Source organism: Pongo pygmaeus, chromosome 18 (genome assembly GCF_028885625.2).
Source record: "Pongo pygmaeus isolate AG05252 chromosome 18, NHGRI_mPonPyg2-v2.0_pri, whole genome shotgun sequence".
Classification (NCBI taxonomy): Eukaryota; Metazoa; Chordata; class Mammalia; order Primates; family Hominidae; genus Pongo; species Pongo pygmaeus.
Window position 1 is genome coordinate 15,172,998 of NC_072391.2, and position 72,089 is coordinate 15,245,086.

A 72,089-nucleotide genomic window follows, 5' to 3' on the forward strand; every position below is an offset into this window, starting at 1 on the left:
TGTGTATGTGAGTGTGTGTGTGTGTGTGTGTGTGTATGTGTAAAGTTTAGGCTAGTTCCCACACAGGAACTTTGCTCTAAGATTGAAAAGAAAGTCCAAAAAATCCAAAACACACACACACACACACATACACACACTCTTACACACACAGAAGTACAATTGTTTGAAAGGCTCACATCTAATTAATTCCAAACCATTGCTTAGTATTAATTGCAATGAATTTCTTACGGACCAAATTCATGAGTCTCTTCTTTCTATGAAGTGGGACGTGAGATCCATGACTCTATGATATATTACAATGGCCTTTCATATGGTTATAGGCAACAGTAGAGTCATCTGTAATTTCTCTCTCTCTTTTCTCTCACTTCTTCTCTCCTGTTCTACCTCTGTTTCTTCCTGTCTCTGATTGTGATGTCTTAGAATTTTTTCTCCCCTAGTTAGTGGCACACAGAAATATGTCTTAATTCAGGCATCTGAAAAAAATGCAAAAGGGCTTTCCAAATGTAGGCCTTTGAGGGATATTGCATTTTGATTTTAGAGTAAGTCTTAGAGTAAGTCTTATTCTCTCTCGCTCGCTATACATATGTATATGCATATATACATTGCATATTGCGTATATATTCTTTATATATACACTATACAGACATACACGCATGCGTGTGTGCACGCGTGTGTGTGCGCGTGCACACACACACACACACACTTTATTATTCCTCCTTTGATATTTCCAGGGGCGAGTCTCAGTTCCTTTCGTCCCAGTGTTGATTACTGATCTATAATATGTTTCAGACACATTATCCAACATATTGGATTAAGACTCACTCAGTTGCTATGCTCACAGGACCCTAGGGTAACATAAGCTAAAAAAGAGACCAGTTGCCTGGCAAAATCTTAGCAGGTGTTATTGGACCAAGCATGACCATGAGAGGCTTTCTCCAACAGTCTCCTGCTACCAACGCTCTTCCACTCCTTAACTGCCCAGGTGAACACCATCAGGACCACTGGATAAATGCATTTGCAGCCTTCCCTCCTTTATCCAACAGATTCTCACCCCTCATAATGTCAGACAGATGGAGAGGTTTCCAATTCAGACTTGTTTGGTGGCTATATTCATCTAAATAAACTCTGACCTTGACATCTCTGTGCCAAACCTCTTGAATTTCACATATGTGAAAGGAATAACACCTGTCTTTCATCTTTCCCTGCTTTTATTTTGTTTCTCCAAAGGCTATGACAGTGTCCAAGGCCTGCAGGCAGATTATTAAATAGGTGAATCTTAAGATGATGATCCATGAAAGGAAGAAAAGGACAATAATATGCACCCCATCTCTTCTGAGCCGTCTTTCTCTCCAGAGCCTGGGCAGAGACTGGGGGAGGTGAGAGGTTTGTACTTTTCTGTCCAAATCAACCAATGATTTTATTTTATTGCTAAACCTCCTGCAGGATTTATAGTCATTTGTCTCTGTGTGTAAACATATATCTCAACTGCCTTGGGAGATTGAGGTGGGAGGATCGCTTGATCCCAGGAATTCGAGGCTGCAGTGAGCTATGATTGCACCTGTGATCAGCCACTGCACCCTAGCCTGGATAACACGACAAGATTCCATCTATAAATTAAAAACAAAATTATACCACAACTGACTCTAAGCCCTTTGTGTACAGGGTTTTCCTATGATTTATATGGATTCTTAGGTCTAAGCATGTCATGGTCACTCCATAAATGAATGTTTGTTTTTTGATAGCTGACTATTGGTAGGAATTAGAACATCTCTTTAAGATATGCAGTTATTTTAAATATACTAGTGCTTGTTACAATAGGATTCAAGCTGCAGTACATGAAACCCCTTCTTCTAGTTAGGGAGCTCAATCAAGAGATGACAATTGATGACTGAATTCATTTCTTCATTCTGCAAACATTTATTTTCTCCTTGGTTTGAGGGGGACTGTGCTTGTCATGGGAATGAGCCAGACGTGATAAGAAGAAATGCTTCCTTTCAAAGGATACATAGTAAGATACGTGAGCAAAGCCTTTAAAAAAGTGATAAATCTGAAATGAATTGAAATGCCAAGTTACTGCTCAAACAAGGAAGCAAATAATTGTTCATGACATGAAGAAACACAGGCAGGAAGCTCACCATTCCGGCTGGGTGCGGTGGCTCAAGCCTGTAATCCCAGCACTTTGGGAGGCTGAGGCGGGTGGATCACTTGAGATCAGAAATTTGAGACCAGCTGGTCAACATGGTGAAACCCTGTCTTTACTAAAAATACAAAAAAAAAAAAAAGAAAAAAATGCCAGGTGTGGTGGTGCATGCCTGTAATCCCAGCTACTCAGAAGGCTGAGGCATAAGACTCGCTTGAATGTGGGAGGGAGAGGTTGCAGTGAGCTGAGATTGTGCCACTGCTCGCCAGCCTGGGCAACAGAGCAAGACTCGGTCTCAAAACAAAACTCATCATTCCTAGCATGGTGATAGTTCAGGTTAGGTTTGGCTGGGAGTAACAATGTAACTATATCTTAAAACAAGATAGAAGTTCAATTCTCACTTTCATGAAACTGTCCAGTGGCAGGCCGTCTACAGCTGTGAAGGATGGTTCATGAACATAACTCTTTCTTTCTACACCATCATCCTCAGCAATGGCTTCCACCTCATTATTTAACATGGCTGCTTGATATCCAGCCATCAAGACTGCATTCCAGTTAGCAGGAAGGGGCCCAAATTAGGGAAACCTGCAGAGCAGAAAACTGATCAGAGAGAAGGAACTGGAGGGAAGGAGGGGCTAAAAGCAGTTAAAGTCAGAGAAAAGATCCAGGAAATCAGAGAGGCAGGAAGCATGGAGCAAATAAGAAATCTTAGTACTAGAACTATCTTCATACAGGCATATTAAAAAAAAAAAGTTCACTTTGGTCATTATGAGGTGGGGAGGGGCCAATGATAGTTAAAAGAAAAGGATGCCACAAAAATTATTTTCTTTGCAGAAAAAGAAAAACCTGGGCACTATTCCTAAATCATCTCCATCAGCAGCCAGGGTTTTCAAAACAAATTTGGACTATATTATGTCTCCTTCTCCCCATCTCTTCTGAGCTCACCCTTGTCCAAACCACCATGACGTCTCGTTGAGATTATTGCAACAGCCTCCTGAATGATTTCACTACTTTTGCACCCATCTCTTGTAGTATATCCTTCACACACACAGAAGCCGGAGTGATTTTTTAAAAGACATAAATCGACCAGGAGCGGTGGCTCGCACTTGTAATCCCAGCACTTTGGGAGGCTGAGGCAGGTGGATCACTAGGTCAGTTCAAGACCAGCCTGACCAACGTGGTGAAACCCCATCTCTACTAAAAATACAAAAATTAGCCGGGCATAGTGGTGCGTGCCTATAATCCCAGCTACTCGGGAGGCTGAGACAGGAGAATCACTTGAACCTGGGAGGTGGAGGTTGCAGTGAGCAGAGATCGTGCCACTGCAACACTAGCCTGGGCGACAGAGCGAGACTCTGTCTCAAAAAAAACCCCATAAACCAGACCAATATCATCCAATTGCTTAAAACCCTCCAATGGCTTCCTGTATCCCCTAGAATAAAATGAAAACTCATTACCATGCCTTGCAAGGTGAATCTCTACCTCCTGACTGTTTTTATTTCCACTCTTCCATTTACTTACTAAGTTTCTAAAATCTAAAGTTCCTACCTCAGGGCCTTTTGCATGAGCTGTGCTCTCTTCCTGGAATGCTTTCAGCATTTTGTGTAGCTGGTTTCTTCTTGTCATTCAGATCATAGATTAAATTTCACTTTGTCATCATTAGCAAGTAACCACTATCTAACTATTTCATTCTATTTTAATATAAGTGAAAAAAACCACTCTTCTCTATTTTTTTGTTTTCTCCTTCTTTGTTTGTCTTCTGTTTTCTTCTATAAAGATAGCAGTTGCTTGAGAGCAAGGATCTTATCTCTTGTTCACCACTATATCCTTGCTTAGAGCCTAGTACATCGCTTGACGTATATTAGGTGCTCAATAAATATTTGTGGGTCAAATAGAGGTATGTCCCCTCCACCTTAGATTGGAGGCTAGGTGTGATGGTTAATTTTATGTGTCAACTTGACTGGGTCATGGAATGCCCAGATATCTGGTTAAACATTATTTCTGTATGTTTCTGGGAGGGTGTTTCTGGATGAGATTAACATTTGATTTGGTAGACTGAGTAAAGAAGCTCTGTCGTCACCAATGTGGGTGGGTGTTGTCCAATCCATTGAGGGCTTGAATAGAACAAAAACATGAAGGGTGGATTAGCCATCTCTGCCTGACTGCTTGAACTGATACTTCGGTCTTCTCTTGCCATCAATGCCCTTTGTTCTCAGGCAGACAAACCGGGACTGGAATCTATACCATTGGCTTTCTGCCTCTCAGGCGTTGGAACTATACCTTGGGTTTTCTGGGTCTTCTGTTTACAGATAGCTGGTTATGGAACTTCCCAGCCTCTGTAATCCCCTGAACTACCTTATAATAAATCTTTTTAAAATATATCTTCTATTATTTATCTTTCTCTGAAGAACCCTGACTAATACACCCATCTTCCTTTGGGAAATAAGGGGTGTTTTTGCATGGACTATGGTTCTTTAAAGCTATTGCAAATGGAACGTGGACTGAGGCATGTGACTTACAGAGACACTGGTTCCTAGGGTTACTCACATTCAGCTGTTCCTGCCTGAGTGACAATTATTCCCTCCCAGTCTAGTCAAAGCTATTGATCTCTGAGTGTGAAGCAGGTTCCACAGCCCCAAAGGCAGCTGTAATTAACTGCTTGAGCCTTGAAAAGGTTTTCTGAGCTAAGTCATAGCAACTAACGTTTGTAAACAGTAGTTAGATGGAAGAAAAGGTAAAATTATATATGTCACCCTGTTTTCTACCGTACGCATTTTAAGGTTCAAAGGATTTATATTAAAATGAATATCCCAGTGTTCCCATTCGCACCTGCCTTGCAAAAAGCAAAGAAAAATATTTAAAATATAGTAAGACAAGTGGGTACTTCTCTTTATAAACTAAGACCAGGGATGTTTGAGGAGTAAAATAATCATGCCAGTGAGGCCCATTTTTCACCTGTCAACCATGCTCAAATGAGTACCCAGTGAGACATCCTATAGAAACTAGTATAGAAATCTAATTCTCATGATAATTTGGAAGATACACTATGCCAGCCCTATTTTCCAGAAGAAGGAAAAGTGAAGCTCAGAAGTAATACACAGTCAAGTCATTCATTCTTTCATTCACTCTATTCATTCATTCATTCATTCAAGAAATATATATTAAGTATCTACTATATAGCAGAGGCTGTGCCAGGCACTGAGTTTTCCATGATGAGTAAAACAGATGACTTTAAAACATTTATTCTTGTCCAGGTGGCTCACACCTGTAATCCCAGCACATTGGGAGGCTGAGCGGGCGTGGATCACTTGAGGTCAGAAGTTTGAGACCAGCCTGGCCAACAGAATGAAATCCCATCTCTACGAAAAATATAAACATTATCTGAGTGTGGTGGCTGGTGCCTGTAGTCCCAGGTACTCAGAAGGCTGAGGCATGAGAATCACTTGAACCCACGAGGCGGAGGTTGCAGTGAGCCGAGATCATGCCACTGCACTCCAGCCTGGGTGACAGAGCTAGACTCCATCTCAAAAAAAAAAATCTGAATTATCTCAGACATACTAACCAAGTGTGAAAAGAAAAAGTATAAGTATCCAGGAACCCAGTAAATAGGCAAATAAGTAAAATATTACCAATAAAGTTGAAGGCCCTTGGGTATTCCCATTCCCTTTCCCATTCCCTACCCTTTCCCTTAGGGACAAACACTACTGTAACTTGGGTGTTTATCATCCTTGGGCATTTCTTGGATTATAGTTAATTTTTATCTTCTTTTTGCATGCCTATATCTTTGAAACATCTGCCGTGAATATGTATTTCTTTCAAGAAATAAAAGCTGTAAAAATTATTATTTTTATAGACCCAACAGAGATAGTGGAAATCAGCACTGAAAACAAAACAAAAAACAAACAGGCCTTTCAGGAGCTTGCCACCAGTGGCCCTCCTTTGTCCTGTTGGGTCCTTTGACGCCAGCGGCCCCAGCTGTCTCTCCTGACACCTCTCCCAAGACCTAGATAACCCCCGGCCAGAAAGGACTCCTTTTCAGGTCCTCTTCTCTCCTAAAAATATTTAAAACACAATGTTTGTTGATGCCTGGAGCTGGGATTGTCAGGCTCCTGATGGGAACTTGTCCTTGATCTCTTGCTACCTCAGGGACACCCACGTTCTTCTGGTCGACACCGACCAAGGGCAAAGAAGATCAAATGTTCAATTCCAGCAGCAGGGAAGAAAGTCACCTGAATGCATTTCCAATACAAAAGCTGAAATTAAAGTGAAACTTCACCTTGCATTTTTTATGATGTGTGTCTTAGTCAACTTCTGTATTCGCAAAGACAAAAGGAATTAATATTTAATATGGCTACAGTGGAAGGAGAGGGGAATAATCCATTCTCTGCATTATTTTTGAACCTTCAATTGTCTTAAAATATCAGCCTTTAATCTCTTGATTATGAGATAGATATGTCACTCTTCTATTTCTCATTGCTGTTGGGCAAGAAGTATTTTATTCTTGGACTCAGGCAGACCTGAGTTTTAGTTCCAGCTCTGTCATTTATGTACTATGTGATCATGGGCTTCAGTTTTCTCTTTTAAGAAACAGGATAACAATACCTACCTCACAGGGGTGCAATAAGGATTCAGCAAAATAGTCTTGGGTCGTCAGATTGAAAAAAAAAAGACTCTGAACCCTACAAACCCAGACTATTGACAATTTGCCTCCTGGGGAATGGGGATGGGGAGACTATTTATGTTATAGGAAGGGTAAAAGAAATCTCTTTCATGTAGACAGGCTGGTGTAGAAGAGAAAAGGAAGAGTTTGAAGTGTTAAAGTTTCTACTTGACCTTCTGTGCTGCTTGGAGGCTGAAGCTCAGGATATTTGAGACTTGGCCTTAACAGAGATATTTTTTGTGTTTATGAGTATGAAGATAGGCCCAAGTCTAGATTGCTCTGCAAAATATGGGAGGGCCTGAGGGTGAAGGAATCTCAGAGAACAGAGAACAGAGGAGGTAGTCTTACAGAAAAGAGACAGCTGATCAACAAGGCAATGTGGAGCCCAGCCAAGAGAAGGCTGAGTTGAGCTGAGATTTTAGCCCCAGTCCATCTAGAACCCTGGTGTCTGTTTTTTTCCACTGCAGTCTTACCTTTGTGAAACTAAAATATCTGAGGCAGGTCTCAATCAATTCAAAAAGTTTATTTTGCTGAGGTTAGGGGGTCAGAGTACAGCTTCCTTTTATACATTTTAGGGATACGTGAGACATCAATCAAGATGTGCAAGGTGTACATTGGTTTGGTCAGATAAGATAGGCGGGACAATTGGAAGGGGAGGGGCTTCCATGTCATAGGTAGATAAGAGACAAACGGTTGCATTCTTTTAAGTCCTTGATCAGCCTTTCACTGAATATGCAATTTAGTCAGTGAATCTGCATTTTTACATAAACAATAGGGCAAAGGAAGCAATCAGATATGCATTTGTCTTAGGTGTGCAGAGGCATGACTTTCTGTCCTGCACCTGGGAAGATCAGCTATCAATTTACATTGCCAGGGTGAAATTCAACAGAAATGTCTTAGGATAAAGATCTTGAGGCCCACAAGGAATTTCCTTGTGGACAAATTGTAAGGGAGGTATGTAGCTCTTTTATATTTCTAGCTATCTTAATTAGGAATAAAATGGGAGGCAGGTTTGCCTGACACAGTTTCCAGCCTGACTTTTCCCTTGGTTTAGTGATTTGGGGGCGCAAGATTTATTTTCCTTTTGTACCTTCTACACACACACACACACACACACACACACACACACCCTATCTTGCATCCATTGTCCCACTGCCTGCAATTTTTTGAAAGGCAATTTGAATTCTATGTCTTTCGTATTGCTCATCCCTCTGTCTGGGGAGGGCTCATCTCTTTCTCACAAGTCTCCCTCTGTTAAAATTTCAACCAGCTTGAAGCCCGGCTCAAATGCCAGCTGCCTTCTGAAGCTTCCCTGCTCCCGGGCTACGTCTACCCTTCCCCCATCTGCTCCTGCTCACCTGTGTCCAGCATACACTGTTCACATACTTGGTACTATCAGGGCCAAGAGAAAACTTTCCCTTCACCCTCTGAAGGTTTGCTGAAAATCATGAATAAAAGGCAGATTAACAAGACAAAACCACAACAAGTTTACTTTATCATAGTTTTATGTGACATGGGGGCCTTCAGAATGAAGACCCAAAGATATGGGGGAAATTATCCACTTTTCATTTGTTTGTTTGTTTGTTTGAGATGGAGTCTCTCTCTGTCACCCAGGCTGGAGTGCAGTGGCTCAATCTCGGCTCACTGCAACCTCCACCTCCCAGGTTCAAGTGATTCTTTTGCCTCAGCCTCCTGAGTAGCTGGGACTACAGGCGTGCACCACCATGCCTGGCTAATTTTTGTATTTTTTTAGTAGAGACGGGGTTTCATCATATTAGCCAGCACGGTCTCGAACTCCTGAGCTCATGATCTGCTCGCCTTGGCCTCCCAAAGTGCTGGGATTACAGGCCTGAGTCACCACGCCCGGCCTGAAGTTGCCCACTTTTATGCTTAGGTTCCGCAAAGGAGAGACAGCTATTTAAAAATATGATTGAATAAAAAGACCATGATCAAATGTTAGTAGACTGGGTGGGGAAATCCAGCAAGGCCGCTCTGTCTAGATTCTTCTCAGCCTCTATGAATATGCATTTCTTCCTTCTGGGTGCAGGGCAGGGCCCTCTCTGGAATGGGGATCTTAAGACCCACAGTCAAACAAGGAATGTCAGGTAATGTATTCACATCCAGTTCTTACATAGACAAAGGAAAAATTCGAGTAATATTTTTAGGTTTTATGACTGGCTTTGAAGAAAAGGGGTTCTGGTTTCTATGACTTGCCTTGGGAAAGAGGAATTCCCTCTTTATGGATAGCCTCAGAAAAGAATGGGAAAGACAGACAGGAGGGCAGGAGAAGAGCAGAGAGAAACTTGTGCTTCTAAGGCCTTCCTTTTGGGGCACTGTTTCTGAGCTTCTACACTACACTCCTCTATTATGTTGGCCTCCTACTTCCCAGCATTACTTCTTTGAGCCTTGGTTGTTTTCTTTTCTTTTCTTTACTTGTTTTTTTGAGATGGAGTTTTGCTCTTGTTGCCCAGGCTGGAGTGCAATGGCGTGATCTTGGCTCACTGCAACCTCCGCCTCCTGGGTTCAAGCAGTTCTCCTGCCTCAGCCTCCCAAGTAGCTGGGATTACAGGCATGTGCCACCATGCCCAGCTAATTTTATATTTTTAGTAGAGGCAGAGTTTCTCCATGTTAGTGAGGCTGGTCTTGAACTCTGGACCTCAGGTGATCCGTCCACCTCGGCCTCCCAAAGTGCTAGGATTACAGGCGTGAGCCACCGGGCCTGGCTGAGCCTTGGTCATTTTCTTACACTAGGATGTGGACTTCCTGAGGAGCAGAAATGGATCATAATCATGTCTGCATTATTAATTCTAGCACGGGGCCTGGAACACACACTTAATTGAAGGAATGAACAATTTCATTCAATAAATATCTGGGTTTTTCTTTTTCTTTTTTTTTTTTTTTTTTGAGACAGAGTCCCACTCTGTTGCCCAGGCTGAAGTGCAGTGGCACGAACTTGGCTCACTGCAACCTCCGCCTCCCAGGTTCAAGAGATTCTGGTGCCTCAGCCTCCTGAGTAGCTTGGATTACAGGTGCGTGCCACCACACCCGGCTACTTTTTGTATTTTTGGTAGAGGCGGGGTTTCACCATGTTGGCCAGGCTGGTCTCGAATTCCTGATTTCAAGTGATCTGCCTGCCTCGGCCTCCCAAAGTACTAGGATTACAGGCGTGAGCCACCGTGACTGGCTAACAAATATTTGTTGAGCATTTACTCAGTGCCAGGCACTGTGGTAGGTGTTGTGGTTATTGCAGTGAACAGGGACAAAAATCCTTGCTCTAATGGAGCTTACAGTCTAGTGGCAAGTGATGGGCAAACATAATAAATGAATTAAAATTACTTAGTATGTTAGAAGATCATCAGGGATCTTCTGATCCCTGGATCCGTAGGACAAATAATGGTTAGGAGTAAGGCAGATTCAAGAGCCAAGGTTATGGCCTGCAACTTTAAATAGGGTGATCAGGGGAGATGCCATTCTGAACAAAGACTCAAAGGAGGTGCAGGAGGAAGGTATATGAATATGTGGGTAACAGCATTCCATTCAGAGGGAACAGCCAGCACCAAAGCCCTGAGGCAGCAAAAGGCCTGGGACATCTAGCAAGGGGAAGGGTGTGGCTGGGACAGAGTGACCAAGGGTGAGACTGGTTGAGGAGGTTAGGGGGTCATGGAGGAGGGAACAGGTACAGGGACTCAGGTCCTATAAATTCTTGTAGGCCATTGTGTGGTTCTAGGCTTCTACCCAAAGTGAAATTGGGAGGGTCTGGGGACTTTTGAGGAGAGGCACAGAATGGTCTGACTTATATTTTCCCAGGATCATGCTGGCTCTTGTATGGAGAATATCTTGGATGAATGAATGACCAGATGAGCAAATAAATAAATGAATACCTTCTGGGAGGTGAGGTCAGGTTACTTTTCTTTTCCTTTTGAAATAAAGAGGCCTGGCTGGGTGCAATGGCTCACGCCTATAATCCCAGTACTTTGGGGGGCCGAGGTGGGTGGATCACCTGAGGTCAGGAGTTTGAGACCAGCCTGGCCAACATGGCGAAACCCTGTCTCTACTAAAAATACAAAAATTAGCTGGGTGTGGTGGTGGGTGCCTGTAATTCCAGCTACTCAGGAGGCTGAGGCAGCAGAATCACAGTGAGCTGAGATTGCGCCACTGCACTCCAGCCTGGGCGACTAGGGCAAAACTCTGTCTCACAAAAAAAAAAAAGAACAAAGAGGCAAGATTTTAAAAATAGTCTTGACTAGAGACCACCAAGGAAGTCTTTTCTGAGGGTTATGCTGGCTTCTGAGAAATATCAGTTCTTCTTGGCCCAAATAAAAAGGCTTCTCCCCAACCCTACAATTTTATGTTAAAATCTAGATGAGATGTGGGATCATCACTCTCTTTGGTATTCTCATTCATTTTCTCTCTCTCTCTCATGCCCACACACCATGGCGTAATGGAACTGTACTAGACTTTTCTCTTTAAAGCTGGGCTTCTATTGCATTTTTTTTTTTTTTTTTTTTTTTTTTTGAAACAGTCTCACTCTGTCATCCAGGCTGGAGTGCAGTGGCATGATCTTGGCTCATTGCAACCTCCACCTTCTGGGTTTAAGTGATGCTCATGTCTCAGTCTCCTGAGTAGCTGGGACTACAGATGCCCACCACCACGCCTGGCTAATTTTTGTATTTTTGATAGAGACAGGATTTCGCCATGTTGTTCAGGCTGGTCTCAAACTCCTGATCTCAAAGTGATCCACCTTCTCCACCTCCCAAAGTGGTGTGATTACAGGCGTGAGCCACTGTGCCCGGCCTAAAGGTGGCTTTCAGTCCTACTTTTGGCCCTAAGCAGTTTGATCAAACTCTCTGCATCTCAGTTTCCTCCTTCATAATGTGGAGCTAATGAGGTCTACTTCACCTCATAGGTTTGTGTGAGAAACAAATAGATTACTAAAAGTGTTCCAGAACCTTCCTGGTCATAAAGATATGGTAAAGAAAAGCTTGTTAAAATTACAAATTCCTGGCCCTCATTGCAAGACAGCTTGTTTGAAATCTTCAGGAGAGGAACCCAGAAATAAGTTTTTTTGTTGTTTGTTTTTTAACAAGCTTGCAGGTGATTCTGTGACAGGTCAGGTCTCACTAACGCAGGCCTCCATAACAATTGTTTCAGCACTGACTGTGTGGTTAAGTTAAATATTAAAAGCTGAGAGGCCAGGTGTGGCGGCTCACGCCTGTAATCCCAGCGCTTTGGGAGGCTGAGGCGGGTGGAGCACTTGAGGTCAGGAGTTCGCCACCAGCCTGGCCAACATGGCGAAACCTGGTCTCTACTAAAAATACAAAAATTAGGCAGGCTTGATGACGCATGCCTGTAGTCCCAGCTACTCGGGAGGCTGAGCTAAGAGAATTGCACGAACCCGGGAGGCAGAGGTTGCAGTAAGCCGAGATTGCGCCACTACACTCCAACCTGGGGGACAGAGCAGACTCTGTCTCAAGAAAAAACAAAAAAAAATGCTGAGAGAGTCAGTGCCCTTATATAAAGGCTGGAATGTAACAAAAGCCCACCCAGAGCTGTGCCTAGGTCTTTCCCGGGCCTTGAAGCATGACAAGATAACAAAGGATTTCTTAACAGGACCCATTTAGGATTAAATAAGTTTTTATTGGGGGCCTGAAGAAACTCCGCAGGCCTCCACAAACAAGTTTATTGGGGGTCTGAAGGAACTCTCCAAACCTCTGTGATTTAGCAGGAGACAAGATAAGGGTAATCACCCCAGCACCTGGACCCACTTAGATGAAGTAAATTTACTGAGGCTCCAGAGGAAGGTCTTGAGGACTCAGATTAGTTATAGATTAAAAGAAGTTAGTCACTTATGTCTTTAGATGAATGTACACGTACACATAGCTTAGAAGGTATATGAGCTCTGGGAAACTTAGTTCATCCGCATCTCGTTATTGGGCCACGAGAATAAGCAGCTCCACCCTCGGTAGCCAAGCCAGTTTGATACATACTGAACCATTATATAGGAAAGAGATTTGTAAACTGCTAAGTGATTGTCAAATGCTAACTTATGTGATTGTTGTCATTTTCGCCCCCTATCACGAACCTGCATCCTTCATAGGTGGAATTCCAGAGCCAGCTGATAGGTGACATGTGCAGGAGACCCCACACTTAGAAGGAAAACATGCTTGGTTTTGTTATTGATGGAAGAGATCTGAGTTACCCCAAGTTACAGCCTATCCATTCAGGTCGGGTCGGTAGAATTTCAATCCATCCTCAGAAGAAAGACTTAGACTGAGGGGCATAAGGCAGAAAAAGAGATCGAAGCAAGCTCCAGAACAGGAATGGAAGTTTATTTTAAAAGGCCTTAGAATAGGAAAGAAAGGAAGGTGCGCTTGGAAGAGACCCAAGCGGGAAGCTGCAGGTTAAACAGAGATAAAAGAACTTTGTTTTGTTTGAGACATAGTCTCGCTCTGCCGCCAAGGTGGAGTGCAGTAGCCCCATCTCGGCTCACTGCAGCCTCCGCCTCCCGGGTCCAAGCAATTCTCCTGCCTCAGCCTCCCCAGTAGCTGAGACTTCAGGCCTGCGTCACCACACCCAGCCAATTTTTGTATTATTAGTAGAGACGGGTTTTCATCATGTTGGCCAGGCTGGTCTTGAACTCCTGACCTCGTGATCCGCCCATTTCGACCTCCCAAAGTCCTGGCTGGGATTACAGGCCAGAGCCAGCGCACCTGGCTGATCCTAGCACTTTTACAAGCTCGTGTCTTTCCCATAATTCCTCCCTTGGGATTTCCGCATGTGCAGTGCTTTCTGTACCCTTTGGAATTGAACATGTGCAATGTGTTTTGGGAGTTACACGCATGCCCATCTGAGACTTTCTTCCCTTTTCCAGTGGAGTGTATGGGAGATGGTACTTCGCCGTTTTTGTCTCTTTTTTTTTGAGACGGAGTCTCGCTCTGTGGCCCAGGCTGGAGGAAAGTGGCGGGATGTCAGCTCACTGCAACTTCCGCCTCCCGGGTTCAAGCAGTTCTCCTGTCTCAGCCTCCCCAATAGCTAGGATTACAGGTAGCTCGCACTACCACAATCAGCTAATTTTTGTATTTTTAGTAGAGACGGGTTTTAATCATGTTGGCCAGGCTGGTCTTGAACCCCTGACCTCGTGCACAGCCCGCCTCGGCCTCCCAAAGTGCTGGGATTACAGGCGTGAACCACTCCACTCGGCCGATTTTAGGACTTTTATAAGCTTCCTTCCTTCCTGTAATTCCTCTCTTAAGGTGGGCTTTCCGCATGCGCAGTGCTTTCTGTACGCTTTGGGATTGAACATGCGCAGTTGTGTTTTGGGAGTTATACGCATTTCCATCTGAGGCTTTCTTCCCTTTTCCGGTGCCGTATTTGTCTTTTTTTTTTTTTTTTTTTTTTTTTTTTTGACGGAGTCTTGCTCTGGCCCAGGCTGGAGTACAGTGGCGGGATCTCAGTTTACTGCAACCTCCGCCTCCCGGGTTCAAGCAATTCTCCTGCCTCAGCCTCCCCAGTAGTTGGGATTACAGGCGCGTGCCACCACACCCAGCTAATTTTTGTAGTTTTAGTAGAGACGGGGTTTCATCATGTTGGCCAGGCTGGTCTTGAACTCAGGTGATCTGCCCGCCTCAGCCTCCCAAAGTGCTGGGATTACAGGCGTGAGCCACCAGGCCCCGCGGATCCTAGGACTTTCGTAAACTCGCCTCTTTCCCGTAATTCCTCCCTTTGGACGAGCTTTCCGCATGCGCAGTGCTTGCCGTACCGTTTAGAATTGAACATGCGCAGTGTGTTTAGGGAGTTATACGCATGCCCATCTGAGGCTTTCTTCCTTTTTCCTGTGGAGTGTATGGGAGATCATACTTCGCACTTTTTGTTCTCTTTGTTTTTTGAGACGGGGTCTTGCTCTGTGGCCCAGGCTGAAGTCCAGTGGCGGGAAGGCACGATGTCGGCTCACTGCAACCTCTGCCTCCCGGGTTCAAGCAATTCTGCCTCAGCTTCCCCAGTAGCTGGGATTACAGGCGCGCGCCACGATGCCAGGCTAATTTTTTGTATTTTTAGTAGAGACGGGGTTTCATCATATTGGCCAGGCTGGTCTTGAAATCCTGATCTCGTGTACCGCCTGCCTCGTGATCCACCCGCCTCGGAATACAGGCGTATTGGGAATACAGGCGTGAGCCACCGCGCCCAACCGATCCTAGGACTTATTAAGTTCGCCTCTTTGCGCTAGTTCCTCCCTTAAGGTGGGCTTTCCGCACGCGCAGTGCTTTCTATAACCCTTTGGAACGGAGCATGCGCAGTGTGTTTAGGGAGTTACAGGCATGCCCGTATGAAGCTTTCTTCCCTTTTCCAGTGGAGTGTATGGGAGATCATACTTCGACTTTCTTATTGCTCTTTTTTGAGACGGGGTCTCACTCTGTAGCCCAGGCTGGAGTATAGTGGCGGGATCTCGGCTCCCTGCAACCTCGGGCTCCCGGGTTCAAGCAATTCTCCTGCCTCAGCCTCCCCAGTAGCTGGGATTATAGGCACACGCCACCACCCAGTTAATTTTTGTATTTTTAGTAGAGACGGGGTTTCATCATGTTGGCCAGGCTGGTTTGAACTCCTGACCTCGTGATCCGCCTGCCTAAGCCTCCCAGAGTGCTGGGATTACAGGAGCCACCACGTCGGCCGATCCTAGGCCTTTTTTTTGTAAGCTTGCCTCTTTCCTGTAATTCCTCCCTCAGCGTTGGCTTTCCGCATGCGCAGTGCTTTCTGTATCCTTTGTAATTGAACATGCGCAGTGTGTTTAGGGCGTTATAAGCATGCCCATCTGAGGCTTTCTTCCCTTCTCCGGTGGAGTGTATGGGAGATCATACTTCGCCATTTTAGTCTTTTTTTTTTTTTTCAGGCGGAGCCTCACTCTGTGGCCGAGGCTGGATTACAGTGACAGGATCTCAGCTCACTGCAACCTCTGCCTCCCGGGTTCAAGCAATTCTCCTGCCTCAGCCCCCCTAGTAGCTGGGATTACAGGCGCGCGCTACCACGCCAGGCTAATTTTTTGTGTTTTTGGTAGAGACGGGGGTTTCACCATGTTGGTAAGGCTAGTCTCGAACTCCCGAACTCAAGTGATCCGGCCGCCTTGGCCTCCCAAAGGCCATTTTTGTCTGTTAACACGCATGCCCAGGAAATTGCTTCTCCTTGGGGCCTGCGTTCAATTAACATTTTAATATTAACAGGTGTGGACCATCAGGAAATAGCGTCTTTCTGGCGCTGCTGAATTAGTTTTAGAGAGGCAATGTGGTGATTGCCGAACCAACACCTGACATTTCCAGTGGAGGGTCGGAGAGCCCTCTCCTATCCTGCTCTCATGCCTAACTACCTTTAACAGTTTAACACTCTGCTGTCTCCATTTTCAAATTCTTAATAAATATTTAACAAGGAGCCCCACGTTTCCATTTACTGCAAATTATTTAATTGGTCCTAGATACAAGGAAAGAAACATTACAATGAAGCCAGTTGAAAATTGGAATTTCTTATGCCTGCGTATAGCACTTGATAGAATTACGAACCGTGTCTCCATAGATTAACTCGGTAGTATTTTACATGAACCTTGTGAAATGGATATTTTGATATCCAGCGTTCAGATGAAGAAATTAGGCCTAGGAGCGCTTGAGTGACATTCCCAAGGAGCGCAAAACAAGCTGGTGGTAAAGCTTAGAGCCTTTTTCCTATAGGAAGTAATGGTTGGGTAATTTACAGATTCTTGGGTCCCTCTGAATTAGACCCTCCAAAAGAGAAACTCGGGAATTCGCATTTAAAATAAGCATCCCATGTGCTTTTCTTTTTTAATCATCAATGAAGTTTGGAAAATTCTGGTTTACAGTAATTACTAAACTCATTCATTCCCAACTTGATTGCAGAACTTCTTTAAAAATTCAGATTTCAAGGCTTTGCTCTGAGATGCTGAATCCGCATCCCTAAGGCAAGGGAAACTTTTCAATCCATTGTGCAGGCCATCTGGATGTTCTTCCTGGGTTTGAAAGTACTGACATCGATGATTGATTTGGACTCTGGCCTGTCAATCACTCAGTGACAGCCATCTACCCCTATTCTTTCTGATCCTAAAGACTTATAATTTGTCTCCGGGCAACTGGCCTCTGGAGGGTCTCCTAAAAAAGACAAAGATACAGTCCATATGCTCATGGAAAAATCTATCATCCTAAAGATCAAGAAAAGGGTAGAAGCAGTGAGATCTGTTGATGCCATTCTTTTCAGAATCTTATATTCTTTATGCTAACCCTCTCTACAAAGCTGGATCCAAGACAAGTAACTTTTTTTTTTTTTTTTTTGAGACAGATTCTCGCGCTGTTGCCAGGCTGGAGTGCAGGGGTGCGATCTTGGCTTGCTGCAACCTCCGCCACCTGGATTCAAGCGATTCTCCTGCCTCAGCCTCCCGAGTAGATGGGACTGCAGCCACCATGCCTGGCTAATTTTTTGTATTTTTAGTAGAGACGGGGTTTCACCATGTTGGCCAGGATGGTCTTGAACTCCTGACCTCGTGATCTGCCCCCCTCGGCCTCCCAAAGTGCTGGGATTACAGGCACGAGCCACCTTGCGCGGCCTCTATCTCACTTTTGAAGATCCCAAGTTGGCCAATTTTTACAGACAAAGGAGGGATCTAATTCCTTACGGTCTTCTGGGACTCCAGGGAAGGGGAATATAAGGAATTAACAGGGATGTTCTGAAACAGTCAGCTTCCCCAAAGGGAGGACAATAGGAAAGACTGAAGCAAATAGGACATAGAAAAGACAATAGCAAATGTCTGAAGGCAACGTACCTCCAACCTGGGGATCAGGTTAAAATGCAGATTCTGGCTCAGCAGGCCTGGAATGGGGCCAAGATACTAAATTTCTAACAAGCTTCCAGGGTGCTTAAGCTGCTGGTGCACAAATCACCCTTAGAAGAATGAGATCTTAAAGGATTTCATCTTAAGAGGACTGACAAGTCCCTGGCAGTGAATGGTGGGGCGGCGGGGGGGGGGGGGGGTTGGTAAAAAAAAAATCTCAAACATTCCTCTTGTCCAGATAATAAATTCCATGTCATTTGTAATATTAAAACACTACATAACCTTAAGGCATAGTAGCCCATCCTGTTAGCACCTACACATACAGTCCTGATTAGCTGTGTTAATAACAACTACTGTTTATTTTAAAATATTCTTAACATGCATGGAAACAAAATGAAGCATCAAGAAAAACAATCCCTGCACTAATTCTTCGTGATTCTTTGGTCTCATGGTCCGGAGTTGGGGGAACAAACATTCCAAAAGACAAAAGAAAATCTGCATGTATATGTGGCAAGAAGTTGTGGGGAACAGGGAGAAAGACTCGAGGTAGAGGCTAAAGTGAAGTTTGCTCTCATAATTTATGTTTATCCAGACTGTCTGGTTAATTGGCTCTCAGATGGACATGCTTGGATCTAAGCCTGGAAAGAAGTCAGCTTTGAAGGTCCTGACTCCCAGGGTGTTGGTAAGAATTATGCAGCTAGAGTAAGTAAAGTGCCTTAGCTTATTAATTCATTCTTTGAACATTCAACCAGTATTTACTGAGTGCCTATTACTTGCTAAGTAGTAGCACACAGCAAATAAGGCAGATGAAATTTTTGCCTTCATGGAACTTTAGCAGGGAAGACAGACATGAATCAATGAAACGGGTGAATGAGCAGGATAATGTGGGTGCAGTGGGCATCCTACTGAGAGCCTCTTGGTTGGTGTATTCTTCCCCCAGTTTTGCCCAACAGCTCACATTTACATCCTTGTGCAAAGGTGTGCCGTTGGACAATTGGGGTTGCCTCAAAGTTTTTGTCCTGGACTCCAGGCAGCCCTCAGTTGAGTGACTCACTGATGCAAGAATACAATAGACAAGCTCCCTTTCACAAGGCAGGACAGAATCTGTGGAGCCCTTTATGTGCCAGAGCTCCCAGAAGGAGAAAGGAGGCTGGACGTCATCTGAACTACATCTTTGCCTGGCTTTTCTCATGTCCTGTCCTACTTCCCTCAGCCCCTTATGAGTTTCTGTTGAGAGCATTCCCTTAGTAAGCCAGTTAATTGCACAAGAATCCTCAGGCTCTACTTCTAGAGAATCCGATCTGTGATACAAAATAATTCTGGATAGTGATTAGGGATATAAGGAAATAAAACAAGGGAGATGTGACTGCAGATGACCAGGAAGAAGATCAGGGGTCAAGGATAACCATTTGGAGGAGGAGGCATTTGAGCTGAGAACTGAATGAGATCTGAATGACAAGGGAGACCTGGGGGAGAAGCATTTCACGCAGAGAGAATTGCTAGTATAGAGACCTCTGGAAGAAATGAACTGGGCATGTTTGAAGGCCTAGAAGACAGCCAGAGCATGAAGTGCAATAGATGCTGGGAGGAGGGAAGGAGACATGGTCAGAGGGGCAGCAACAGTGCCCTACTTTGTGAGCTTGGGAAAGGATTTAGATTGCATTCCAAATGTGATAAGGAGCCGTTGTAAGGGGGTGAGACCTGACTGGGTTTTAATAAGGCCACTCTGGATGCTCTCTGGGGCATAGATTATAATTCATTGCCTGGAATAATAGTTGCTAAATAAATAATAGCTCAATCAGCAGCTCAATTACCACCTTTCAGAAGTGTCTCAGCAAAGACTCGTACATTAGGAAGTAAATTTGACATGACTGTCCAAGGGCTATTTGAAATAAATTACAGTTCCCTCATTCAGTGACCTCTCCTGCTAGTACTCCTGGTGCCACCTGACTCATCTGCTAGGACTTTTTGTTATTATTGTTGTTTCACTTTTTGGAAAAACTGAAAAGGCATAGATTTGAACACATCATTATTTCTTTGAAAGATTGTTTTGTTTGGTTGACTTTTAAGATAGAAAGATGAGACAGTCTTTTGGAAACTGGGCATGCACCTGTCTTCTTAGAATGAGAGGCAGGAACCTACTACAGCAGACAGCGTCTTTGAAAGTAGTAAAGTCCTGGCAGTGAGTGTGATAGATAAGGTCTTAGTACAGGTACTGGTGGTCTGAGTTCTAGTCTTGACTCTTACAGAACCGAGTGACTTTGGGGAAGTGATATGGTTTGGCTGTGTTCCCATCCAAATCTCAGCTTGAATTGTAATAATCCCCATGTGTCAAGGGTGGGGCCAGGTGGAGATGATTGAATCATGGGGGCAATTTTCCCCATACTATTTTCATGGTAGTGAGTAAGTCTCATGAAATCTGATGGTTTTATACGAGAGTTCCCCTGCACAAGGTCTCTTGCCTGCTGCCATGTAAGACGTGACTCTGCTCCTCATTTGCCTTGTGCCATGATTGTGAGTCCTCCCCAGCCATGTGGAACTGTGAGTCCATTAAACCTCTTTCTTTTATAAATTACCCAGTCTCAGGTATGGCTTTATTAGCAGTGTGAAAATGGACTAATACAGGAAATGACTTGTCCTCTCTGGGTGTTCATAGCTGTCCCATGATGTTTGTTTCTCTCATGGACACCTTGTTACACCACTGTCCAGAAATAGGCTTTCTGCTTTGTTTAGTCCATTTCACTTTCCCTCCTAGGCGATGTGATTTGTAGATTCTTCTGTGATTTAGCATCAACAGAATAATTTGCAAAGCATCAATGTTTGACACAACCAAAGTGTCATGTAGCATGAGCTTCCTTTTTGCCTCTTTAAGCAAGCATTCAGTTTCCAGGCAACTGACTCATCCTTGCTCTCTAACAAAAGATTATTGTTTTAAACAACTTCTATGGTGTTTTCTAACTCCAAAAGGAACATATTTATATTATACAAAAAATTGTAAAATCCAAGCAAGCCAAACACTGGTAAAAATAATGGCTACTTATCAAGCACTTCCTATGTGCCAGAAACTGAATTAAGCATATACTTATATAATTTTATTCTCACCACAGTATTACAAGATAGAGACCAGCATTATCTTCATTTTAGAGAAAAGGAAACAGGTTGACTGGGGTCAAATAGCTTGCTTAATTAGTCAGCTATTAGGTAACAAAACTAAGTTGAATGCATGTTGTCCTACCTTAAAACTTGAGCTCTTAACCACTCAAACAGCATCTCACCACTTGGATGAATTATCATGAATATTTGTTACATAGTCTGCTATATTTTGTGGTACATGCAGTATGCATATGCATAAATGTGATTTTGTCCAATTTCATTACCCATTGCATATATCTCATTTCCAACCCAAGGCACAGATGTGTATGTATGTATGTATGTATGTATGATCTCACATACACACACACACAGTGGGATATAAACACCATGAGGACAAGGACCATGGCTGTCTTGTTCAACCTCATAACCCTAGCACCTAGAACAGAGCAAAAAATGCAGCAAGCTCTCAGTGGATATTTGTTGAATAAATGCACTTAATAAACAGAAGCTCAGTCAGCAGCTTTTACCTATAAAAACATAAATGTTTTGTAATCTGCTTCTTCCCATGAAGCACAAATACAACGTTCACCATTTTAGCAATACCTCATTTTTAATGGCTACACACATTATAAAAGGTTATTTTTGGCCAGGCGTGGTGGCTCACGCCTGTAATCCCAGCACTTTGGGAGGCCGAGGTGGGCGGATCACGAGGTCAGGAGATCGAGACCATCCTGGCTAACATGGTGAAACCTCATCTCTACTAAAAATACAAAAAAATTAGCCGGGCATGGTGGTGGGTGCCTGTAGTCCCAGCTACTTGGGAGGCTGAGGCAGGAGAATGGCATGAACCCAGGAGGCAGAGCTTGCAGTGAGCCAAGATTGTGCCACTGCCCTCCAGCCTGGGCAACAGAACGAGACTCCATCCTCCACCCCTCAACCCCCGCCAAAAAAAAGGTTATTTTCAGTCCTTGCTTTTTATTACACCCTGAGAGCTATCTTGAAACAGTCTTTCCTTGGCTTCAGGAATGCTACTCTTTGCTGGTTTTTCTGTGATCTTTCTAGTTACTTCAGTATCCTTTGCTGCCTTATCTTTCACCTTCCTCTCCAGCACTCCTATGCTGAAGTTTCTCAGGGCTTGGACCTGGTCACTTGTACACCCCACCTGCCTTCACTTCCTGGGTAAGACCATACACACCTTCATCTTCAGTCAGGACCCTACTGTCTTCCAGACACATGCTAGGCGCTCCATACCCATTATATAATTTGGATATATAAATTACATCTCTCACTTACTCTTCACAATGGTGCTTTGAGGTAGGCACCATCAAACTTGGAAGCATAGAGAGGCTGCATGACTTTGCCAAATTTACACAGCTGTGAAACAGAAGGGCTAGGATTTAAAGTCAAATATGCCTTATGAACAAAACAGAAGCTCTTTCCTCTATATTCTTCAGAGCGCTGAACACAGAACATCTCTTGCTCCTTAATCACTGCTAGTGGAAGCAGTAAATCCTACTTTTTAATCCCCAGGGACTATTTTTGTGAGCTATTTCTTCTGACTAAATATATTCTCTCTCATATTCTCCATTTCCCATCCTCTTTTCCCTTTCCTTCTAAGTCTTTCTCTTCCTTTTGTTTTTGCTTTTGAATCCCCAAACCTGACAATTAAAGATTGCCACTCAAACAGAATTTAGGTTTTCATGGAAATAGTGTCTATGTTATAACTGAGTTTTGGCTGTCCAGCAAGACCCTGAACTTAAGCCAGTCAAATTGTTGTAGAACGTTCTCAGCTAAAACAGGGTTATTGTCACATAACAACATATGTGGCATAACAACATATGACAGATTAAGAAGGAAATATATATATATGATATGATATATATGTATATATACACATATATACATATATGATATATGATACATATAAAATAAATACATATTAAGATATACATGTGTATATATACGATGGGGTCTCACTATGTTGCCCAGGCTGGTATTGAACTCCTGGGCTCAAGTAATCCTCCCATGTTGGCCTTCCCAAGTGCTGGGACTACAGGCATGAGCCACTGTGCTTGGCCTGGAAATAAAAATATTTTAATGCCAAATATGTTTTCTTAGCCATATCTTGAAATAGTCCTGCAAAGCTGACTGGTGGGGGCGGGGGTGGGGGGGTGGTGAAATCTACATTCTATGAGAATCCCCCTCCTTTTCTTTCCTTTTGCTGATCCAGGAGAGAATCTACTCTGATAAGAAACATTTGCAGGCTATTCTCTCTGAAGCCTGCTACCTGGAGGCTTCACCTGCATGATGAAACCTTGGTCTCCACAGCCCCTTATCATAACCCAGACATTCCTTTCTATTGATTCTAGGTCTTTAGATAATTATTCAACACTTTCAACCAATTGTCAATTAGAAAATCTTTAAATCTACCTACGACTGGAAGCTCCCCACTTCCAGTTGTTCCATCTTCCCGGACGGAACCAATGTACATCTTACATGTGTTGATTGATGGCCTTAAGTCTCCATAAAATGTATAAAGCCAAGCTGTATCCTGATCACCTTGGGCACAGGTTCTCAGGATCTCCTGAGAGCTGTGTCATGAGCCATTGGTCACTGGCATTTGGTTCAGAAAAAAATCCCTTCAAACTATTGTATAGAGTTGGACTCTTTTCGTCAACAGTGGCAATTGCAAATTTTGAATTTTAAAGGCCAATCTACTGTAAAGGTGACATCTGAGTAATGCTCTGAAGGGGGCAAGGACATGGTCCACATGATTCCCTGGAGTAAAAGCATTTTGGAAAATAACAACAAATGATAACAACAGCAAGGGAGCCAGTAGAAATTTAAGTCAGAGATGGGATGGGGAGGAGGGCAGGTTATTAGACACTGGGAGGTTGGTTCAGCTTTTCATCTGAATGCAATGAGGATCATAGGAAAGTTATGAGCAGAGGCATCATGACTTACATTTCACAGGATCACCTGGCTGCTGTGTAGATACCACACTTTAGAGGAGCATGGGCAGAAGCCAGGAGTCCAGGGTGGAGGCTATTTTTCAAATCCAGGTGATGGATTGTGGTGATGTAGACCAAGGATGGAGAAGACGCTGGATTCTGAATGCATTGTGAAGAAAGAACCAACAGGATCTACTGAAGAATTGATCTGAGATGTGATAGAAAGACAGGAGCCAAGCATGCCTCCAATTTTGGTTGGAGAAATGGAAGAATGGTGTCGGCATTTAGTGAGACCGGCAAGGAACAGATTTGGAGGTGCATGAATAAAAGTTTAGTTTTGGAAGACAAGTTTTAAGTGCCTATTAGACATCAAGGACAGATGCTGAGTAGGCACCTGACTATTTGGGTCAGAAGTTCAGGAGGGAATTCCAGGCTGGTGATAAAATCTGGGAGTTGTTAACTTCAAGATGATGTTTAAGGACATGAAGATGAGCGAATAAGGAAGTGAATATAGACTGAAAAGAGAAGGGCAAGAACAGAGCCCTGAGACCTTCCAAAAGGTGGCAAGAAAATCGAGCGTGTGGTCTATGTGAAAAGGTGAGCAGGAAACAGTGTACCAGGCAGGGAGACCAGCATGTGAAAAGGCCCTGAAATGGGGAAGAGCATGGTGTAAATCAAGTTTGTAAACCGATGGCTGGCAGGCTTCATCTGGCCTACTAACATGTTTTGTTTGGCTCTAAGGGATTTTTTTTTAATAGAATTAGTTGTCAATATTTGAAAATTGAGGCCAGGTGCGGTGGCTCACGCCTGTAATCCCAGCACTTTGGGAGGCTGAGTCAGGCAGATCTACCTGAAGTCAGGAGTTCAGGACTAGCCTGGCCAACATGGTGAAAACCCGTCTCTACTAAAAATACAAAAAATTAGCCAGGCATGATGGCATGCATCTGCAGTCTCAGCTACTTGGGAGGCTGAGGCAGGAGAATTGCTTGAACCTGGGAGGCAGAGGTTACAGTGAGCTGAGATCGCGCCGCTCCATTCCAGCCTGGGCGACAGAGCGAGACTACATTTTTAAAAATTCAGATATTTTCTCTCTGTCTCTCTCTCTCTCAATCTCTCTCTTTGTCTCAGACAGGGTCTTGCTCTGTTGCCCAGGCTAGAGTTCAGTGGCATGATCATAACTCACTGCAGCCTTGAACTGCTGTGCTCAAGTGATTCCTCTGTATCAGCCTCCTGAGGAGCTGGGACTACAAGAATATGCCACCATGCTTGTTTTTTTTTTTTTTTTTTTTTTTTTTTTTTTTTTTTTTTTTTTTTTAAGATACAGGGTCTCCCTATGTTGCCCAGGCTGGTCTCAAACTTCTGGGCCAGAGAGATCCTCCTGCCTTGGCCTCCCAAAGTACTGGGATTATAGGTGTGAGCCACTGTGCGCAGCCTTTTTCTCTGAAATAGTCAGTATAATATCTGGAAATGCTGGGCTCACATTATTCACAGAGCCATGACTGGCCGTTGCTAAGTAGCTCCTGCCCATTTAGAAAGTATCTTGTGGTTTGTTGCAGGAGTCTTCCCGGTCTGTCTTATTGATGTGTAGTATCAGTTGAAAAAACTATGTCTCAAAGCCTACACATTGGAACTTCTATCCGTATGTGCCCCTCTTCGGGCCACCCCAGGACAAGGTGTTGGTAAAAATGACTTGCTAAAGGCACCCTGTAACCTGGGTGTCAGGAGGCCTGGGGTCATGTGCTGGTTCTGTGAATTACCGTGCAGCCTTGAATTAGTTCTATAGTTAAGATGACCAACTGCCCTGGTTGGCTCAGGACTTTGGGGTTTCCCAGGAAACGGGATTTTCTGGAAAATACCTAAAACAAAAACAGAGAAAGACCCAGGCAAACAGACGAGCTGATCACCCACACTGTCCTCTCTCAGCTTTACACCCAACCAATCCTTAGTTTCTCAAAGTTTTAATGCCAGGCATCAAAACTCCTTGTGTCGTCCCTGAAAACACTGCTGACATGCTCTTTAAAACTGGTTGAAGATGAAACTCGCAATAGAAAATCAAGACTAAAATCTGAAATCAAGACTTGACAGTAATGAAAATTTACAGACAGACTCTGATGATATTGTTATTATTATTATAGTTATAATAATGATAGATAAGATTAGTTGAACCCTTCGTACATGCCAGACCCTAAACTAAGCATTTTGCATGAATTATCTCACCTACCACTCAGATTGGCCCCATGGGTTAGTATTTCATCAGCTTGGGCTGCGGTAATGAAATATTATTAACTAGGTGGCTTATAAACAACAGAAATTTGTTTCTTACTGTTCTGGAGATTGGAAGTCCAGTATCAGGGTGCCAGCATGGTTGAGCTCTGGTGGAGGCTGTCTTCTGGGTTGTGGACCACTGACTTCTCCCTGTGTCCTCACATGGTAGAGAGCAGAGAGAAGATGCAAGTTCTCTTTTGACTCTTATAAGGCACAAATCCCATTTGTGGAGGCCGCACCCTCATGATCTCTTCTACTTCTAATTACCTCCCAAAGGTCCCACCTCCTAGTACCATCACATCAGGGCTAGGCTTCGATGGGAGAGACCCTAACATTCACTCCATAAGAGCTGGCAACTATTGTTATCCCCTACAGAGATGAAGTTGGGTCTACTTGTGAAAGGTCACAGAACCAGTTAAAGACAGAGTCAGGATTCAAACCCAGGTCTGTATGTCTACAGACAGTGTCAGCTCTGTTTTTGCCATTCTAAATTGCTCCTGTCTTGACCAGGTGCAGTGGCTCACTCCTGTAATCTCAGCACTTTGGAAGGCTAAGGTAGGCGGATTTCTTGAGCTCAGGAGTTTGAGCCCAGCCTGGGCAACATGGTAAAACTCCGTCTCTACAAAAAAGTAGAAAAAATTAGCCGGGTGTCATGGCACACACCTGTAGTCGCAGCTACTTGGGAGGCTGAGTAGGAGGATGGCTTGAGCCCAGAAGGCAGAGATTGCAGTGAGCCGAGACCGTGTCTCTGCACTCCAGCCTGGGCAACAGAGCCAAACCTTGTCTCATTCAATCAATCAATCAATAAATGTGTTGCTCGTCTCCTATGAGTGTCAAAAATCCAAACAGACTTGTTTTTGTGGCTGATAATTGCTTGGGTTGATTGCCTGATGAACAAAGTACTTAGTCCCCAAATCCCCCAGGTCCAAATTCCCTGACAAAGACCTTTCTGTGTCTGAGAAGTCAGGGCCCAGCCAGCCCAGATGACAAGCCACCTCATTCTACTGCATTCTAGTTAACTTGTGTTATCATGAGTGGCTTAATATCCTGGCAACAGTAACTCTGGCTTTTCTTATTTTCCCCTTGTCTTCTGAACTTTGCAATCAAATGAGAAGCTGTTGGGGCTTATTATCTAACCCCACCTCAGCTACAAAGAAGAGACAGGGATCAGAGTGAGCCCACGTGATGGCAGCTGCTCCCTTTAATTGGATGCGGATTTAATGAGGCCTCCATGTGACACAGGCAGTGACAGCACGGTGTTTTCTGTTGGGCCTATGCAATGTGCTTCCCTTCTCCCGTGGTCCTTCAGTCCAGGAGAAAGAAACTGGCTCCTGCTCCCTGAAGCCTGAGCTATGAAGTAGTTCAAATGATGCTGAGTCCAGGGATAAGCCTCTGAGCTATTTTGTGGGAGTCATTTGACAACTTACACAGAAGCCAAAGTCATGTGCAAGCCTAATCAGAGATGCAGAGGCTTAAGAGTTCATCCTCTTTTTGGGGATTCTGACATCCCTGGAGACCTAGGATCTCTGATTCAAACCCCTCTAGTGAAAAGTGTGCCCTGCATGGTTTCTACCTATTGGTGCTATCTGGATGCACCTCTTATTTACCCTTGGCCTTGGGTCTTTGCAGCAGGCCTATGCCTGGTTCCAAATTTTCCTTCCATCACTTAGTTCTCATTCGTGCATCAAGAAATGTCACGTTTTCAGGGAAGCCATTCCCAATTCTTAGACTATGTGAAATCCTTTTCTTGCAGGATAACACACTATGGTTACTTCTTAATACCCTTCCCAATTGTAATTTGTTTAATGTCTCTCTCTTAGTAGTCTAGAAAATTCTATCAAAGAATACTTTTCAAAAAGTGAAAACCATGATTCCTATGCAAATATAAATTGAACACATGCCAAGATTTTATTTCACTCTTTAATGAAAGAATAAGTACAATGGTAAAACCTGCTCAAAGAGCAGTTTGAAGAACTGGGTATTTATAGGCATTTTGTAAAGAAGAACGTTAGGATAAGATTGCTAGGTTAGATACAAAACTGGGCAATGTCCTACAGAGAAATAAAAGTGTACCTGTAGAGCCGTCTTTTCTACTTCATAGGAATCTACAAGAAGAAACGTAACTTCATAGTATTTGGTTTCTAATCATAGAATAAATAGCAAAGCCAATACAGATACTTTTTCTAAGAGAATTAAATAGTCTTCGAGTGAACAGGACTATTAGGCAATGGCCTGGCATGATATCGAGGGTCATGCTGTGTTTTTTGGCCTTCTTATTTCTAAATTTTGCATTTTTTTTTTGAGACAGAGTTTCACTCTTGTTGCCCAGGCTGGAGTGCAGTGGCGCGAGCTCGGCTCACCACAACCTCCACCTCCCGGGTTCAAGCCATTCTCCTGCCTCAGCTTCCTGAGTAGCTGGGATTACAGGCGCATGCCACCACGCCTGCCATTTTGTATTTTTGGTAGAGACGGGGTTTCTCCATGTTGGTCAGACTGGTCTCAAACTCCCGACCTCAGGTGATCCGCCCGCCTCGGCCTCCCAAAGTGCTGGGATGACAGGTGTGAGCCACTGCGCCTGGCCAATTTTGGATAATTTTTTTTTTTTTTTATAGCTCATGTCTTTCCAGGTAGATAGGCAGAGGGGTTCTCCCCACACCCACTGTGAGTGTCAGGTCATAGTTCGATGATGATCACACTGCCTCTCTCAAAATGATAATTCAGAAGCCCACTGACGGTGCCAGGGAAAGGCCATTTCCTGATAATCCACAGCTATTAACATTAAAGCATTAATTGAAAGCAGATGCCAGGGAGAAAAACATCCGGGGCATACACACTAAGAGAGAAAATGGTGAACTATGGCCTTCCAGTGACACTCCACCAGAAAAAGAGAAGAAAAACTCAGATGGGCATATGTACAACTTCCTAAACACACTGAGTATGCTCAGTTCCCGAGGGTAAGGAGGACACTGTGCAGGAGGGAAGCCCACCCTCAGGAAAGAATCATGGGAAAGAGGCAAGCTTATGAAGTCCGAGTATCAAGGTTAGACATGCTCTTTTCTCTTTAACCTTCATGTGCCCACTTGGGTCTCTTCCAAGTGCACCTTCCTTTCTTTCCTGTTCTAAAGCCTTTTTAAATAAACTTCTATTCCTGCTCTGAAACTTGCCTCGGTCTCTTTTTCTGCTTTATGTCCCTCAGTTGAATTCTTTCTTCTGAGGATGCACGGACTGAAGTTGCTGCACATCCGCATGGATACACTGCTGGTAACTCAGGATAACTTGGATCTCTTCCACCACTAACGACATGGTCAGCGTCTTTTCTAAGATGTGGCTCTGGCATCTGACCCGGTGCTTGGCATAGAACTTTTGCTATGGTCAGGATCTGGTAGAGAAGTTGTCAACTAGTTACTGAAATCAAAGAATACTATGAAGCAAATGAACTTGAAGCCCAGTTTTTTTTTATATTGAATTGAATGGATCAGGTGTGAGTCAGGTTTATTTTCTTTTATACATGACATACCGTTAAGATCTCCCTCTTTGAACTTTGTTTTCTCCTTATACCAATACATGGTGCTGTTTTCATCACCTCTCCATCTCTCCATAACCAAGTGGGTTTCCTGCAATTCAGTTCACTTCTGACACTAACCTCCTGGCATCAGTGTCACACTCCACGTGGAGTGGAGGTTTCAGGGCGTGGTCCCAGAAACTGCCCCTACTTCAGACACCAGTTGCAAGTATCTGGACTCCAGTTACACACACTTCTGTCCAACTACAAATTCAGAGATTCCCTCAACCCCCCATCAGGTTTGAAAATTTGCTACAACAACTCACAGAAAGTAAGACAATATTTTACTATTGCCAGTTTATTATAAAAGATACAACTCGCCGGGCTCACGCCTGTAATCCCAGCACTTTGGGAGTCCGCGGGGGGTGGATCACGAGGTCAGGAGATCGACACCATCCTGGCTAACACGGCGAAACCCCATCTCTACCAAAAAAAAAAAAAAAAAAAAATTAGCCGGGCATTGTGACATGTGCCTGTAGTCCTGGCTACTCGGGAGGCTGAGGCAGGAGAGTCACTTGAACCTGGGAGGCAGAGGTTGCAGTGAGCCGAGATTGCACCACTGCACTCCAGCCTGGGCGACAGAGTGAGACTCTGTCTCAGAAAAAAAGAAAACAAACAAACAAACCAAAAAAACATATAACTCAGGAACAGACAAATGGAAGAGATGCATAGGACAGGGTATGGGGGCAGGGGCACAGAGCCTCCATGCCCTCCCCAGGTGCGCCACCCTCCCAGCACCTGAATGTGTTACCCATCAAGAAGCTCTCCGATGGCCGGGCATGGTGGGTCACGCCTGTAATCCCAGCACTTTGGGAGGCTGAGGCGAGTGGATCACCTGAGGTCAGGAGTTCTGAGACCAGCCTGGCACACATGGCAAAACCCCATCTCTACTAAAAATACAAAATTAGCTCGGCATGGTGGTGCACGCATGTAATCCCAGCTACTCAGGAGGCTGAGGCAGGAGAATCACTTGAACCCAGGAGGTGGAGGTTGCAGTCAGCCGAGATCACACCACGGCACTCCAGCCTGTGTGACAGAACAAGAATCCTTCTGAAAAAAAAAAAAAAGGAAAACGAAAAAAAAAGAAGCTGTCCAAACCTTGTGGTTGAAGAGTTCTAGTGGAGGTCTCCTTATGTAGGCATGATGATTAAATCATTGGCCACGGGGAATTAATTCAATGTCAGTGCCTCTCCCCTCCCTGGGAGTTGGAGCCTGAGGCTGAACGTTCTAAACTTCCCATTACTAAGTTTGGTGTGGAAGTAATAGCCATTTTCGCCAATAAAAGTAATGGAATAGCCTCACCCTAAAGCTGTCTGGGAACCCATCAATAGTCACCTCGTTGGAAGCAAAGACGCTACTATCATCACCCTAAAAAGGTTTTTGGAGCTCTGTTCCAGAAACTGAGAATAACGATCAAGTATCTTTCTATGATACCACACCCTTGTTCGTGTTAAACTTTGGCGGCTTCACCATTAAACTAGTGCCTACTCCCTCATTAGTAGTGCTCTGTCTTCTGGATACACTATAGTTTAATGCTGTAGAGATCAGCATTAAACAATGTAGTAAAGCTTTTGTCTTCTTATTTGTGACCTCGTAGTTTCTATTGGTATAGCCGACTAAGATAGTATAACAAATATTTGTCATTTTTATCTACTCAACAGCCATTCTTCCTTCTCCTGGCAGCAAATGCTGCATTTTCCTCTGGAGAACCACATCTCCTCTATTTTCAGTCCATATGATTCAGGAAGGTGTTTTTTTTGTTGTTGTTTGTTTGTTTGTTTGTTTGTTTTGATGGAGTCTCGCTCTGTCACCAGGCTGGAGTGCAGTGGTGCAATTTCGGCTCCCTGCAGCCTCTGCCTCCCTGGTTCAAGCAATTATTGTGCCTCATCCTCCTGAGTAGCTGGGATTACAGGCACGCGCCACCACACCCAGCTGATTTTTGTGTTTTTAGTAAAGACAGAGTTTCACCATGTTGGCCAGGATAGACCTCGTGACCTGCCCGCCTCAGACTCCCAAAGTGTTGGGATTACAGGCATGAGGCACCGGGCCCGGCCCCAGGAGGGTTATATTCCATTCTCACATTCAGCTGTAGCCAAGAATTCAGGCACAGACTAACAGAGCACAATATCCCCTTGGACTCCTAGATTTAGGGTTGGGCATGTAATTTGACTTGGGCCTATCAAAGTCTTAACCTAGGACTTTTGCTGGTGCTACCAAGAAACAGCTTTTGTTTTTTCTTATAGGAATACTCTGCTTTTAATAATACAAAAGTGAAGCGTTTGATGGCCATCTTTGCTGTCTAGTGGCCTGAGAATGAGGCTATTGAATGCTGGCTCAACAAAACAACCTGCTGATAAGACAAAGTTGAGTTGAGTTTTACCATGAGAAGAAAGAGCACTACCTTGATAGAGTCATAGTAGCATTTCAGAAGAGGAAGGACAACATAGAGATATTTACTGAGATTTTGGAGTCTGAGGTAAGGTGGGACTTTGATGTAATGACTTAGAATTGGTAAGGATTGCAATATAATTGTTAAGGATTGGTACACACAGGGAAATTAGAGATGTGAGATGAGCGATTCTAAGAGTCTTGGCTATAAATTATTGTATAATGCTGTCAGTTGGAGAATTGATAGGTCTTTCATAAAGTTCCTTGAATGAACAATAAAGTTATTTGCAACTTTGATCTTGCTGGGCAAGAGTTTCCTGGAACAGTAAAATTATGTTGATGAAAACAGTAGAATAGTAAGTTCATGTTAATGTAGACAGTAAGCTGTGAGTGTAGATAACTTTAGTACTTAACGTCAATATAGTGGAAAGCAGAGAGAAGAAAGAAACAGACTCCTTTTGGCATCATTTGAATTTCTGGATCCAGACATACTGTAGCCAGAATGAGGGAGGCTGAATCACTCCTTCTCTAATACACAATGTGTATATAAATTACACATTGGTCGGGTGTGGTGGCTGTAAGCCCAGCACTTTGGGAGGCCATAAGCCCAGCAATTTGGGAGGCCGAGGCAGGCAGATCATCTGGAGTCAGCAGTACAAGACCAGCCTGGCCAACGTGGTGAAACCCTGTCTCTACTAAAAATACAAAAATTAGTCAGGCATGGTGATGGGCACCTGTAATCCCAGCTACTCGGGAGGCTGAGACAAGAGAATCGCTTGAACCCAGGAGTAGGAGATTGCAGTGAGCCGAGATCCTGCCGCTGCACTCCAGCCTGGGCAACCAGCACGAACGAAACCCTGTCTCAAAAAAAAAAAAAAAAAAAAGAATTACGTATTGGTCGGGCATGGTGGCTCAGGCCTGTAAGCCTAGCACTTTGTGAAGTTGAGGCAGGCAGATCACCTGAGGTCGGAGTTCAAGACCAGCCTGGCCAACATGGTAAAGCCCTGTCTCTACTAAAAATGCAGAAAACTTAGTCAAACGTGGTAGCATGTGCCTGTAGTCCCGGCTACTTGGGAGGCTGAGACAGCAGAATGGCTTGAATTCAGGAGGCAGAGGCTGCAGTGAGCCGAGATTGCACCACTGCACTCCAGCCTGGGCAATAGAGTGAGACTCCATCTAAAAAAAAAAAAAAAAAAGCAATAATTACACATCCATGACCTTTTCCACGCAACCACAATACCTCCTAATAAATAGGATGGATTTTATTTCCGAACTCCACTGATGTGGTCCTAGTCACAAGATTCGTTGTGGCCAATAGGATGTGAGCAGGAGTGATGTTTGCTAGTTCCAAGCTGAGACCCTAAAGCATTTATATTTCCATTTGCCCTTTTATCTCCTGTGATTAGCCATGAAATGATCCTGCTCAAGTTGCCACTGTGTCTGTGGGTGGGAGCCAGACTGAAGACCAGAAGTCCTGAGTCCAAATTGGTCCAGCCAAGCCAAGGTGCCCCGTGGATCCAAATGTTTGTTCTTGAGAACTACGGAGATTTGGAGGGTGGTTGATACACATTAAAACATAACTAATATTTAGTGTTCATTACTGGTCTTTTTAGGTATATGATCCAATAAATTCTCCATATTACTTTAATCAATTTGATTTGGATTTTTGTCATTTATTAACCAAAAGAGTTTTCTCTATTGGTGTCTTTTTATGGCATTGTATTGCTTTTGGCTCCCACAAGCCTCCAACACATCCCAGGTCTTTCTCATGGAAACTACGGCCAAGCCAGATCTTCTTCATTCTCTACTTGAGCAATTGATTTTTAAAAAGGTAATATTTATCCTGGTTAATGCTCATCTTTTGGCTTGTGCCCAATGTTCCAGTCTAGTGAGATCTTTCTGAATTGGATTCCTTCATTTTGAGGATTAGCTGAAAACTCTGAATTTTGTCAAATACAGATTCAATCCGCATGACCACTAGAGCCTCCTCCAAGTCCTTAATTGATATAATGATCCTGTGGCATTGCACTAAAGACTCACTTCCAGGCTGCCCCCCAAGAACACAAATTGTCATTACTCAGGCAGATATTCTAGATGTCCACAAGACAGAAATATCTTTCAGTCCACATTTTGCCATCATAATGATCTCAGAGAAATCAGGAGATATTACAAAGGAGTGACCTGAAGCTAACTATGTCCTAATAATATTTTCTAAATTTATCAGCAAAGGGGAAATCCACTTTTCAAGTCAGTAGGAGGGAATTAGTATCTCTTCTGCCAAAAACAAACAAACAAACAAAAAAACCTGCCCAGTTCTTGAGTTCTAGTCCTGCACATAATGTCAACCGTTGACCTTAAGTGAGTCAGTTACAGATCTCCTCCAAATCTGTAAAGACTTCTTCAAACCCAAAGAGAAAGACAGTTTTAAGCTTTTATTCAACACACCTTTGCTTCCTAGATTGATTCTGTACATTTTAAAAACTGGGGGAAAAAACTTCACATCAAAATTTTCGTAATACACTCATTAACCTAGTGATTATTTCATTGCATTGCAATTTCCTATTCAGTTATATATTTGCTCTACTTGTCTCTGGGCTTTTTGAGAGCAAGGATTAAGTTGATGTTGTTATCAAAACACCGGACATTGTTTCTGACACATAGTAGGTACTCAATACATATTTGTTTGGTTGAATTAATAGAACTCTTTCTGAAGCTGTGGTGTGTGTGTGTGTGCGTGTGTGTGTGTGTGTGTATGTGTGTGTGTTGTGTTGGAACAGATAGATAGTGTTCATCATTAACCTGAAGCATTGGCTAATGTTAAATTTAAATTAAAATATGCTCTTGTGTGACTACATCTTCAATTTCATGGTTGATTCCTTTGTGATTGACTTGTTAAACTAAATCAGGAGTTGCAAACTAAAATACCTGGAGGGGCCAGGAAGGAAACAGAATAAATAAGTATGGTTAGGAAAAACTGGAAAATACTCAGCAGTTTCTCAGGAATGGATACTCTGTGTTGCTAGATCTACTTTTTCAGAATTAAACAAACATATACTATTTTAAAATGTGCTTTTAAAATGTAAACATTCGTGACTTTTAGATTTTTGTTTAGAGTTTGGAAACTCTGAAACATAATTTGTAAAACAGTATGTGGGTCAAATAAAGTATACTCAGGCTAGATCCAACTCACAGGCCATCAATGCAAGAAAGAGAGCTCAATTTGTTATACGCAAAATGATATTTTAGTTTGCAACGAACATTTAATTTACAATGAACAACCTTGAGTAATATGAAATACCATGTTCATTGTTGAACAGTACAAGCTTAATTACATGGCTAGAGCAAGACTCTGTCTCATAAACAAAACAAAACAAAAAACCACAATGTAAGTATGGTGCAAAATTGAGGTGCCCTGGAAGTATTTGGCAAAAGTGCTATGGGAGCCAGAGAAAGAAGGATGAGCTTCTTCTTGGACAGTCAAATAAGGCCTTACAGGGGATGTGCCTTTGGGGCTTTGGATGATGACTTAGTATTCCCCAGAGAGGAAGGAAGGGAAGGACATTCCCAGCCCATAAAAGTGGGCAAAAGTTATGCACCTTTTGCATATGTGCTTTCCTCTGCTTGGCGTGTCCTTTATCCTAAGTAAAATAACTCAGAAACAGCAAATCAAATACTGCATGTGCTGACTTATAAGTGGAAGCTAAATAATGAGTACACATGGATACAAAGATGAAAATAACAGACAATGAGGACTCCAAAAGTGGAGAGGGTGGGAGTTGGCAAGGGTTGAAAAATTACCTACTGGGCACAATGTGTATTATTTGTGTGATGGGTTCAGTAGAAGCCCAAACCTCATCACTATGCAATATACCCACGTAACAAGCCTGCACTCGTACCCCCATGAATCTAAAATAAAAAATAAAATAATCTAAAATAAAAATAAAATATAAAAACAAAATAAAATAATCTAAAATAAAAAATAAAATAGAAAATTAACAAAAGGTGCATAAATATGACAGAGTAGTATGTTTGAAATAGGGTAAGGTTAGAAGGGTTGGAGTGGCAGGTACATTGGGGAGAGTGTCAGGGAGTTGGGAATAAGATGGGGACCTAGATTAGAGCCCAATTTGGAAACTTGCTAGAATAAAGAAATGGACCTCATTAATTGGGTGGCAGAGAATCCCAGAAAGTGACTAAGAGTGACATGGTCGGATCTGGGCTTCAGAGAAACCACATGGACATTGGTGGAGGCAGGAGAGGCAGGTGTGTATGCTCTTTCCTCTGCCTGCAATGTCCTTAGTGAAATAACTCACAAACAGCACATCAAATACCGCATGTTCTCGCTCATAAGCGGAAGCTAAACAAGGGACACCCGTAGACACAAAGACAGAAATAATAGACCCTGGGGGCTCCAAAAAGGGGAGAGTAGGAGATGGTGAGGGTTGAAAAATTACCTACTGGGTACAATGTGAACTATTTTGGTAATGGGTTCAATGGAAGCCCAAACCTCATCATTGTGCAATAGAGATAAATGACCTTGTCTTTGGGATCAGGCTTCCCTGGGCTGGGATCTCGCCTCCACCATTGACCAGCATGTGGGACTTTGGGGAGCCATTTCCTTTCCCTAAGCCCTGCTTCCTCCTCTGCAAAGTGAATATGATAATCCCATATACCCCACTGATTTATTGTGAGGATTAAATAAATTAATCCATGTGATGTGATTAGAGTATCAGGATGTAGTTGAAGCTCAATCAATAATTATTCTTTCTAGAGTGCATGGGGGTAGAAAGTGGCTTAAGATAGAAGGCAGGATGCCAATTTTTATTTATTTATTTATTTATTTATTTATTTATTTATTTATTTAAGACAGAGTCTCACTTTGTTGCCCAGGCTGGGGTGCTGTGGTATGATCTTGTCTCACTGCAACCTCTGCCTCCTGGGTTCAAGCAATTCTCATGCCTCAGCCTCCTGAGTAGCTGAGATTACAGGTGCACACCACCACACCTGGCTAATTTTTGTATTTTTAGTAGAGATGGGGTTTCACCATGTTGGTGAAGCTGGTCTCGAACTCCTGAGCTCAAGTGATCCACCCACCCCAGTCTCCCAAAGTGCTGGGATTAGAGGCATGAATTACTGAACCCGGTCAAATTTTTATATATTTTTTAGTAGAGACGGGGTTTCATGGTGTTGGCCAGGCTGGTCTCGAACTCCTGACCTCAAGTGATCCACCTGCCTTGGCCTCCCAAACTGCTGGGATTACAGATGTGAACCAGGGATACCAGCTGAAAGGAGGTAATGAAACATGACATGAACATAATCTGGCATAGTGATTGGGTGATAGAGAGAAGATGAATTAGTTCCTACCTGAATTGAATTGACTCAGGAAGTTTAAATTCTCCAGACTCCTGGCAGCAAAAGATCCAGTTCTCCAAATAGAGGAGCCACCTCTGGATTTCCTACCCCTTTGATGTCTAGACAGTCCCACGGAGGAAGATTCCACCAGCTACAACCTCCTTGACAGTATGACCCCACCATGTGAGAGCATTTTGTTCAGAAAAAGTTAATTAAATGTGGATCCACCATAGGAAATTACATCTTAATCTCATTCTGCTTTCTGTTTCCCTATTCCTTTCCACAGTTTGATTTCTGTTCTGAGAAAGAGGGGTTACAAATGACCTGCTTCGAGACCCAATAACAATTTAATAGAGTAGAGATTCATTAAGACAGTGCTGATGGTGACTGAAGTATCTGGAAGAGAGAAATGGCCCAGAGGATTTCAATTCTCTACCAGTTTTCTGATCTCAATTTAGGAGGCAGAATTAAGTTCTGGAAAGCTCAGAACAGAACAAAATAATGGAACGATTGGCTTTTAATCACTGGTGGAGTCATGGGAAGTTGGTAGATTCATAGCTTTATCATTTTATTCTCCCTTTTAAAAGGAAGTTTCTGCATTAGTAGCACACAGCCTGATGTGAATGCTGTTTTCTTTCATTTAAAAAACATATTCATGGCCGGGCATGGTGACTCATGCCTGTAATCCCAGCACTTTGGGAGGCCGAGGCAGGCGGATCACCTGAGGTCAGGAGTTCAAGACCAGCCTGGTCAACATAATGAAAACCCATCTCTACTAAAAATACAAAAATTAGCCCGGTGTGGTGGTGTGCACCTGTAATCCCAGCTACTCGGGAGGCTGAGGGAGGAAAATTGCTTGAACCTGGGAGGCAGAGGTTGTAGTGAGCCGAAAGCGGGCCATTGCACTCCAGCCTGGGTGAAAAGAGTGAAACTCCATCTCAAAATAATAATAATAAACATATTCAAAGATATTTTTAAAATATTAGCTATGTGCCATGACAGTGCCAGGTATTGGGAATACAAATCTAGACTGGGCATTCATGGAGCTTACTTTTAGGGAAATCCAGACAATCAAGAAAGTACTAGGCAAATTGTGACAATCACTAAAAAAAAATGAGCCAACTTCTTGCTTAGCCAAAGGAAATGGATCCCAATTTTAAACACAATTCTCAGAGTTGCTTGTCTTTTTTCCTGGATTGTAAGCACATGGAGCAGCCGGACAATTTCACGTCCATCTCTGGCCATTTTTGAAGCTGACTTAAGTTGATTAAGAGCCATGAGTTGATGCCCCCAAAGTTATTTCCTTTCTTATGCATCCAGGAAGTCAGTGCTCAGGAGAAGAAAAGAGAAACCTGGCCAGGCGCGGTGGCTCACGCCTGTAATCTCAGCACTTTGGGAGGCCAACGCAGGCAGATCACGAGGTCAGAAGGACACTAACTCAACATAATAAAAACCATATAAGAAAAGCCCACATAGGGCCGGGCAAGGTGGCTCACGCCTGTAATCCCAGCACTTTGGTAGGCCGAGGCAGGTGGATCACGAGGTCAGGACACAGAGACCATCCTGGCTAACACAGTGAAACCCCGTCTCTACTAAAAGTACAAAAAATTAGCCGGGCGTGGTGGCGGGCGCCTGTAGTCCCAGCTACTCGGGAGGCTGAGGCAGGAGAATGGCGTGAACCCGGGAGGCGGAGCTTGCAGTGAGCCGAGATCGCGCCACTGCACTCCAGCCTGGGAAACAGTGCAAGACTCCGTCTCAAAAAAAAAAATTAATAAATAAATAAAAAATAAAAGGGAAATCTTTTTTGATTTAGTTTTTCTATGGCTAGACGAAGTTTAGTATTTTAGGACATTCCAGAGGAACTTTAATAACAGTATTAAAGGAGAGATTAGGAATGTGGGTCCTGAAGTCAGATTTCTCAGGTCCAGATGGTGTCTGTACCACTGACTAGCTGGGTGATCTTTAACCTTTCCACGTCTCTGTTTCAAAACGTGATAATAGTACCTATTCCTTAGGGCTGTTATGAGAATTAAATAAGATGATGACGCATATGAAGTCTTAGCAAAGTGTCTGATACGTATGACACACTTAAGAACATAATATTGCCGATAAAAAGAGGCAGGAGTGTTATATTGCTGAGCTGGTTTCTGAGCAGCAGCAACTGGCAGCAAGAGGTAGTCGTTTCATATGCAGCTTGGCTAACTCCTAGCAATATGAGCCTGGGCAGTTCAATTCCCTTCTCTAAGCCCCAGGTTCCTCCTCTGCAAAGTAGGGATTAATGATGACTATCTTTCTGGGGCTGTAGTTAGAATATAAGCAAATAAGCCAGGCATGGTGGCTCACGCCTGTAATCCCAGCACTTTGGGAGGTCAAGGTGGGTGAATCATGAGGTCAGGAGTTCGAAAGCAGCCTGGACAAGATGGTGAAACCCCATCTCTAATAAAAAAATGCAAAAATTAGCTGGGTGTGGTGGCGCCTTCCGGTAAGCCCAGCTACTCAGGAGGCTGAGGCAAGAGAATTGCTTAAACACGGGAGGCGGAGGTTGCAGTGAGCCGAGATCATGCTACTGCACTCTAACCTGGATGACAGAGCAAGACGCCATCTCAAAAAAATAAAAAATAAAAATAAAATTAAAAAATAACAATAATAAAAAAGAATATAAACAAATATATGTAAAACATCTAGCATAATAGCCAGTCCATATCATGGTCCTTGATACACGGTGTCATCATGATTATCATCATTCTTTGGATTGGTAGTTGTTTTTGCTACCTGGCTGGCTTTTGTTATTTTGATCTATTGCAAGCTTTGTTGCCTAGAAGCAGAGCTTGCAATAGAAAATCTTATGCCAGTGTTTTATTAAGGGCATGCTGTCTGGACAAATGAGTAATGCATTAAGGGAAGCAGATGAGGCAGGACAGGAAGGGATGTAAAGAAGTGGTTTCAGGTGACGTTTGGACTAAGCCTGATCACTTTGGAGCATGAATTATAGCACAGGGCTTGTCCTACCCAGAAGTCAGGAAGCTGGGCTTAATATGCCCATATCCATCAGACATAGGTTACTGGCCACTCTCAGGAGAAGGACATAATTACCCAGGCACAACTGGGTAGAAGGCTCCTATCAATAGCAAGTGATCCTATAGAGAAGAATGCAGTAGGGTCTATGGATCAGGAGCTGGAAGATGGATGCACTGGGCTTGTGTTAAGGATCTGGGCAAGGCACTGGCAGCATCTACTGCACTCTTTTTTTTTTTAAGCTGGAGTCTCGCTCTGTCGCCCAGGCTGGAGTGCAGTGGTGTAATCTCGGCTTACTGCAATCTCCGCCTCCCAGGTTCGAGTGATTCTCCTGCCTCAGCCTCCCGAGCAGCTGGGACAACAGGAGCTTGCTGCTACACCTGGCTAATTTTTTGTATTTTTAGTAGAGATGCGTTTTCACCATGTTGCCCAGGTTGGTGTCAAACTCCTGAGCTCAGGCAATCCACACGCCTCGACCTCCCAAAGTGCTGGGATTACAGGCGTGAGCCACCATGCCCGGCTACTGCACTCTTTTAATGCAGTTTGATTTTCCCTTGGGAGACCCTTACCTTACTTTCAATCAGACCCCAACCCTGGAGGCTTGTGACCTGGGACCTGGACAAAGAGAGTTTGTCCTAGTTTGTCCAAGCTTCAAGATATGAGAAAGGTGATGCATGCATGTGTGGTCACCAAATTAGGAAACCGTGTTGAAGGACAAATGTTGCCCATTAGAGGGACTCTTTTAAGTGTTCAGGATGCTCACAGTCTTTGCCAACTTGAATGTCCTTGGAAGCTCCAGTCTGGCTGTAAGGAGGTGATGAGGAGTTCTGCGTGTTAGAGGCAATGAAGATTTGCCTGTCCACAGTTATTGGTTCAGGGATGATCATGTAACCTAATGAGAATCAGTGAGACACAAGGAAACTTTGCTAATAATATTGAGAAAGAGCTGAAAAGTCATTTCTGAAAGTATTGCTAGCAATTATTAGCCAGGGGGCAAACATGGGTCCTGAGACAGAAGCCAGCCAAATAGACAGCAGAGACAAGAGAAAGAGAGAAATAAGAGGGTCCCCAAATAAGTCCCTGGATCAAGACGTGCCTGAAGTTTACCCTTACACTTTCAATTTTTTTTCTCTTTTGCTGAATTCATTGAGCTGAGAGTTTTGGGTACCTGCAACAGAGTCCTGACTGATATTATTTCTTTTTTTTTGAGATGGAGTCTTGCTCTGTCACCCAGGCTGGAGTGCAGTGGCTCCATCTTGGCTCACTGCAACCTCCGCCTCCCAGGTTCAAGTGATTCTCTTGCCTCAGCCTCCCAAGTAGCTGGAATTACAGGCGCCCATCACCACACCCAGCTAATTTTTTATTTTTGGTAGAGATGGGGTTTCACCATGTTGGTCAGGCTGGTCTCATACTCCTGACCTCAGGCGATCCGTGGCCTCCCAAAGTGCTAGGATTACAGGGTTGAGGCACTGCACCTGGCCTAATATTATTTCTATAATGAACTCAGAAGCACTACGTAAATTAGAAGCAGTCAATCAATTTATAGAATCATTGTTGTTATGTATATAGAGTCCTCTTTTGACTGAGTGAGCAGAGACATCCAAGCCAGGGCATCTTTTCTAATTGGGTTTTTATTGTCTCAGATACAGAAGTACATTAGGCAGCTCCAAGGACACTAAGGCTGCCCCTAGCTCTAAAAATAATGTTTTCCCAGCCAGCTTTCCCTGACAGCAGAGGTCTGGGTTCTAGCAAAGTGACCTTCAAACAAAATGGCCATTGAAAGGCTGACAGCCCAAGCCAGTCCAGAGAAAGGGATGAAATCACTGCTCGAGGAAAGGCAGGCAAAAGTGGAGTGGGGTAGACAAATTGACAGCATCTTTATGGACAGAAGCTGTTCATTAACAAAATGAAACCATTTTAATCCACACAAACACACTTAGTGATAAGGTAAAACGCATTGGTCTTGGTTATTTATTAGCATTATGTAAAAGGTTTATTGTATTTTCATTTACATTTCTTATTCTTCTTAAGAAAACTTTATTTTCTATACTAATACAGTATACACTTGTGATAGAGAGAGGTGGAGAAATTCTAGGCAGACAGGGCAAGTTCCCAGCAAAACCCCATTTTCCAGCTGAAAAGCCTGAAACCTGTGGCCCAAAGTGAGAAATTCCATCCTTGTGTACCTGCTCTCTCCCAATTGGTTCTTTCTGAATAATGTCTTTTTACCAATTGGATGTTGCCTTTTCCAAAACTACCTATGGCCTGCCCCACCCCCATCTTTTGCCTATAAAGACCTCAGACTCAGTTGGCAGAGAGAGAGAGAACCAGCTGGACAGTGAAGAGAGACAACTTGACTTCAGAGATGGTGGCTGGATCGGCAGAGAGACAACTTGACTTCAGAGGAGAGCGACCTGCCCTTCCCGTCCCCTCTCCAGCTCCCCTGTCCTCTGAGAGCTGCTTTCATTGCTCAATGAATTCTTGCATTCACCATCCTTCAATTTGTCTGCATGACCTCATTCCTCCTGGGCACTAGAAAAGAATTCAGGACACACCAAGTATGGATACCCAAAAAAGCTTTCACACTGGCCCTTTGCCCTTGCTGACAGAGGGCAGCCACCCCGCACGATGAGACAAAGGGCCCACTGAGCTGATCACACACTCCTGTCTGCAGACAGCAGAGCTAAAAGAGCATTGTAACTCACCCTCTGGGGCCTTGGGGTTGCAGGCACCCCTACCTGTATGCTGCTGTGGGGCCTGCATGGAGTTTGCTCCTGCCAGTGCTAAAGCAGTTGGCCAGTTCTTGTGCTTGTTCGCCTACGCACTCCCTCCCGTGAGGGGTTGAGTGGGGCAGGGTGAGTAAACAGGGCACCCCGTCACGAGTCCTGTGAAGAGGTTAAGAAAACATCCTGCATCACTTATGTTGCCCACTGGCCTCAAATTGCAAGATCTCAAAGGTTTACGCATGCAGTCACAAAAGAGACACCCACAAAAATCTGTGGACACACAAAAAAAGGTGTTTCAGTGAGCCATTAACAAATTTCCATTAGAATGAGCTTAGTTTGTAGCCTTTCCAGACAAAAGAACATCTTTTCTGTGAATCAGTTTTAAAACGTTTGTAATGCTTTTTCTCTTAGTTGAAGGATTTTTCCAGCTTAAGAATGGGGATGCCAAAGGCAGTTTGGGAGGATGTTTGGAGAAATGAGAAGTCCAAAGCCACAAGGGGAAGACTTTTGAGGAGGGACAGCCAAAACCAGTGGATTGATAGAAAAGAAGCCTAGCCAAGAAATGACAGGAAGGAAAAAGGAACCTATGGGTGAGACAGTGTAGAGAGAAGGGGAGGAACAAAAGGGTGAATATGGGTTCCAGTTATGAGGGGCCTGCCTGCCTGGCAGATTGGAGCAAACTGGCTGACCATGGCCAGCATGTGGTACTCCAGGCTGGGGCTGGTATAGCCAAGGTATATATTAATAATTTCTTCCAGCAGCATTTTCCAAAGTGCAGTTCAGGGACCTCCTACCTTAGCATGTTCTTAGACCTTACCTACTGCCACTTAATCAGCATCTCTGTGCATGGAACTGGGGTTTGAGTTTTTTTTTTACAACTTTATTGAGGTGTAATTTACATATAGTAACTTTGCATATTTGAAGTATACAATTTAGTGTATTTGGACAGTATCATTATTATCATGCACCTGTAAAATTATTGCCACAATCAAGATCACGAGCATATGCAGAACTCTCAAAAGTTGCCTTGTGTCCTATCCTCAGAAAACTATGAATCTGCTCTCTCTGTATCAGTTCATAATTTCCTAGACTGTTGTGTACATAGATTAATATTAACATATACTCTTTTGTCTGATTTATTTCAATTAGCATAGTTATGGTTAGCATCTATTGAAATTCACATACATTGTTGTATGTTATAATAGTGGATATACTTTTTTGCTGAGGTGTCTCTCATGTTATGGACACACAACACTTTGTGGTATACTCCGAGCTCTGAGCACTCCGAGCTCTCCTTTAGCTGTATTTCACAAATTTTGATATGTTTTATTTTGTTTGATTCAGTTCAAAATACTCTGTAGCTTCTTTGAGCAATTTTGTTTTATTTAGAAGTTTGTTAGTTTTCCAAATACGTGGAGATGTTCCAGGTATCTTTTTTGTTACTAATTTCTTTTTGTTACACAATTTAATTCAGTTGTGATCAGATAATATACTTTTCATCAAAGGTATTCATCAAAAACATATATCTAGTTTTTATGGCCAGGTACAGTGTATTTTTGTAAATGTTCTGTGTGTACTTGAAAAGAATGTATATTCTGCTTTTGTTGGCTGGAGTGTTCTATAAATGTCAATTTGGTCAAGTTGGTTCAAAGAGTTATTTCACTTATTCTATTCTATATCCTTGCTGATTTTCTGTCTATGTGTTTTATCGATTGTTTAGTGAGAGCTTTTGAACACTTTCATTACATTTGAGAATTTCTCCTTTATGTTTTGTCAGCTTTTTATTCATGTATTTTAAAGTTTTGTTATAACCTGCATCCACATTTGGAATTTTTATAACTTCTTGTTGCATTGATTCCTTTATCACAGTGAGTTTACCCTTCTTTTTCTCTGGTAATATTCTTTGTTTAATATTGTTACAGCTACTCAGGGTTTTTTTTGGTTAGTGTTAACCTTGTATATTTTTTCATTTTTTCGCTTTTATCCCATTTGAGTGTGTATATATATATATATATATATATATATATATATATATATATATATATGGAGATGGTATACTATATATATATGGAGATGGTATACTACATATATATATATATATATATATATATATGGAGATGGTATACTATATATATATATATATCTTTTTTTTTTTTTTTTGAGATGGAGTTTTGCTCTTGTTGCCCAGACTGGAGTGCAATGGCATGATCTCAGCTCACCTCTGCCTTCTGAGTTCAAGCGATTCTCCTGCCTCAGCATCCCGAGTAGCTGGGATTACAGACGTGTACCACCATGCCTGGATAATTTTTTGTATTTTCAGTAGAGATGGGATTTCTCCATGTTGGTCAGGCTGGTCTCAAACTCCTGACCTCAGGTGATCCTCCCGCCTTGGCCTCCCAAAGTGCTGGGATTACAGGTGTGAGCCGCCACACCCAGCCAAGTATTTAGATTAAGGTGAATTTTTGTAGGCAGGTTTCAGTGGGATTTTGCCTCTTTAGCCAATCTGACGATCTGTGTCTTTTAACTGGAATACTTAACCCACTTATATTTAATGTGATCATTTACATAGTTGGAGTCAGATCTTCCATATTGCTATTGATGTCCCATTTATCTCCTCTTTTTCCTATTATTCTGCCTTCTTTTGGTTTAATTGAGTTTTATTTATGATTCCATTTGTCTCTTTGTTAGCTTGTTAGTGATAACATTTTGGGTTTCCTTTTTAATGGTTGCCTTCAGTTTATAGTATACGTTTTTAATTTATCATAGCCTACCTTCAGGTAATAGTATACCATCTCCATATAATATAAGAATCTAGGCTGGGCACAGTGGCTCACACCTGTAATCCCAGCATTTGGGAAGCTGAGACAGGAGGATTGCTTAGGGCCAGGAGTTTGAGACCAGCCTGGCCAACATGGTGAGACCCTGTCTCTACTAAAAAATACAAAAATTAGCCAGATGTGGTAGTTCATGCCTGTAGTCCCAGCTACTCAGGAGGCTGAGGAAGGAGAATTGCTTGAACTCCAGAGGTGAAGGTTGCCATGAGCCAAAATTGCGGCACTGCACTTGTCTGGGCGACACAGCAAGACTCTGTTGCAAAAAAAAAAAAAAAAAGAATCTAACTACAGAATATTTCTATCTCCCTTTGTATCTCCCTTTGTGCTACTATTGTCATATATTATAATTCTACATATGTTATAAACCCCATAATAAATTCTCATTATTTTAATTGTCTTTAAAGAGATTTTGAAAAATAAGAAAAGCAAAAGATAAGAAAAATAAGATAAGAGAAAATAAGTATAGAAAGATAAAGAAATAAAGAAAATAAAGATAAAGAAATAAAGAAAAATCAGATAAGAAAAGCATCAAAAATGGTAAATGTATAGGCAAATGTATAGGCAAATGTATATTTGCCTATACATTTACCATTTCTGATGTTCTTCACTCTTTTGTGTAGATTCAAATTCTTCTGCTATCAGTTTTATTCCTCCTAAAAAAAAATTATTTAACATTTCTTTATCTACAACATTTCTTGTAGTATAGATCTGGTAAATTCTTTCAGCCTTTGTATCTGTAAAAAGGTCGTTTATTTTTGAAATACATTTTCACTGCATTTAGAATTCAAGGTTAACAAATTTTGTTGTTGTTGTTGTACTTTAAGAATGTTGCTGAACAGTCTTCTGACCTGAGTTATTTCCACTAAGAAGTCTCCTGTTATTCATATCTTTGACCGTCTGTATGTCTTTATTCTCTTCCTGGTTTAATTTTTTTTGGTTTCTCACTGGTTTTAATAATATGGTTATGATATGCCATTTCATAATTTTCTTCATGATTCTTGTGGTTTGGTTTCATTATTTCATTCATCTTGAAATTCTTGGTTTATAGATTTCTTCAAATTTTGAATTTTTTGCTATTATTTCTTCAAATATATCTTTTTTACCCCTATTTTCTTTTGGGATTATAATTACGTATTTCTTAGGCCATATAAACCTCTCCCACAGTGTACTGATGCTCTGTTGATCTTCTGTCTTTTTTTCCCTCTGGTTTTATTTTGAATAGTTTCTATTTCTGTCTTTAACTAATTTTTCTCTCTGCTGCATCTAAATTCACTAATCATTCCCTCCATTACATCTAAATTCACTAACGTTTTCATTTGTTGCCCCTCTGTTGCATTCCCTCTTTTCCTTTCTAGAAATTTGAGTTGGGTCTTTTAAAATGTCTTCTCACTTAACATGTTGGAGCTTTTCTATGTGGAATATAGCAACAACAGCTGTTTTGTTTTCCTTGTCTGCTTAGTCTCTCATCTGTGTCATTTTTGGTTCTTTTGTTGAATTTTTTTTTCTCATTATGGGTGATATTTTCCTACCTCTTTGTATGCCTGGAAATTTTTATTGTAATCAGCCACTTTGAATTTTACCTTGTTGGGTGCTGAATATTTTTGTAACCCTATAAATATTTTTGAGCTTTGTTCTGGGACATAAGTTTACCAGTACACAGTTTGATGCTTTCCGGGCTCACTTTTAAGTTTTGCTAAAGAGGTCCTTTAGTCCAGGGCTGACATTTCTACACTATTAATATGATACCCTTTTGAGTACTCTACCTCATATCCCCTGAATTATGAGGTTTTAACTCTCCAGCTTGCAGAAACAAAAACTATTCCTGGCTGTATGTCAGCTTGGAAAATTGTTCTGAGGTTGAACTTTTGACAAGACTCCAGAGGACTTTTAGGTACATCTAGTTGTGAACTTTGTCTTTGGAAATATGAGGATATTTATAGAAACCCAGAGGTGGTCCGGACCAGAACACTAGTCAAGAAAGTTAGTAGACTCCTAAGCTACTTTCAGATCCGAGGAACCTCAAGTCTGTGGAAGTTGTTTGAATACTATTTTATTATTTAAATAGAGGGATGAGGGTTATTTATCATGTTGTTTCCAGTAGACTTCTGTTTTAAGCCCAGGTGTCAGATAGGCTTCATGAATATAGCACATGAAGTGGCTTAGATAAGACTGGAATAAGCTATTCTTATTGCTCATGCAGTCAATTCTTCCTGTTAAGCTCTTGGGGACCTGTTTTTAGATGGCCTGGGAGGCAGGAGCCACTGGACATGCAGGGACCAAAGGAAAGATTGTGAACTTAGATATGCCATTATTAATACCTACCGCTGCATATTCAGCTGATGCACAGAAAGACTCCTTATCATCTGCTTCACAGTGAAGACTACCTCTTGGGAAATGGCTAATTAACTTGCAATTGAACCACATGCCCTCTAGGCTATAGGGTCCATTCCTAAACCTTTATTTACCCACCAAACTCAGGTATCATTCTGGAACAATCAATCTGTATCCATTATCCCACTGTCTCCACAGGTCTTAATCACACAAAGACAACAGTTGATAAGGCAACTTGTCTTATTCCAATGTATTAACATCAAAAATGCATTAGAATTTTATTTGCAACTTATTAAAAATGTATTTGATTGTAAGATCCATGAAAGTAAGGATTTTGTCTGTTTTATCTACTTTCATATCTTCAGAAGCTAGAGTGGTGCTTGCCACATAGTAGATGCTTAGCTAATTGTTGTTGAATGACTGATTTTTTAAAGTTACACAATAGTTCATGCTACTTGTTGCAAGTCCAATAACACAGAGTGATATATAAAGAAATTCAATAACTAGTCTCCCTGAACTCCAAATTCCACTGCTCCCAAATTAGATAGCCAATGTTTACTTTTGGTATTATTTATCTTTTCTCATTTTTTCACAATACTCAGACAAAAATATGAAAAATACACATTTTCATTGTTTGTTCTCTTACTTATTCATTTCTTCTTTTCTCTTTTTCTTTTCTCCCTTTCTCCTTTCTTTGCTTTTTTATTTAATATATTAAGGATGTCTATCTATGCTGATGAATCTCAACCCTAATTGTACATTGGAATCACGTGGGGGTTTTTCAAACAATTGCAGTAATTGAGCACATCAAAGACCAATTGAATCACTTTGGGAAGAGGCATTTTTCAAAGCTCTTTAGATGAGTCTTAATGTATAGCAGGGTTGACAGCCCCTACTCTGGACCAAATATACACAGACATAACTCATCCATTTTAATACCTGCATAATAATTCATAGTAAGGATACAGGATTTATTTACCTGCTTCTGTACTCATGTTCGTTTAAGTAGTGCCTGATTTCTTTCCTTTATGCTCTGCAGTTTGGAGCAGATGATTTCATTACTAAACTATTTTCTCCAAGGGTCATACCTTTTATCATTTTATGATCTCTAATTTTGAAACATTTATGCCTTTGGCCTTAAATTGCATTCTGTCTGATGGTACTATTACCAATCATGCTTTCAATCGTTGTTTTTACATTTTCCCAGTGCATCTTTACCCGTTCATTTATTCAGAAATTTTTGTTGTCACTTGTTTTTGGCATAAACAGCATATAGCTGGAATTTTTAAAAAGCCCTTATCTGAAAATCTTTGCCTTCTTATAACAGTATTTGCATTTTAAATAAGAATCCAGAAGTACCGTAAAAGTCTTCAAGCCTCAAATTAATGGAATCTTGGTGGGGGTTTAGGCACCACGCCAGCTTGACAGGGGAGCACGATGACCACCCCTCCCCACTCTCCCAACCCTCTCAGTTCTCTGCATATGCTGCTGTCTCATAAGGCACTTCTTACTGCAAATGCAAATCGCAAATGTAAACTGTTTCTTTCTTAATTTTATCACTTTTTCCCTCCTAATTTACAGGAGGCTTAAATTATTAGCACTTGTCTAAACAATGTAGTTTCCCCTGGTATCTCTGAGGAGGTGCTGCCAATAACTTTCAAATGATGTCACCCCTGAAAGCACAAGTCCAAAGCACTCACTTCATCATGCGCCGTGTTAAGGAAGTGTTTGAATAGTTAAGAGCGACCCACAGTCTGACACATTTATAAAAGTGCAAATAAAGAAGAAAATCAGAAACTTCTTTTCTTGTCTGGGACTCTTAAAACTCTTTGTATTCCCTAGATACTTGACATGTCACATCCATAGGGGTGGGAAGGGATGCACAAGTGGTTTCCTAAAGGAGCTGAGGCATCAAAATCTCCCCAGGATCTCCTTTTATCATACCCTCAGCAGCAAATTAAGCATCTGTGGGGAAATTATTAACTCCCTGCCTTATCTTTCAGCAGCTCTGCACAGTAGCATTTATTAAATACTTAGTGACAGGCACTGTAGTAAGCACCTGAACACATTATTTTAATCATTGCCAGAACTCTATTAGGTAAGCCGTGATAGTTTCCCATTCTATAGATGAGGAAACTGAGGCTCAGAGAAGTGACATCTCTTGCCCAAGGTGACCCAGCAAGGCAGACAAGGAGCAGAGATTTCACCCCAGGTCTGCGTCAGCTCATGACTTTACTCCCTATGACAACCTAATTCAACATAACATGAATGACCCGTCATGATCTTGAAATGGTCCCTGAGAAAACTATAAAATTGACGAAGTGGGTTGGATGTCATGGCTCATGCTTGTAAGCCCAGTACTTTGGGAGGCTGAGGCAAGTGGATCACCTGAGGCCAGAGTTTGAGACGAGCCTGGCCAATATGGTGAAACTCTGTCTTTACTAAAGATACAAAAATTAGCCGGGCATGGTAGTGCACACCTGTAATCCCAGCTACTCAGGAAGCTGAGGCAGGAGAATCATTTGAACCCGGGAGGCAGAGGTTGCAGTGAGCTGAGATCGTGCCACTGCACTCCAGCCTGGGTGACAGAGCCAGACTCTATCTCAAAAAACAAACAAACAAATAAAATAATAACATTGATTAAGTGGAAAAAAACAAAATTCACCCAGGCTTGCAGCACAGTCAGCAGTAATCATTAAACCAGCTTGCCCTTTGGTCCATTTCCTTGTAGGTGGTCACTGTTTACTATCTGAAGGTAACAGACCTTGTCACAAGATCCTTTGTTTCTTTTCTGTTCTATAGATAAAATCTAAGACGTTGTAAAAAGATAAGCTTTTTGCTCGAGTTTCTCCTTTAGGTTCCACTTAATAAAACTACCCACACCAGCTGGTCTGAAGGGCCCAGCAAAGAGATGACTCATAGAAGAATACAGTTTCCATGTCCTGATAATTTCATCCCCATTACCCCAGCCAATTGACAATTCCAATTTTCTATCTCCTTGCCCTTCATGATCCCCTTAAAAATCCTTGCCCAGAAATTCTTGAGCAAATGGATCTGAGACTTGAGAATTCCTTCTGTTTCCTTACTTCAGGTGGCCTTGAGATTATTAAACTCTTCTCTGCTCAAATCCTACTGTCTCAGTGTATTTGTCTGTTACTGCACAGTGGGCATATCAACCTGTTAGTCCTATAACAATCTGGCCCCTGTCAACTTCTCCTGTCTAATCTGGGCCCCCAGCTCTCCTTGTAACCTGTGCTCCAACCATACCTCATGTCCCCCTAATATGCTTTGCTGTTTGACCCTCCTGTTCCCTTGCTCACACTGTTCACACTGCCCGGAAGTGACCATTGCACTTCAGGAAGAAGTGTGTTGCAGTACTCATGCACTTTACAGCATCCTGTGCTTCTATATCTCTCCTCCCTAACTCCCTCTAGAGTGTGAGCTCTCTGAGGGCAGGGACTGGATCTCACTCACCTCTGTATCCTAAACACCCAGCATTGTGCCTGGCACACAGCAGATGCTCAATAATAAATTGGACGCTCTCCCCCAAACTTTTTCTTTCTCTCCACTATGAAAAAAAAACCATCCCCTTCTGAGCTGTCACTTCATTCTTCAGACACATAGGAGAGGCACGTTTATTTCTATCACCATATTGGTTTTCACTTATATTGTTGGCCTTCAACACTGAGTTGTCTGTAACACCTGCAAAACTTTGGGCATGCTTGGGCTTCCTCTCTAGAAATTAAGGAGACCAGCAGGGCACACATATGTTTCCCTGGAGCTGATTTCATCTGATTGCTCTGCTTCCAGAAGGTTTAATCATATGCAAATGGCAAGTGGATGGATAGCTTCTGTCAGTCCCATCTTGAGCAAAGTGGTAGGAATGAGAGTGATCCACCATTGATCCTGTGCTAGATGCCAAGCATTGGGACTTCAAGCAATGATGAGGGCATATCGAAGCATGCCTTCACAATGCTTGCAGCAGGGCTTGCAAACTCAAATGTCCAAAGGGACAAACTTAAGTGAGAGAGGCAGCCCAGGGAGATACTGTGGCAAACAGGAGAACGCGACTGTGTTTCGAGGTGGCAGCCTCCTCTCGCCCCAGCCAGCTATTGCCATGTGAGGGTTCTAGTCTGTTGCTGCTAGACCTTTCGACTTTTCGGGACTACTGAGAAATCTGGATCTGTATAGAAAATCTGAGTTTTAGCGATGGCTAATAATTCTACATTTAAAAAAAATCATGGTCCAAATAAAACACATCTTTTGGCATAGTCTGGTCTAATTTTGCCAGTTTTCAATTTCTGGTTTAGATTTTCACACAGACCTAAGGGGTAGAACCAATCTGGGTTTGAATTCTCATTCCATCACATGTTTTCTGGGTCACCTTGGGCAGGTTGTTGGATATCTCTGAGCATTAATTTCTTTATCTGTAAAATGGAACCTCACTCTAAACCTTCTGACTCAAAGCTCATGTAAGTTCAACAAGAGCAGGGACTTGGCCTATTTTATGTGTGGCACTATCCTTCGCACCTATAACAGTGTCTTGGACACAGCAGGGGCTCAATGATATTACTAGAAAGACTGAATGTTACGTTATCTTGTCTTTAGTGTGAGGGCTGTGACAAGCAGAACCCCAGGTAGTGTCAAAACAGGATATGAACAAAACAGCTCATTATCAGTTAGGATTCATTCACTTGCCAACGATAGAAACCCAACTCAAAACAAAAAAAAGGACATTCACTGGCTCAGATAAGCCTCCAGGCTTCAGGTATGGCTGAATCCAGGGGCTCAAAATTGTCTTTCTCATCTGTTTTCCTCTGTATTGGCTTTAGTCTCAGACAGGATTGCCCTGTGTGGCAGTAAGATGACTGCTGGCAGACTGATTTTAGATTTTCCCAGATATAAACACTCCTGCCCTTTCCCGTAACAGTCCCAGTTAAATTCTCATTGGCTCTTATTGAGTCACATGTGCATCCCTCACCCAATCCCTGTGGCTGGAAGAATGAGACGCTCTGATTGGCTGGGCCTGAGTCACACCCATCCCTGAGTCAATCTGTCCCTCCAAACCATGCAAATTTAGTACCGAAGAGGGAGTGACTGCCTAAAGAAAGAAGAGAGAATAAATGCTAGTGACAAAAACAGTGTCTGCTCTGGAGGTCACATCTGTATACTTCAGGTCTATAAACAATCCCATGTTACCTTGCTTTTAGAGAGGTCTTGTGTTTCTCCCTTCCTAAAGGTGGAGATAGCTACAGAGGGCTAGGTACCAGCGCACACCTCCCACCATGCAGCAAGCTCAGGGCTGCTTTGGCTCAAGGCTAATGAGGCATAGGGTATTTGCAAATCCTCTCCAGAGAGGTTGCAAAACACAGGAGAAATTTAATAGTATCATCAAGTAATCACACCACACACTGGACTTTTTTAAATGCACTCCTTCTTTCCTTTGATCCTGTTCTGATGGATAATGCCCCTGGTGTTTGCTGCGACCTAAATCCCTCACAAGATTGCTGGAGAGGAAAACTGCACCATAAGAGAACAGCGGTCCTGAATATCAAATGTAAGGGGCCAACTATTCCTCTTCCTTGAGACCCCATCCACCCGGCTTGCATATTCATGGGATCTCAAATGCAGATGAGATGGCAGCTGCTGATTAAAATCAGCTCACTTTGTTGTGGGGAGATTTGGGGACTCCGGGGAGGCCTCTTGAAGCTGATCGATGGTGAAATGTCCTCTTCAGGGGTTGTTCTCTTCCCTCCCAGTGTGGTCCTGTGGAATAATAAAAAATCTGGATCTTTCAGCTTGGAGAAGCAGATGCTTGCCCTCTGGCTGGATTGTGTGGGGTTTGAAAGTCTGGATATAGCTTGAGAAGGGAAGAGCCATATTTTATCTGCTGCAGAACTGTCCTAAATTAGATCTTTCCCCTTTTCAAAGACATGGGAATGGGAATGGAATGGAAATGGGTGTCTGTGGCAATTTGACTTGGAAGGTTGCTGGAGCCATGGTGTTTATTCTCTGGGATGATCTAGGGCAGTGTTTCTCCAACTTTAATATACACACACTTCACCTGAATGTCTTGTTAATGCACAGATGAGGTTTTAGCAGGCTGGGGTGGGGACTGAGATTTTGCATTTCTTACATGCTCCCAGGTGGTGCCATCACTGATGATCTACAGGCTGCTCTTTAAGTACAAGAGTGTAGAGCAATGTTTCCCAAGCTTGGATGTATATTAGAATCACTTGGAAAGCTTTTATGTATCAGAATGCCCAAACCACACCAAGATTAGTTAACTTAGAATCTCTGCGTGGTACCCAGGAGTCAGTTTTTTTTTTTTTGAAACAGAGTCTCACTCTGTCACCCAAGCTGGAGTACAATGGCACAATCTCGGCTCACTGAAACCTCTGCCTCCTGGGCTCAGGTGATCCTCCCACCTTAGCCTCCCAGTAGCTAGGACTACAGGTGTGTACCACTACACCCAGCTAATTTTTGTATTTTTTGTAGAGACAGGGTTTTGTCCTGTTGCCCAGGCTGGTCTCAAACTTCTGAGTTCAGGTGATCTGCCCACCTTGGCTTCCCAAAGTGTTGGGATTACAGTCATGACCGTGCTCAGCCAGGAATCAGCATTTTTGTAAAGTTTCTCAGATAATTCTTATGTGCAGTGAAGTTTGAGAATCAGTGATGTGACAGCTCTCAACCTTGGCTGCTATACCTTATAACTGCCTGGGAAATCTAAGAAGTACCAATGTCTAGCCCTACCCAAGACCAAATCTCTTGAGATGTGTGTGTTGTGGGGATTAACTTGAGGATTTCTACATTCTGAAAGCTTCAGAGCTGATTATCTGAAGCCAAGGTTGGGAACCAGAGTTGCAGAAAGAATCAGCCTATGCGGTTCTCTCCAACCCTGAGACCTGGTAAATTTTCACTGTTGTCATTAAGGTCATTAGCATCACTTTTGGACTTAGCTTTGTATCTTCCAAGGCTCATCTGCAGAACCCAAACCTCTACACTACCTATTTTGCTTCTACTTCCTAATTACATAAGCAATACATGTTCATCGTTGGAACTTAGGAAATGCAGAAAAGTTCACCAGATCAAATGTACCCTAACCTTACCTACAAATTTAACTTCTGTTCCCATAGCACTCCCTGAATAGAACCACTGCTTCCATTTTGGCTTATGTTATTCATTTTAAAAATTTTGTTTTATTGTGGTAAGAATATATAACATGAGATCTATCCCTCTTAACAAAATTTTAAGTGTACAATCCATCATTTTTGACTATAGTTACAATGCTGTACAGCAAATCTCTGGAGTTTTTCATCTCGTTTTAACTAAAACTTTATGACTGTTGATGAGTAATGCCCTATTTCCCCTTTCCCCTAATCCCTGGTAACCACCATTCCACTCTTTGATTTTATGAATTTGACTCTTATACACACCTCAAATAAATGAAATCTTCTGTATATGATGTTCTGTGACTGGTTTATTTCACATACCATAAAGTTCTCAAAGTTCTTCCCTGTTGCCATGTATTGCAAAATTTCCTCCTTTTCAATGCTGAATAGTATTCCACTATATGTACATACTACATTTTCTTTATTCATTCATGTGTTGATAGACATTTATTTCCACATTCTACATAGTGTTGCAATCAACGTGGGAATGCTAATATCACTTTAAGATCCTGATTTCAATTCCTTGGGATAAATATCCAGATGAGGAATTGCTGGATCATATGGGGGTTCTATTATTTTTTTTTGGCTTATATTATACTTTTTTTTTTATTTTGCAAGCCTTCCCTCTTTCTAATATATCAAAATTACTTCCACACATCGTATCTTTCTCATAAGATACATTTTTTAAAAAAATTGTATTACTATTATACTTTAAGTTTTAGGGTACATGTGCACAACGTGCAGGTTTGTTACATATGTATACATGTGCCATGTTGGTCTGCTTCATCCATTAACTTGTCATTTAGCATCAGGTATATCTCCTAATGCTATCCCTGCCCCCTCCCCCCACCCCACAACAGTCCCCAGTGTGTGATGTTCCCCTTCCTGTGTCCATGTGTTCTCATTGTTCAATTCCCAGCTATGAGTGAGAACATGCGGTGTTTGGTTTTTGTCCTTGCGATAGTTTCCTGAGAATGATGGTTTCCAGTTTCATCCATGTCCCTACAAAGGACATGAACTCATCATTTTTTATGGCTGCATAGTATTCCATGGTATATTAATAACTACAGATTATTATGATTCATTTAGCCATTTTTCTACCCTTGATAAATATTTAGATTGTTCATAATTTTATTTTTTTATTTTTTTTGAGATGGAGTCTGGCTCTGTCACCCAGGCTGGAGTGCAGTGGCATGATCTTGGCTCGCTGCAACCTCTGCCTCTCAGGTTCAAGCAATTCTCCTGCCTCAGCCTCCTGAGTAGCTGGGACTACAGACATGTGCCACCACACCCAGCTAATTTTTTGTATTTTTAATAGAGACAGGGTTTCACCATGTTAGCCAGGATGGTCTCAATCTCTTGACCTCGTGATCTGCCCACCTCGGCCTCCCAAAGTGCTGGGATTACAGGCGCAAGCCACTGCACCCGGCCGATTGTTCATAATTTTAATATAATTTCTTTAAGAAAACTTCTTAGATGTGGAGTTACTGGTTCAGAGGGCAAGAATATTTCTTTAGGAAAATGGACTTATGCTGTTGTGTTAGGGCTTTATAATCATAATCTATTTTTATTTATTTATTTATTTTGAGATGGAATCGCGTTCTGTCATCCAGGTTGGAGTGCAGTGGCACAATCTCGGCTCACTGCAACCTCTGTCTCCTGGGTTCAAGTGATTCTCTTGTCTCAGCCTCCAGACTATCTGGGATTACAGGAACCCACCACCATGCCCGGGTAACTTTTGTATTTTTAGTAGAGTCAGGTTTCACTGTGTTGGTCAGGCTGATCTCAAACTCCTGACCTCGAGTGATCCACCCACTTCGGCCTTCCAAAGTGCTGGGATTACAGGCATGAGCCACCGCACCCAGCCTACAATCCATTTTTAAATATCCAGGGCCCTTGCACATAGTATCATCTGATTGTTGAATGAATGAGTGAATGAAACTGAGTCATTGCAACCCCAGCATTTAACAAGGCAACTGACCAATAGGAGGTATTTAACAAGTGTTCCTAAAATGAATGAAGGAAGGAGTAAATGCTGAACAAAACATTAAAAAAGTAGTTATCCATGGCTAGGATATGTCAGGAGCCTATTCTAGAATATAATTCACTTTCCCCCCATTGCAAGCAGCCAAGTCCGATTACCTACAAATACTTCCCAAAGTGAGGGTTAACGTCGTACTCACTCTTGGTAAGGTATCAGGAAATTAATTGCTCTGTTTCTCAAGACCTTTTCTGTGCAATAATAATTTTAAAAAAACTCCATCCACCATAGCAATTATCTATAATTACTAATGAAAACAGGTGTCTTAAATGCCTTTTCACAATGAGACATGAATGGTTCATTATCATAGCAGGCTACTATCAATATCCAATTTTCAGTGGAATGTTGAGATCAAACATAATGTGGAAGATAGCGGGGGCACACAAAGGGAACAGGGGCTTCCCAGACGCTACCCATTAGAAGAAATTTGCCAGAGGGGCAGAGGTTGACAAGCATTAAATAAGAAGCAGAGAGCTTCTTGGGGATGCAGAATATTGCGTGGCTGAAAGAAGTATAAAATATCAGTGTAGAGGAGATAAAAATCTCTTATTCCAAAATCTTTTTCATGGAGTGAAATGAGCTCAATCAAGCCATTGTCTCTGATCTCAGTTTCTGTATCTGTTGAGAATCAAAAGGAAAGCCTAAATTTATTAGGCTACAGAAGTCCTTTTGTATAAAAGATATAGAGTTGTCATGGGGAAGTCACCGAAAAAAAATGTAAAAATGGGTTAGCATCGTGTCTGGTATGTGCCTAGAGGTCAAGATGATTCAATTCTCCTATTTCTGCCTTAAAGGTCTCTTTAGCTCCCAGTTTCTGTGAACTTGTGATAATAAAGGTGGACCAGGTATAACAGGTATCTAAGTACTGTGTAAGTTAGAACTCTGCACTTTTTCCCCTACACTTCCTGTTGCAATGCGTACTGGGAGACTTATGAGCGGATGCAACAGCAACTTCTGAACTTGGCCGGGATGGATCAAGACAGAGGCTCAGCCAGGCACGGTGGCTCATGCCTGTAATCCCAGCACTTTGGGAGGCCAAGGTAGGTGGATCACTGGAGGTCAGGAGTTCGAGACCAGCCTGGCCAACATGGTGAAACCCCGTGTCTACTAAAAATACAAAAATTAGCCTGGCGTGGTGGCGGGTGCCTGTAATTTCAGCTACTCAGGAGGCTGAGGCAGGAGAATCGCTTGAACCTGGGAGGGGGAGGGTGTAGTGAGCCAAGACCAGACCATGCCACTGCACTCCAGTCTGGGCAACAAGAGTGAAACTCCACCTCAAAATAAATAAATAAATAAATAAATAAATAAATAAATAAATAAGACAAAGAACCAAATCAGACAAAGGCCCCATGTGTTCAGGGAATGAGCACATTATTTTGGGGCATTGCAGACTCTGCATCTTAGTTTTAGCTGGAAATGGTGAGATGTGATCAATATTTCCTCTAATTTTGTTTCTCAGGGATACCGTTCAGAAGATGCAGCATGTAGTATTCATCCTACTGACAATACAGCCAGTAAAACGTCCCCCTGAACTTGGTGATCTCCACCACATGCAAGGAGTTGTTATGCTCTCAAAGCTGTTCTGCTATCCTAATGCTCTTCTGCTCTTAGGTTCCATGACCTCATGCATTTGAGGAATACCACATACTCCCTCTCTCTTCTGAGAACTTCACAATGAAAATTGACATATTAATGCAATGAGAGTCCTACCACAGAAAAACACGATTAACACACAACTCCTTTAATATGAAAGAACACTTTACATTCCACCAAACAAGTGTTCTGCAGAGCATGTTTTAAGAAACATTGGTTTACAGCTTTTTTTTTTAATTTTTATTTTTTGGTTTCCCTATCGAGTTTTCAGTTCTTGTGCATTTCTATGAGTCTATTAATAAGAAACCGAACCACAGAGGGCAATTTGTTTTAGGTGCATCCAACAGTCTGGTGGATTTAGCCTTTCTTCTCCGTAGCCGGTGAGTCTGGCAGGTTTCCAATCATAGAATCCTTCTTCTGCCTCCATCGCAAGGTTGCTAGATAAAAAAGATAAGACACCCAGTTGAATTGGAATTTCATATAAGGAATGAATCTTTTTTTTTTTTTTTTTTTGAGACAGAGTCTCGCTCTGTCACCCAGGCTGGAGTGCAGCGGCATGATCTTGGCTCATGTAACTCAGCCTCCCGGGTTCAAGAGATTTTCCAGCCTCAATTTCCCGAGCAGCTGGAACTACAGGTGCCTGCCACCACGCCCATCTAATTTTTGTATTTTTAGTAGAGATGGGGTTTCACCGTGTTGGCCAGGCTGGTCTCAAGCTCTTCACCTCAGGTGATCTGCCTGCCTCGGCCTCCCAAATTGCTGGGATTACAGGCATCAGCCACCAGGCCCGGCCAGGAATGAATCATTTTTTAGTCCATACTTATACTGCATTTTCGTTTACTAAATCAGGCCACCGTATCATTAGGGTGGATGTGCACTCCAAGGCTGGCCAGTCATAGAACCCAATTTCTCTGATTCATAATACCTGTTCCAGGGGTTTCTGTCCTACCCAAGCTAGGTTAATCAGACAATTTCCCCTGCAATTCCTGATTAGGTGCTGGAAGGAAAAAGGATTTACTTTTCATGTCACAAAGCTGCAAGACTGTTAGTCAGTGACTCAGGACATCCATCTTCCCCTCAATGTGGAGAAAAGTTGTACCTGGAAGGTGAGGACGAGGCCATCACCTGCAGAGAAGCAAACCAGGAGTTAAAAAGAGACAGAGCTCTCACAGTCTCAATGATGCTCCTGGATCCACTCCTGCCTAAAACTAGTCCTATCTTTAATTTGCCAGCTATACCAGCCAATACAGCTGTCTTTTGCTTTTTTTTTTTTTTTTCTTAAGCTAATTTGAATTGCAACCAATATGGAAACATTATCTGGCACGTCTTTTCTGCTGTCACATTCCTACACATAATTTAACACTTATTTACCATCTACTCTATTCCAGGGCTTGTGCAAGCAATTCCCCTAGTCCATCACCTGGCACATAGGGCCACCCAGGTCACTACCTTGACCTGCATGGCACCGCAGACTCATGGAGCCAGCACTTCCTCCAGGGGCCCTTCCACCCTCAGCTCCCCACATCTCGCCATTCTGAAGTCTGGATCTGAGCAGAGTCCTGAAGGATCAGCACGCTTTGGCACAAACCCCAAGTAAAAGTAGCGGAAGTGATTTTGCTGTAAACCCTCTCCCTCCGGATAGCTATCAATGGAACATGGAGCGGTTCCTGCCCACGGCTTGTTTCTCACTTGGAATGCTTCACAGTGGAGTAGCTCTCTGACAGCAGCACGAGAATGAAGTTATGGGAATCTCTCTGGGGTATTGTAATGGATGCGGGGCCAAGTCTTCCTAGTTGGAGATGCTGCAAGTTATGTAAGAAATGCAGAGTGCCTTGTGGGGAGGAGGCCACTGATTCTCTCAAAGACAGTCACTGGAAAAAGCCAAACGCTTCTAATATTCTGGGACTAATAACTGCCAAAGGGTTCATTGAGTGCACATTTCTGTCCCTAGTGTACATATGATATTCAAAAAGATGTTAAGGCCAGGCGCGGCGGCCCATGCTTTTAATACCAGCACTTTGGAGGCTGGCTGAGGCGGGCAGTTCACCTGAGATCAGGAGTTCGAGACCAGCCTGGCCGACATGGTGAAAACCCATCTCTACTAAAAATACAAAAATTAGCTAGACGTGGTGTCGGGCGCCCGTAATCCCAGCTACTCGGGAGGCTGAAGCAGGAGAGTCGCTTGAACCCTGGAGGTGGATGTTGCAGTGAGCAGAGATTGTGCCACTGCACTCCAGCCTGGGCGACAGAGAGAGACCCTGTCTCAAAAAAAAAAAAAAAAAAAAAAAGTTGTTAAGAATAAATAACACGGAAGCAATGTTTTTGTTCTGGGACTTACATGGCCCTGACATAGCCTCTTCTCTTCTCCTTTTTGCTTTTTTTTTTTTTTTCTAATTTAGTGCATTTGGACAGATCTTCTCTTTTTTCATGTATCTTATGAACCAACTGTTATGAATTACCTGTGAGCTATTTTTGTGGATGAAGATTAGGAGTTTTTCACCTCTGTATCCCTAGAACCTAGCATGGAAACTGGAGCAATAATAATATGTACAGCAATAAATTCTTTAAAACAACAATTTCTCAAATCTCTGTTCCTGCATTGGAAGTTCGTTGGAGGTGTCTGGCCTCATACGTGTATATAGTGTGGCAAACTATTGCTTCTTGGTATTCATTCCCCTTTCCCGTCTTTCTACCATCCCTGAATTTTGATAGAAGATTCTTCAGGTGCTGATACCAATACTTAGCTCCATGATTAAAACATGTGATCCTGCTCAGCCAATCAGCAGCTTACACCCTCCTGGCTATGGTGATTGGTTCAGAGGTGACCACATGACTTAAGCCAGTCTAATTACAGTGAATCTCAGGTGAGAATTTCCAGGTGGGAATGCTGGACCACAGAAGCTCTTTTCTTCTGAATGCTGTGTTGGGAAGATACTAAGCCTTAGACTCCTGTACACAGTTTGCTAGTGAGAGAAGCCAAATCGAGCTGAGAGATTTGCAGAAAAGCAGAACTGCAAAACTGCTACCCCAATGCTATTTTCAATCCACATTTGAAATTCACCCTAATTCTGGACTTCTCTGTTGCACAAGTCAATGAATTCTCTCTATTGTTTATTTTAAAGCAAGTTTGTTTATCTTTTCATTACTTGGAACATGAAGTCTTGACTGATACACAGAGTTCCTCTTTATTCCCCATTAACTTTTTCCTGAGAGAGCTACTGCTGAAAATCAAGTCAGTCTTTCCAGTTGATGTGACTGACTTTAGCTGAAGGTGCAGTCTGCCTTTTCATCTTCTAGGAATATCCCCTACCTTTTCTGTAATCCAGCCTGTCAGCATTTATTGAACACCCACTCTGTTCTAAGCCCTGAGCCAGATGCTCTGAGACATCCCAATAATAACAAAGATCATGTCTGTAAGGTGCTGGAAATATAGTAAAATGGAATGGCTTAAGAAATCCATGCTCAGCTGGATGTGGTGGCTCATGCCTGCAATCCCAACACTTTGGGAGGCCAAGGTGGGAGGCTTGCTTGAGACGAGGAGTTTAAGACCAGCCTGGGAAACACAGAGACACCCTGTCTCTAGAAAATATATACTTACATATATATATATATGTATGTAATTAGCCAGGCATGGTGTCACATGCCTATAATCCTAGCTACTTGGGAGGCTGAGGTAGGAGGATGACCTAAGCCCAGGAGTTAGAGGCTGCAATGAGCTATGATTGTGCCACTGCACTCCATTCTGGGTGACAGAGCGAGAATGTCTCTCAAAAAAAAAAAATAGAAAAAACAGAAAAAAGAAAAAACAATCCATGCTTGCTTTGACCCTAGTTTGCTGTGTGATCTTGGGCTAATCACTACCCCTCTCTGGGCTTTAGCTTCTCATCTACAGAATGAGGGCAGTGGTTGACAGTTCTCTAGAATCCTTTCTAGCATTCACATCCCACATCTCTGTGTGCAAATAATTTAAATAAACTCGATACTGTGTCTGGTCAAAATAGATATCTTCAGGCTTATTTATGTCACCAATATTTGTTAAGAGTGTATATATTCTAGGAGCTAGAGAGAAAGTGGTGAACAAAACAGAACAACACCTGCTTTCTTGGAGCTTACATTGTAGTGGGGAAGGCAAATAATAATTATCTTTGTAAACTATAAATTGATCTTCATTATTCCCAGACTGTGTATTTGTGAATTTGCTTACTTGCTAAAATTTATTTGTAACCCCCGAATCAATACTCGTGCCACTTTCACAATCATTCACAGACATGTGCAGAGCCCTGAAAAATGTTAATCAGGTGAATAAAACATTCCCCTAGCTTAGGGGAAACAGGGCAATACTCTGCCATCTTGTTTCAGCTGTCATACGATAAACAAATATCTTTTTTTGTAGTCTATTTAGTGCCATGTTTGTTACATTTGTGTGCTTTTTCTTGGTGACTTTGCTGTTTACAATTGTTCCCCAAATAAAGTGTGGAAGTGCTACCTTGTGTTCCAAAGGCCGTGACATGCCTGAAGAAGGACATACATGTGTTGGATAAGTGTTGCTCAGGAATGTGTTATTGTACTCTTGACTGTGAGCTCAGTGTTAGTGAATCAGTATATGTTACATAAGATGCCTTTAAACACAAATATACAAAAAACAAGGTTATGCATTGATTGATTGACAAAAATGTTGTGGTCAGAGGCTCGCAGGAACCCAACCCTGTATTTCTCTTAGGAGCCGTGGCTCAGGATTGGCTAATTGGGAGTTGGTGGTGACTTTACTGAAAATAACAAGAAGTGACTATGTACAATGTCACTTTCTTGTTATTGATAAATAAGCCTGAAACTATCTATTTTGACCAGACACAGCATCAAGCTTACTTACATTATGTGGACCCAGAGATGTGGGATGTGAATGCTAGAAAGGATTTTAGAGAATTGTCAACCACTGCCCTCATTTTGTAGATGGAAAGCTAAAACCCAGAGAGAGATAGTGATTAGCCCAAGATCACACGGCAAACTGGAGGCAAAGCAAGCATGGATTTGGAAAGAGCTGTAGAAAAATGCAAAGCAGGGAAGCAGAAAAGGAAGTTTATATTTTATTATTTTCAACTTTTAGTTTAATTTTATTTTGTCTCTGTCACCCAGGCTAGAGGGCAGCGGCACAGTTATAGCTCACTACGGCCTTCAATTACTAATATCAGGTGATCGGAAGTCTATACTTTAAAAGGGTGTCAGAAAAGTGTGTCCATGCAGAGGAAAGGGCAAAAATGAAAACGCTGTGGTGGGAGTGTGTTTTCATGTTTGAGGAGCTGCCTGAGGCTGCAGTGGCTGGAGAGGAGTGAGCAGGGGGACAGTGAGAGAAGATGAGATTGATGAGATGGTGAATCCTGAATGACAGACCTGCACAGCCACATTCATCTCCTTCCTGGGTAGAGGTTGCTGGGAGTTTGAGAGGCTCTTTTTTGTTGCAAAAGTCCTTGAACTTGAGCAGTAAATTATCCTCAAAGTTCCATTAGCGCACCTTGGCGTGGTTCTCTCCTCGGATGCCCTGTGCCATGTTCCTCCTGAGAAGTGGCTATAAATAACCTGAGATTCTGCTCCCATCAGGGAAACAGTGTCTGGAGTTGTCTCCCGGACACATTAATAACCACCCTCTTCTCACCCCCAAATTAATCTTGTTATGAGGCAGCTTTGCCATGGGTGTCTTCTAATCATCATTTAATCCCAGCACTCAAATGTCCTGTTATTCACCAGGCTGAGCTTCTCCTTAGTGGCGTCAAAGGGACATTGGGTTTGGCTGAAATTCCAGGCAAATACCTTTTTCAGAGAAATCCATTGCATGGGAATTTGTAGATTGTATTTTTGGTCTAATTATCTGAATTCATCTTTATGACGGATACTTGATTGTATGTAATTTGAGCAAATTTTGTGCAAAATCTCAGATTCAAGGAGAATGCAAGAGATTTGAATTCAGGCTTTTCCACCTCCTTAGGGGAGAGGAAGGAAGAGGGAATTAACACTTGTTGAAGAATATTCTGTTTATTCACTTATTCTTCATTCATTATTTCAATATTTATTGAGCACTTACTATATGCCAGGCACTGTTTTAAGTGCTGGGAATAGACTAGAGTACCAAACGGTACACTCCCAAGAAAGTTACAGTCACCCCTCAGTACTGCAGGGGATTGATTCCAGGGCCCCAGGAGATATCAAAATCTACAAATGCTCTTGTCCTTTATATAAAATGACATTGTCTTTGGATGTAAACTATGTATATTCCATATACTTTAAATCATCTGTAGATTACTTATACGACTTAATACAATGTAAATGCTACACAAGTCTTTTTATACTGTATTTTAAAAAATTGTATTATTTTTTGTTGTTATATTGTTGCTTTTATTTTTTATTTTTCAGAATATTTTTGATCTGTGATTGGTTGAATCTGAGGAGGGAGAACCCACAGATATGGAGGGCTCATTGTTCGTTTATTTATTTATTTATTTATTATTATTATTATTATTATTATTATTTTTTGAGACGGAGTCTCGCTCCGTCGCCCAGGCTGGAGTGCAGTGGCGCGATCTAGGCTCACTGCAAGCTCCGCCTCCCGGGTTCACGCCATTCTCCTGCATCAGCCTTCCGAGTAGCTGGGACTACAGGCGCCCGCTACCACGCCCGCCTAATTTTTTGTATTTTGTTTAGTAGAGACGGGGTTTCACCTTGTTAGCCAGGATGGTCTCGATCTCCTGACCTCGTGATCCGCCCACCTCGGCCTCCCAAGCCGATTGTTTATTAATCAATTAAGTGAAAAGCGGAATGATACGCTAGCTAAGGCATGGAACTCTGGAGTCAGACTGTGTTCAAATTCCAACCAACCCTGGCGCCTAACTAGTTGTATGACCTTGGGCAAGTCATTTAACCTTCCTGTGCCTGAGTTTCATCTGTTAAATGGGAAATAATAAAAATACCCGAGTCACCACTTATTTAGCAGGATGACTTAATATTTAACATGTTTAGTACAAAACTGATTGTTGGTGTTTGGTGAGAGAAATAGATAAACACACGTCCTTGGAGGAATTCAGGGAGATCTGAAAGGGTGGAATCGGATACTGGCTTTGGTTAGGCTAAGTGCTTTGCATAGCTCATCTCATCTATATCTGTATAATCTCAAGTTAGACCATATTTTCTCTCTTTTGTTTTTCCTAACAAATGAGGAAACTGAGAACCAGCAGTGTAAGGTTGTTTGCCACTGAGCATGTAGAGTAAGATCTGAGTAGCAGAGTGCGGAACTGAACCTAGGTAAGATTTGATTCCCCAAAGTCCTACCTCCCCAGGCCAAATTGCACTGTGGGGCTGAGAGGTGGATAGTTATTTTACCTGTAAATACAAAATACCTTTCCCCTTCCCTCCATTTAGGTAACATGGGACAAAGGGCTGCAGGAAGAGAACAAGGGAGTATCAGTCTAGTAGGTAGCCTTAAAGCTCAGTGGGGCCAATACTCACTTTATGCTCCACTATGACAAATGGCCACAATATGTTTGCTTGCACTTTGGGTGGATTGGGAAACTTGCTGCCTCCCCAGGCAGTCCATCTTATTTGCAGACCTCTGGGTTTGTCTGAGATGCTTGTTGTACAGGTTCTCTCTCTTGCTCATTTTTAAACCAATTCGTTTGCTTGTTCATTCAAAATTGTTTCTTCTGATGTAACCCCCATGTATCCTTTGTTTTCCTGGTATATAAAGGAGCTACCAAATGTTCTCAACTTTAGGTGGAAGAATGTGCTGTCTTTCCTCTTTTTTTTTTTGGAAAGCTCTGAGGGAGGTTATACCATCTTTATTCATTATCAAAAAATGCTTCTATATGGAAGTCAGGATTAATGTTTATAAGCCCAGAAAAAATGTTGTGTTCATGATACAGAAAAAATGTTGTGTTCATGATACAGTTTTGTACAGGTAGATTATTTTAGGGATAATAATAGTTAAAATTTATGAAGTGCTTATGATAACCAAGCACTGTACTAACAGTCTATATAGATTATTTGCTCATTTAATTCTCCCAACAACCCTAAAGACTTTGATTGTCTCTGACTAGTAGATTTGGAAATTAGGGCTGAGATAAGTCAGGTTCCTGGTCTTAATTAATACTAATTTTATACCAGAAATCTGATGTTTGAAGTTAATAGAAAGTCCAACTGAAGTTGCCTTGAACGCCAAAAGGGATTTATTGATTTGGGTAAATGAGTATTCCACAAGGAGATATGGCCTCAAATGGGATTTAATCCAAGGCACAGGGATGTTTCCCATCTCTTCTCTCCACCTTCTTCTTTTCTTCCTCACCCTAAGAGCAATGCCCCTCATGATTCAAAATGGCTGCCAGGAGCTTACAGGAGTCCTTTGTATTTCCCACATCTTCTTTTAGATGCAACCTGGGGCATTAAGAAAACAAATGGGCCGGACATGGTGGCTATTTGGGAGGCCGAAGCAGGTGGATCACCTGAGGTGAGGAGTTCGAGACCAGCCTGACCAACATGGTGAAATCACGTCTCTGCTAAAAATACAAAAATTAGCTAGGTGTGGTGGCACATGACTATAATCCCAGCTACTTGGGAGACTGAGACAGGAGAATTGCTTGAACCTGGGAAGCAGAGGTTGCAGTGAGACAAGATTGAGCCACTGCACTCCAATCTCCGTCAAAAAAAAGAAAGAGAAGAAAAGAAAAAGAAAAAAAAGGAAACAAATGTGACAGCTCTTGTGTCACAGAGATTTTACTGTGATTTTTTTTTTCATTAACTTATAATAGAGTATTTATAGCAAAAATAAATACGGACTTACAGCATATAAGCCCTCTGTTTCCTTATCCCCATGCCGTTCCCTATAGTTATCTCAGGTAGGCATGAAAGATGTTTTTTTAATCTCTAGCAAATAGATCTCCTATCTCATTGGCTCACATTTTATTAGGTTTGAACCAATCAGAATGGCTTCCTGGAGTATGTGGCTTGGTTTAAGCCAATCAGAGCCCACCCCTGGAGGTGAGGAAGAGACTCTGTATGTAAGAGGCAGAAGATGCCTAGCCAAAACCTGTGCTTTTTATTACCAAGAGGAAAAAGGAATAGATGCTAGTTATTTTTTTTAATACTTTTTACTTCCCCCCAAAACAGAGTAAGCATATTCTCCCAGAACACTCATAGTTGTGGTCTTGTGCTATTTTAGAAGACCTGGTGCATGCTAGATTTTAATAGGATTTTATTTGTAATCCTTTACAGCCGTGACTGGTTTATTTTGGGTCACAATCAGATGAGGATCATCATCTGGTTTGGATTCTGATGTTTCTGGGCCTCCCCAGTTGGAAGATTTTATGCAGCCCCTGTAATAGTGGAAAATATGCTCAATTGTAAGGAGTTAATTGGCGCTAACTAAAGCACAGTGAACAATTTGGTGGTGATTCACAGGGAAGGGATGGTTAAGGTTTAACAATGAAGCCACAAGAAATTTTCTTTAGAATTCAGTTGCACGATTTTTTTTTTAAATAGCAGCTCAGTTATTCAAAATCATTGTGCCTGGCTCACAAGCCAGGAAATGCTCAAATGAAAGCATGTGTTTCAGTTCTGGAGTTCCAATCTAATCTTTTCTCTCTGCTATGGTAGTGGTATTTTAGACCTGATGAGCACTTAGGCTTTAAGTCACATGGACACAATATTGAATCCCTGCTCTACCTCTGTTCTCTTACCTGTAAAATGGAAGTGGTTAGTGGTAGCTACTGCAGAGAATTGTGGTAAAACTTGAAACAGATCATGTAAAGCACAGTGCCTAGTGTAGACTGAGATAGAGTGTTCAATAGTAGTTGCTAATATTGGAAGTGGTAATAGAAGATGGTGGAAAAATATGTGTCATCTTAGTCAAGTAATCTACCCACTTGGTGCCTCAGTTTCTTCACTTATAGAATGGGGAAATGAATAGTCCTACTTTATGGAGTTGTTGGGAAGAGCAAGTGAATTAAAACACATCATTCAATGCTTGGCACATGGCAGGTGTTCAGAAAGCAGGTTGTGGTCCAGGGGTTCTCAATCAGGGGTAATTTTATCCCCGAGGGGTCATTTGGCAATGTCTGGAGACGTTTTTTGTTGTCACAATGGATGGAGGGTGCTCCTGGCATCTAGATTGCAGAGGCCAGCAATGTGGCTCAATATCCCACAGTGCACAGAACAGGCCCCCACAACAAAGGATTATCTGGCCCAATAGATCAATAGCGCCTGAGGTTGAGAAACTCTGCTATAGTCAACAGCCTGAACATGGTCATCTTTTGCTCCTTTTGTGGCTTTTGTAACTTCTGCTTCCCACAGAGAATTGCTCCCTTGGGACAGAGGCCAATTATTAGAAGTGAAGAGAGCTAGCCTGGCCTTGTGAAGTGGGTCTGGCTATTCTCACTTAAAAAAAAACTGTTTAAAAATAAGGCTTTAAAAAAACTCATTATTCTAAAGCACCCCAGGCTCCACCACCCCCTGGGCCGGTCTTTTCAAAGCCAACCTCGGTTTAAATAGCAGCGTCATCCATCATCCGTTGTGACCTTGAGCAAGTTGTTACTGTTTTTATCCTCACTTTACTCAACTGCGAAATGACGATATTAATACATTTACCTCCAGGGTTGTTGCAGGGATGAAATGAGCTAAGGTAACAAAAGCACTTGCCACAAAGCCCGATGCCATAGAAGGTGCATGAAGACCACTGCCATGTCTTGGTGGTTGTTGCCTCTGAAATGGCATCGTGACACCTGCCCTTCCCACCTGGGTGGAAGCTTAAAAATACAAACGGAACATAGACAGGAACGCATTTCCTCCAAAGTCAAAAGAAATCACAAATGGAAGGATGTCGTTAATATTAATTTGTGGGATGATGGGGAATCACCGGGGAGACTCCCTCTGGTGAAGATTTCATGAATTTCAGGAGAACAGATCCAGCTCCCTGCGGAGCCTGAGCTCCTCGCTCTTGGTTTCTCTGCAGAGATGAACACAGACCTCTCATTCTGGAGAAGCCTGCATCTTATTTTCTGACTACTTCACTTATTCCACTACAACTGACTTTCTATTTTCTAGCAGAGAAAACACAAAGCTGAAGCAAAATGCATACCCAACTCTTTATCAATTGTATTTTTTTTTCAGACGGAGTCTCGTTCTGTTGCCCAGGCTGGAGTGCAGTGGCGACATCTTGGCTCACTGCAACCTCCGCCTCCCGGCTTCAAGCGTTTCTCCTGCCTCAGCCTCCCCAGTAGCTAGGACTACAGGCACCTGCAACCATGCCTGGCTAGTTTTTGTGTTTTCGGTAGAGACGGGGTTTCACCATGCTGGCCAGACTGGTCTTGAATTCCTGACCTCGTGATCTGCCCACCTCGGCCTCCCAAAGTGCTGGGATTACAGGCATGAGCCACCGCTCCTGGCCTACCAATTGTACTTTTTTTTCACCTGATCACTCAGGAAAACAGTATGAAGCCCCTGTGTGTCTGTTTGTGCACAGCAATTGTGTCTGCCTGCTGTGTGTGGAGAGTAATGACTGTATGCATGTGGTATGTTTGTAAGTACTTATGTACATGAATGTATGTCAGTGCATGTGCCCACAGTCACATATGCATCTGTTTGTAAGGGCTTGTGTCCTATGTCTTTACATGTATGTGTATCTCAGGATTTATATGCAAGCCCATATGTATGTACTTCGTAACTTACATGTAAGATATATGTGTGTGAGTAGGCAAACCCATTCATGTACTCATGTACTTACAACCACAAATACAAAGTGTGTCGAGATGCATATGTATACCCATACGTGTGCTTATAGGCATGTGTGCATGTGAATATTTGTGCATGTGCTGAAGGTTGTGAATATGAGTTTGTGCTGGTGCTTATGTGTATTTTAGTGAATAGCATCAATGGCTGTGCAACTGGGACATGTGTGTGTGTTTGTAGGAGTGTATGTGTGCATGTGTGTGTCTGCGTGTAAGAAAGAAGAGCAAAGATCTTCAGTGGATTTTTATCTTTGTGCCCATCACTTCTTTTTTTTTTTTTTTTTGAGATGGAGTCTCACACTGTCGCCCAGGCTGGAGTGCAGTGGCTTGATCTCAGCTCTCTGCAACCTCCGCCTCCCAGGTTCAAGCGATTCTACTTGCCTCAGCCTCCCAAGTAGCTGGGATTACAGGCACCCACCACCATGCCTTGCTAATTTTTTGTATTTTTAGTAGAGATGCGGTTTCACTATGTTGGCCAGGCTTGTCTCGAACTCCTGACGTTGTGATCTGCCCACCGTGGCCTCCCAAAGTGCTGGGATTACAAGTGTGAGCCACTGCACCTGGCTGTGCCCATCACTTCTTGAAGAAGAATGTGTTCTTCTGACAAATCAAGTTGGGAAAGAAGCAGGGACAGAGACATGTAAACTGAGAGGGAAAAATTTTATTAGTCACTTGTTCCTCCTCCATTCACAGCGAATACTTACTAACATTTTAAAAACTGAGTACGCATTAAAAATGTGGTGGGGAAGCTATTTTTAAAAGCTTCCTTGTGTATCTGACTTTCTCAGGAAGACCTGGAGTTGAAGGGTCCAGACTTTCACCCACAGAATCTTGCTTTGTTTACATTCCAACAAACTGCACATCTAAGAGAACGTGCTGGAAAAATCCCTGGCTTAGCTGTGTGTTTGCTGATCTATGGTTAAGAGTTGCCACTTGGACAGTTTTTAAAATGATGATGAGGACATTTTGCTTGTTCCAGAAAGGGAAGGCAGTGGACTCAATTCTGTTATTTTAGAAAGTTCAAATTGTAGAAGGTTTGAGCTGGGAAGGCACTTACACATCATCTAGTTTAACTTTCTGCGTGGATGAGTAAAACTGAATGGGAGAGTTTCTAGGGGCTGGAGATAGGGCTGTGAACAAAATGAGCAAGGTCTTCATGGAGCTTAAAATCTAGAGAGGGGGATGTGAATGCCTCATCCCCCATCCCATCTAGGCCAGCCACACTGCTTTCTTTCCATTTTTCCAACCTCTCTCCTGCCTCGGGGGCTTTGCACTTGCTGTTGTTCCCTCTTCCTGAAATATTCTAGATCTTCCCGGGGTCACTCCTTCTCATCATTGAGTTCTCAGCTGTAATATATATACTTTATTTATTTATTTTTTTT